General features: G+C 41.8%; 1 pseudogene; it reads left to right on the top strand.

The window, feature by feature from the left end:
- On the top strand, positions 1,228-51,372 carry LOC108634203 (annotated as a pseudogene).

Below are 72,089 nucleotides of genomic sequence, written 5' to 3' on the forward strand. Positions count from 1 at the left end.
AGAAGGTGTAGATTTTTTCTCTTTTTTACGGGATTTTTACCACTCCTGGAATAGATGGGTCATTTTTTTAAAATCTCTTTTCCCTCTTCTGACGAAACCAGAGAAGCCTCCAAATCTGATTTTGAACTATCAGATATTTTACCATTTACAGGAGGAGGCTCACCTGTATCTCTACCTTTAGGCGATGCAGAAGCCCCACCAACATCTGGCACATCCTCATAAATTGCCTCTCCCTTCATTGAAGCATTAGATTTAGTTTCACTATCAGTAGATAGCAAGGTCAAAGCCTGTGTTATAGCACTACATAAAGTCCACAACTTCAAAGGGATCACATTATCCTTCTGATGCTGCTTTCTCAATTTTTTTTTTTTTGATTATTTTCTACTACTTTAAGTTTAACTGTAACTTAGTTTGATATTGAAACCAATAGCAATATTGCTCCACCAAGCGAAAGAGCTTACTCAATCGACGAGTCGAGGCCTTAATGCCTATGGAGTGGAGAAGTCTTTTGACCAACTCCATGTATTGTGTCCATAATGATGAGGAATTCCCCATGATTTTCCTGAAAGTTCCCCTGCTATAAAATCCCCCCGGGGTTACTCACCCTTTCGGTTTCACTCGAGCCCCACGTTGGGTGCCAGATGTTGGGAGCGAAATGACACAAAGACAAAACACACACATGAGACAGACAAAGACACAACTCCTGCCGGAGGAAAAGAGAACTGCACAAACAAGCTGCAGTTTATTTTTATAAAGCCCCCTAGGCAGAATTCCAGACTGTATGACTAAGTCTTTTCAGCACAGCGCAGGTGCACAAATGTTATTGTACAGCAAGGGGAGTGAAACTCCTGTTTACTGCAGAGTCTGTCCAGAGCCCTTTCTTCCTCTTTATCACAAGAAGGGAATGTTCCCTCGTTTGCAAGGGTCCATTAAACTCAAGGCTGTGTCCAGACTCTTTGGCAGAACATCTTGTTTGGAAGCACATTCCACCCGAGCAGAGAGTCCTATTTGCAGGCACATCTCCGCTTCCCTATTATGGCTGCATTAACTTCCTTCAACATTGATGAAGGTAAATATTTTATTGAGACCTTTGTGTTTTTTCAGACCTATTATTGGCCTAAAGGGCTAAACTTGGGCATGTCAGAGCATATATAACTAGGGGCTCTGGGTCACCACTACATGCTAAGAACCTGATCTTTCCTGAGTACTTGGAGCCAGGAAAGAAGCATGAAGTGGCTTGTGCTCCTTGACCTGGTGGCCTTCTGAGATTGCATAGTCATGTAAGTATGGACACTGTAAACCACATCATATTGATTTATGTGATTTTTCTTTTCATCTGATTATTCTATTCATCAGTTTTAGAAGGGAATGGAATATTTCCTTGAAAATCTTAAAGTTCAACCCTACCTTATTGATAAGTATGTTGCTATAGGAACTGTGGGTCCCAAAGGTCCTGGTGTAGATTTGCATAGCTGCACAACTCTTGGGGTCCAGTCATGTCATGACCTATTGAAATTGGAACTCCTTGCAATTTTCAGTGCACAGTCAATGCAGATGAAGGTGTGGTCCTGTGGAATAGCACTTTTCTATCTTTTATTTAGCATGTTTTATTTAGCATGTTCCCTCTCTACTTCAGTGTGTACATGTCTATGTCTTCATCTCTGTATCATTATCATTTATCTCTTCATCTCTTTGGAAGGCTCTGATGTTTTTCTCTCTGTGTTGTTTTCTTTTAATTTTTCATTTGACTCATCCTTCCTTCTTGAGCCTCTACATTTCCCTAACTTGTTCCCTATCTCCTAGATTCTTTTTTCAACTATCTCTTCTTTTTCAACTATCTCTTCTCTTTCAACTTGTAGAAAGATTGGGAGAATTATTTATACACTGTTTTATATCAGACAAGCAGGGTGACCACAGGCAATTCAAAACCTCTTGCATTTCAAATTCCTCCCTTGTAAAAGAGGACAGTAATCCCCCTTCTACCTCCTTGCCTGAGCTTCTATGAGAAGGATACAGTGGGATGGCAACAGCAGTGCTAATGGCTGTCATTGTTGAGACTTCCTATTTATCAGGCACCTTATATCCATCACTTCACTATCCTCAAAATATTCTATTTGGAGGGTTTGAATCATTACATTCCACCATTTTACTGAGGGGACACTGAGACCCCACATGTTCATATGGCCTACCCAACGTTACAGAACATAATCTTTATTCAAACCTATGTCTTTGCATGGAATATGCATAAAATTCTGATAATAAGGTGACTCATAAAAATGATTGGAAAATACGCAGTGCCATTACAATGACAGTTATACCTTAAAACTGACAGCTAATTGTAGCTGTTTCTTTGGTGGTTTTTTGTTTTTTTTTTTTTTTTTTTGGTCAAATGCTCGATGAAAGAATACCTCTAACAAAAGTGAAGACCATGAGAAAAACCTCAGTGAAAAAAACATGCTGAACAATTTCCTGAGGGAACATACTTACAGACTGTTCCATATTTCTTCTCGTGGCTCAAATAGAACTATTCACCCCCTGAGAAACATCACGGATGTGAGTATTTTGGGAGGATGGTGCTCCACAGCACCCCCTGGTGTTCTAGCCTAGCACTGGGGTCTTCCGGAGGTGATGGGTGGGATGTTGGGGCTGGGGATCCAGGAGGTTTCTGCAGGAGGTAGAAACCCCGGGCAACAGAGGTCCCATCCAAAGGAGAAGGCTCTATCTTCCTCAACTCTTGGTCTTGGTGACTGAGCCCAGAAATTACTAGGTAGCAGGTAGACATCCATTTCTGTGTCAAAGATGTGTCATTAGTTTGATGGAGATTATTCCTTCTGAGGAGAAGGCAACGGCGATCCACTTCAGTTTTCTTGCCTTGAAAAACCCAAGGTTGGAGGAGCCTGGTAGGCTGCAGTCCATGGGGTTACTAAGAGTCAGACATGACTGAGCAACTTCACTTTCACTTTTCACTTTCCTGAATTGGAGAAGGAAATGGCAACCCGCTCCAGTGTTCTTGACTGAAGAATCCCTGGGATGGGGGAGCCTGGTGGGCTCCTGTCTATGAGGTTGCACAGAATCGGATATGACTGAAGTGACTTAACAGCAGCAGCAACAGCAGATCCTTCCGAACTAAGGGAGTCACTCAGTTACAGACGAAGAGTGAATCATCTCTGATGAAAAGGTAGAACCAACTGCAAAGCAACTGTGAATCCCCAGGCAGAGGAATTCAGTTTCCACAGATGCAAGAACCACAGTAGTAAAATGTTACTGAACCCATATTCCGTGTAAGGCCATAAGAATCTATCACAGTGCTTACAGTTTTTAGATTAGAAAAGGGCTTATTTTGTTTTCTAGGATGCCCATGCCAGCCTGAGAGATAGGCAAAGAGTAAATACTTGTCAAGTGAAAGGGTCACCTGTGTGGTAATTGGATGTGGTCTGAGTTCTGAGGGAGTGGCTGGGGTTGATCAAGAAGGACCTCCTGGAGAAGAGGATGCTAATGCTGGGTTTGAAGAGACTACAGAGCTTCTCAGATGAAGGCACCATAAGGTGTCCAGCGGTCCTGGAGGCCCAGTGGATATGCCTCTAGGCTTGCCATGAAAGAGGTATCACTTCAAAGCCTGGTGACAAAACAATATCCTGCGTACAATGTAGCACAGGAAAATATATATCAATTGCAGACACCACTGTTATCAAAGGCTGTGAGCTGCACAGTGGTTAGAAAGTGATCTCAAGATATATGTGACACCCAAAGGGAGGCAGCAAGTGCGAATAGAGGGTAGCCAGTTCTGGAAAACCCACTCCCTTCTTCTCCCTGTAGATGCTGTACATGGGTAACATTACCATTGGAACACCCCTTCAGGAATTCCAGGTTGTCCTTGACACAGGCTAATCTGACTTTTGGGTGCCATCCCTCTTTTGCCCCAGTGCAGCCTGTTGGCAATATTGACACCCCCTACCCGGACCATCTTTCACTTACCCTGCTGCCCTGTTTTCCACCCTTAGCACCTGATGACACTCATCTCTTTTGTCCGCAGCTACACAAGTTAGGTCAGTACAGTTCAGTCGCTCAGTTGTGTCAGACTATTTGTAACCCCATGAATTGGAGCACGCCAGGCCTCCCTGTTCACCACCATCTCCCGGAGTTCACTCAGACTCATGCCCATCGAGTCCGTGATCTCACCCAGCCATTTCATCTTCGGTCGTCCACTTCTCCTCCTGCCCCCAATCCCTCTCAGCATCAGAGTCTTTTTAAATGTGTCAACACTTCGCATGAGGTGACCAAAGTACTGGAGTTTCAGCTTTAGCATCACTTCTTCCAAAGAAATCCCAGGGTTGATCTCCTTTACAACGGGCTGGTTGGATCTCCTTGCAGTCCAAGGAACTCTCAAGAGTCTTCTCCAACACCACAGTTCAAAAGCATCAATTCTTCGGCGCTCAGACTTCTTCACAGTTCAACTCTCACATCCATACATGACCACAGGAAAAGCTGTAGCCTTAACTAGACGGACCTTAGTCGGCAAAGTAATGTCTCTGCTTTTGACTATACTATCTAGGTTGGTCATAACTTTTCTTCCAAGGAGTAAGCGTCTTTTAATTTCATGGCTGCAGTCATGATCTGCAGTGATTTTGGAGCCCCCCAAAATAAAGTCTGACACTGTTTCCACGGTTTCCCCATCTATTTCCCATGAAGTGATGGGACCGGATGCCATGATTTCTTTTTCTGAATGTTGAGCTTTAAGCCAACTTTTTCACTCTCCTCTTTCACTTTCATCAAGAGGCTTTTTAGTTCTTCTTCACTTTCTGCCATAAGGGTGGTGTCATCTGCATATCTGAGGTTATTGATATTTCTCCCAGCAGTCTTGATTCCAGCTTGTGTTTCTTCAGTTCCAGAGTTTCTCATGATGAACTCTGCATATAAGTTAAACAGGCAGGGTGACAATGTACAGCCTTGACGCACTCCTTTTCCTATTTGGAACCAGTCTGTTGTTTCATGTCCAGTTATAACTGTTGCTTGCTGACCTGCATACAGATTTCTCAAGAGGCAGGTCAGGTGTTCTGGTATTCCCATCTCTTTCAGAATTTTCCAGTTTCTTGTAATCCACAAAGTCAAAGGTGTTGGCATAGTCAATAAAGCAGAAATACATGTATTTTGGGAACTCTCTTGCTTTTTCCATGGTCCAGCAGATGTTGGCAATTTGATCTCTGGTTCCTCTGCCTTTTCTAAAACCAGGTTTAACATCAGGGAGTTCACGGTTCACATATTGCTGAAGCCTGGCTTGGAGAATTTTGAACATTACTTTACTGGCATGTGAGATAAGTGCAATTGTGCAGTAGTTTGAACAATCTTTTGCATTGCCTTTCTTTGGAATTGAAATGAAAACTGACCTTTCCCAGTCTTCTGGCCACTGCTGAGTTTTCCAAATTTGTTGGCATATTGAGTGCAGCACTTTCACAGCATCATCTTTCAGGATTTGAAACAGCTCAACTGGAATTCCATCACCTCCACTAGCTTTGTTTTTAGTGATGCTTTCTAAGGCCCACTTGACTTCACATTCCAAGATGTCTGGCTCTAGATTAGTGATCACATCATCATGGTTATCTGGGTCATGAAGATATTTTTTGTACAGTTCTTCTGTGTATTCATGCCACCTCTTCTTAATATCTTCTGCTTCTGTTAGGTGCAGATCATTTCTGTCCTTTACGGAGCCCATCTTTTTGTGAAATGTTCCCTTTGTATCTCTAATTTTCTTGAAGACATCTCCAGTCTTTCCCATTCTATTCTTTTCCTCTATTTCTTTTTATTGATTGCTGAAGAAGGCTTTTTTATCTCTTCTTGCTATTCTTTGGAACTCTGCATTCAGATGCTTATATCTTTCCTTTTCTCCTTTGCTTTCACCTCTCTTCTTTTCACAGCTATTTGTAAGGGCTCCCCAGACAGCCATTTTGCTTTTTTGCATTTCTTTCCCCTGAGGATGGTCTTTATCCCTGTCTCCTGTACAATGTCACGAACCTCATTCCATAGTTCATCAGGCACTCTATCTATGAGATCTAGGCCCTTAAATCTATTTGTCACTTCCACTGTATAATCATAAGGGATTTGAGTTAAGTCATACCTGAATGGTCTAGCGGTTTTCCCTACTTTCTTCAATTTCAGTCTGATTTTGGCAATAAGGAGTTCATGATCTGAGCCACAGTCAGCTCCTGGTCTTGTTTTTGTTGACTGTATAGAGCTTCTCCATCTTTGGCTGCAAAGAATGTAAACAATCTGATTTCGGTTTTGACCATCTGGTGATGCCCATGTGTAGAGTCCTCTCTTGTGTTGTTCGAAGAGGGTGTTTGCTATGACCGGTGCATTTTCTTGGCAAAACTCTATTAGTTTTTGCCCTGTTTCTTTCTGCATTCCAAGGCCAAATTTGCCTATTACTCCAGGTGTTTTTTGACTTCCTACTTTTGCATTCCAGTCCCCTATAATGAAAAGGACATCTTTTTTGGGTGTTAGTTCTAAAAGGTCTTGTAGGTCTTTGTAAAACCGTTCAACCTCAGCTTCTTCAGCGTTACTGGTTGGGGCATAGACTTGGATAACTGTGATATTGAATGGTTTGCCTTGGAGACGAACAGTGATCATTCTGTTGTTTTTGAGATTGCATCCAAGTACTGCATTTTGGACTCTTTTGTTGACCATGATGGCTACTCCATTTCTTCTGAGGGATTCCTGCCCACAGTAGTAGATATAATGATCATCTGAGTTAAATTCACCCATTCCAGTCCATTTTAGTTCGCTGATTCCTAGAATGTCAACGTTCACCCTTGCCATTTCTTGTTTGACCTCTTCCAATTTGCCTTGATTCATGGACCTGACATTCCAGGTTCCTATGCAGTATTGCTCTTTACAGCATCGGATCTTTCTTCTATCACTACATCCAACAACATCCACAACTGGGTATTGTTTTTGCTTTGTCTCCTTCCCTTCATTTTTTCTGGAATTATTTCTCCATGACCTCCAGTAGCATATTGGGTACCTAATGACCTGGGGAGTTCCTCTTTTGGTATCCTATCATTTTTCCTTTTCATACTATTATGAAACCCCATACTATTATGGGATTCTCAAGGCAAGAATACTGACGTGGCTTGCCATTCCCTTCTCCAGTGGGGCAATTTAGGTACAGACATTAAAAGTCTTCCACCTTCCGGCCTACCCAAAAGACCTTCAGCATCGCCTATGGATCTGGGAGCATAAAGTGATTTCTTGCTTATGACACTGTTCGGGTAACGTGTAAACAGAAGCTGAGTCAGGACTGGTTATGGAGTGACCCCTGCTTACAAAACAGATGCAGGACCATCTGGCAGGACCCTTCCTTTCCTAACTCCCATAGATATTGGCCATTCTTATCCACAGGATCATATGTCTGGGGAGGCATTGCCCGTGGTGACACATGAGCAAACAGATTAGCTAACCAAGAGAGTGGTTTGAGGTTTGGAGTTGCAGCTCCTCTGCCCATGAGCAGTTCAAGGTTCATTTTGCTAGGAGCGAGAAGAGGGGATAAAAGCACCCACTTTTATATTCACAGACTGTTCCAGGCACTTTCAGGTGATAACTGGTTTAATCTGCAACAAGCCCACACAGCAAATGGTCTGAATAGCTCATGAGACATATGAGGAAACTGAGGTACAGATAGCAAGGGCCTTGCTGAGGTCACACATATTGTATGTGGTGGAGCTGGGCTGGCTTTTCAAGACTGCACTTGCTGTGGGGTTTTTGGGACATGATAAAACTGATGTGGGCACCGTGGGAGTAGTCAAGGGCTTCAAATATTCAGAGTGGGAAACGATGCCAGAGATGTCAGGGGCCTTGATAAATGAGTTCTCACTCTAGGAGACCTTTGAGAGTCTAATAAAACCTATTACCTGCCTCTCCAAAATACTTAAGTAGTTCCCTTCTCTCTCTTTCTTTCATACACATTCACAGAAATACACACATATCCCCAAAAGTGAATTTCCCAGGCAATAATTTCATAGAACCCTGCAAGTAATATTGGGTTTTCAGCTTCTGTCTTCCAGGGCAGATGCAGAATCTACAGTTCCTTACAGAGAATGCAGTCCATTCCTGTCATTACATCATGCCAAAGAGAAGGCTATCTTGCTCTCGACTCATTTTGTCCACAAGGTGGCACCAGTGGGTCCTGGCCTGACTCTTGGTTGACCCACCTGGACAGAAGCCATGAGGCCAATTTGACTCATTCAGGTGGTGTTTTTCAGAGGGGCAGATGTTTTAAAATTCACAACCTCACACAAATGGAACCCAAATTCCCCTCCCACCTTGTTCTAACGTTGAGGTCCACCAAAGACACAGCCCAGCCTAAATTCTTCTTTAAGGATGTAATGGCAATGTACCCCAGCCCAGTTCTAGCACCACTTCATGTATCTGTAAGTGGGACCACTCTTCTCTCCCACAGATTGGGGACCTTGTAAGCACTGACCAGCCATTCAGTCTAAGCCTGGCGGAATCTGGGTTTGAGGGTATACCTTTTGATGGCGTCTTGGGCTTGAACTACCCCAACATATCCTTCACTGGAGCCATCCCCATCTTTAACAACCTGAAGAATCAAGGTGCCATTTCTGAGCCTGTTTTTGCCTTCTCCTTGAGCAAGTAAGTCTGAGATGGACAATCCCTTTCTCCAAATTAGCTGTAAGGTGCTTTCAGTTGCATGAAAATTATAGAACTCTTGATAAAGAAGTATCTTGAAAGATAATCTAAGCCAGGATAACTATGGCCCCAGAGCCCAACCTGGCACCACCACTTGTTTTTATAAATAATGTTTTATTGGAATACATGCCTGCTCCTGGGCTCAAGACTAGTAACTTGGTTAGGGGGGTGAGTGAGGAGGAAGACTAATGGAAGGCAACACAAAACAAGTTGGAGAGAAAAGCAATAGGATTTGCTTATGAATTTGATAAGGAAGGAAGGAGAACGATAGTGAATATCTTTCACTCCTCATTAGCATTCCACTGGGAGCCCAGGACGAGCTACCCAATTTTCAGGAGCCAGTGAAAAATAAAAATGTGGGACACAAAACAAAATGTGGGATCCCATGTTCAAGAAACAGAAGTCATTTTAAGACAGGGAGAAAATTAAAAAAAAGGGAGAGGAGAGGTGTGGTCTCTTCTGAGTGTGGGACCCTTTAACAGTAGAGGTCACAGGCCAGTGGAGCAAACTCTGGGAGACCGGAACCCACATCCTTAGCACTCCCAGCCTTTAATTTTCCTGACAAATTACAAGCTGGACAAGGGGAAAGCAAACACTCTTCAGCACCCTCTCATCTGAAGGTTTCTGAGCACACAGGTAGCAGGAGGTCCTGGGCCTCTTCAGAAGGCATAGTGGGTGGAGCCCAGCTATGTGAATCCGCTTCTAACCTCCTTTGTGCTACTCATTAGCCAGTAACTGACCTCACTCTGGTTCTCAATCACTCCTAGCCTCGATTTCTGCATCTGTAAATGGAGACTTTATTGGGGCTTTGATGGGTAGACAGGCACAAATACAAGCTCTCCAACAGTGCTGTTGTTACTGTCCTCCAAAGATCTCCCCCTCTTTTCTCTCTACAGATGCAGGGGAGGGGCAGTGTGGTGATTTTTGGAGGGATGGACAAGCCTACTACCAGGGAACGCTCAACTGAATACCGTTGATTCAAGTGGGAGACTGGCATGTACACATGGACCGGTAAGCCTCTCCCTCTGAGGGTCAGCCCGAGTGATGCACCACATCCGTACACGGACACAGGCAGACACACACAAATAGATTCTCAGACACATAGTGACACAGACATATACACCACCCACAAGGACACAGACAGACACACAGACACATGGAAACACACAAGCAGACACATATAAACAGAGACACGTACAAACATGCATAGCCAGTCAGAGACACAAGAGCACAATTAGAGTCACATACAAATACATATACAAACAAACACCTAAACACATAGATACGCAAACAACCTGTGGGTTCATAATCCCCAGGCTCTGACCAGAGTACTAAAAGGGTCCAGAGAGGTCTGTGCACCTGGGAGAGGGCTGCACCCACTGCCCTGTGAGGTGTGGAGCATGGTTAGAGGACTCTCCAATGTGCTGAATCGAGGATCAGGGAGGATTATACCAGCCTGATCAGAGTTATAAGATGACCAACTGTCCAGGGCTACCTGGGACCAAGGAAATTCTCAGCACAGATAAATGTCAGTTTAAAGATAGGGAAATTTTTGATCAAATGGGTATAACTGGTCTTCTTAGGGAGCAGCTACCCAGCAGTGGACAGAAGTTGGCTGAGTCTAAAGGCTTAAAAGCAACTAAAAAAAAAAAAAAAAAGACACCCCACGTACCTGGGCATACAGTGGGGCAGGGGCTAGAACAGAGAATCAGGAATGGGGGATCCAGGAGTGACCTGAGGACAAGAGGCATAAATGATAAGATTCTGTGTGAAACCCTCAGACAACAGCTGACCTGTCCTTTGGAGTTCCTGTGGGCTAGTCATGTATTTCCTGGCCAGGGTCTCAGGGTCTGAGCTGGTTGTAGGAGCAGTGCTGGGAGACACCCTCTCCCAGAGGAGCCCCTCTCTCCCTCCATTCTGAGAATCTACTGTTCCTGCGAATCTCCAGCTTCATGCTGTGGCTGACGCATTACTTGTTTCCCACCAGATACAGCTCTCTGGATGTTCCTCATTGATTATTTTCACAGTCTTCATTCTTTCACCAAACAGACAAGCATTGGGCATCCACTGTGTGCCAGAACTTTAGGGAGGCAATGAGAATAAAACTCGCCCTCACATCTAAGAAGGCAGAGGCAAAAAGAAATGACAGACACACACATAGTGAATTGTGAAAGTCACAATTCACTATGTGTGTGTGTCATGAGCATGTACCAAAGACACAATTCACTATGTGTGTGTGTCATTTCTTATGCATCTGCCTTCTTGGATGTGAGGGTGACATGGTGATTGTGACTTGTACATGCTAGACATGAGGGGCACCCCAATTCAGTACTCTTGCCTGGAAAATCCCATGGACGGAGGAGCCTGGTAGGCTGCAGTCCATGGGGTGGCAAAGAGTCAGACACGACTGAGTGACAGCACTTTCACTTTTCACTTTCATGCATTGGACAAAGAAATGGCATCCCACTCCAGTGTTCTTGCCTGGAGAATCCCAGGGATGTGGGAGCTTAGCACACAGAGTCAGACACGACTGAAGTGACTTAACAGCAGCAGCATACATGAGAAAGAGCCTACAGAAAGTGACCAAGACAGGAGACTGATAAACAACGAGGCAAAGACTTCCCTGAAGCAATGATAATTATACTGGAATCTGGAAGATGAGAAGAAATTTGCTAGTCAAAGGGGAGGGGACTCTTTTAGGAAGGAAGACCAGCTTGTGTCAAGATACAAAACATCCTGCAGTATTCAAATACTGCATTCAAGGATGCCAAGGAAGGTGCCATGTGGAGAGCAAAGGAAAAGAGTCAGCACAAAAGATGAAGAGACAAAGCACAAAAGATGAGGAGACAGTTGGGAAGGGGGCAGCTCTGGGGAGACTCAGAGGGGCCTTGATGTCCGCTTTGTCACACTGTCTCTCAGCATCTCCATGAAAAGAAAGGTTATTGCTTCTTCCGGCAGCTGAGAGGCCCTTGTGGACATCACTGATCCTTGGACCAAGAAAACTGGTCAGTAACATCCGAAGTTCATCAGCACCACACCATGGCATTCCGAGGAGAAGGGTCATGCCCCCAGTCACTCCCAGTCTCCACACACAAAAAGGATATCCAGGGCTAACCTCTCTCGCTCTCTCTCTAGCTAAACTATGTGTCATGTTTTGTGGTAAATACCCTGTTCTCTATTATCTTTACTATCAACGGCATCAAATACCCAGTGCTAGCTCAAGCCTACATCCTCAAGGTGAGGGGAGAACCCTGAAGGGTGGTTCTCAAATAGGAACTTCAGACACCCTTGTGCTGCAGCTGTTAGGACGTCGCCCTCTGCAGGGCATGTCGCACTATTGCAGATGTTGCTGAGCCCTGTTGCCGGGCCAGTTCAGTTCAGTTCAGTCGTTCAGTCGTGTCTGACTGTTTGTCACCCCATGAGTCACAGCACACCAGGCCTCCCTGTCCATCACAAAGTCCCAGAGTTCACTCAGACCCATGTCCACAGAGTCAGTGATGCCATCCAGCCATCTCATCCTCTGTCGTCCCCTTCTCGTCCTGCCCCCAATCCCTCCCAGCATCAGAGTCTTTTCCAATGAGTCAACTCTTCACATAGGTGGCCAAAGTACTGGAGTTTCAGCTTTAGCATCATTCCTTCCAAAGAACAACCAGGGCTGATCTCCTTCAGAATGGACTGGTTGGAACTCCTTGCAGCCCAAGGGACTCTCAAGAGTCTTCTCCAACACCACAGTTCAAAAGCATCAATTATTCGTTGCTCAGCCTTCTTCACAGTCCAACTCTCACATCCATACATGACCACAGGAAAAACCATAGCCTCGACTAGATGGACCTTAGTCGGCAAAGTAATGTCTGCTTTTGAATATGCTATCTAGGTTGGTCATAACTTTTCTTCCAAGGAGTAAGCGTCTTTTAATGTCATGGCTGCAATCACCATCTGCAGTGGCTTAGGAGCCCAAAAAAATGAAGTCTGACAGAGCCTGCCGCAAAATGAACCGCTTGAGATTAAAGGGCTGTCTGGGACACTGATCATCCTGAAATAAATGTGGAGACTCCACACCATGTTGGCATGGTGGGAATCACAAGGAGAGGGGAACACTATGGTCCTCAGTCCTCAAAGTGCTTCAATTCAATCTGAACCCTCAGATGCATGAACATGAAAGTCAGCTCCAGTGGTCATGAAATAGGCCATATGAAAAAGAGAATGACTGGGGACACTCCCAGTGTGCTCTCCCACCATAGGGTTTAACAGTCTCCCTTTCCTTCTCACAGTTTTCCTGGTTTGGATGATAAATTACATGGTCACCCTAGTTCTCAGATGTATCTTCCCCTCGCTCTGGCCGTTTGTCCCCTTTGTGAGTTGGGATACCTGACTGCTCTGTGGGGAGCCTGGATGCTGCTGTGAATAAAGGCTGCACAATGACTGCTCAACCCTGGCACAGAGTGGAGGCTTCATGTCAGCTCCTTAGGGGAGTTCAGAGCTGGCTAATGGGCTCAAAGAATACTTTGAGGAAGGAAGGGAATTTCAGGTACTATAAAACTGTAAACTCATGGAGCCATGTGGAGAGTTGCTTGGTTCTGGGCAAAACTGTACTGGATTCCATACAAATGGCACCCCAAGGTGCTCTGCATTGGGGCACTGGGGACTTACTGGGTGTTATGAGGGCCACGGACTGACTGGTGGGGATGGGGAACCAGAGTAAGTTGCCCAATCAAGCCTGGAGTGGCCAAAGAGGGTGAGTGGGCTGAAGGAATCTTCCCAGAGTTCCTGAGTTAAGTCTTCAAGAACGTGTTGTGGGCACTGCTCTATTTAAGATGGATAACCAACAATGAGTTACTTTGTAGCACAGGGAACTCTGCTCAGTTATATGACAACCTGGATGGGAGGGGTATCTTTGGAACCAGTATACCCGGATACATACAGTTGAGGCCCTTTACTGTCCACCTGAAACTCAGAATATTGTTAATTAGTTATACTCCAATACAAAATAGTTTTTAAAATAAAGTTCAGATTGTGGGGATGCAGGGGGAGAATGGCATTGTCTTCAGAGAAAACAGGGAGCAGGAGTCAGCAGAGAGAAACAGGGAGTGAGGAGAACTATGGACACTCTTGTTCTTCTCTAAAAATTTATTGAACTATGGCTGATCTTCAGTGTTGCTTTCAGTTATTCTGCACAGCAATGTGACTCAGTTACACACATTAAAACTATATGTTTGTTTAAGAATGTATATTCTTTTTTATGAGATTTATCACTGGAGATTGAATATAGTTCCTTCTTGCCAGGGTCCAGCCCTGGTGGATCCAGGGAATTCAAAGCAGGGATGTTGTTGGTGAGAAAAGACTTATTTATTTATTAATATAAGATTAGATTAGGAAGAAAAAGCATAGTAGGAAAATTTAGTGGAGAAAAGAGGCTGATTAACTTGGTTTACATGGAAAACCAATAAATTTCCAGACAAGGAACTTGCACCGTCTATGTTGTGCCACAGGCACCCACTTGAATAGCGGAGGGTGACCCGCCTTGGGTTCCCTCTCACATGGGTCTCTGAAGCCCGAGCAAGTAAGTAGACTCAGTGAGCCTCCACATTCCAAGGTATCAGCCTGAAAATGAGAGGGAGGGAGCAAGAGAAAGAATCAACACGGGGGAGGCCAGGCTTGTGCAAATCCCCCTCCAACTTTATTGTTCAAAAAGTGTTTATATACCCTAAATTTTACATAATGGAAGATACAGAGTCATGCAGTGGCAGCAGTCCTGACCCTTTCTGTATATCTTTTTGTATACAAAAGGTCTCAGGTGATTTACATTATCTTCTGGCCAAGAGGCTTGCTAACACTTTTTGGCTCTCTTTCTTAATGAATGTTGATCTCGTTTCCCATGAAGTGTTTTTCTTTAATCTGCATCTCCTTAAAGCACTAAAGTTACATTTTTATAGAACAAAGGCGCAGTGGGTTATAACAAAGAAGGTGCTTAACTCAAAGGTCTAATGTTGCTACTTGTTTTTTCTATATACCAACTATATCAACAAATAAAAGATATGAAAATTTGGCAGCAAGTATTGGCTCAACAAATGAAACCTTTAATCAGTCCTATTCTAATGATTTTGACTCCTTAAGCCCCTACATTCCTAGGATGTTTGAAGCTTCCTGTGCCTCCCTCTGTCAGGAGGCCACAAAGAATCACATGCGCAGCTGTACGAGTCCTGCAGGCAGGCTAGAAAGCCATCAGAGGGGTTTTCGGATTGAAACACTCATATTATGCCCAGGAGATTTATTATCTAAAAGCTCGAAATTAAGTTTTTTCCAGAAAAATGTGGTGGGGGTACAGCCCCCTGTTAATGACAGAAGAGTAGGTGGAAAGCATAACACAGTAAAGCAGGCAGACTCTGGTCTTGGGGGGTGAATGCTCAGGAAATTCCAGGGGGGGAACCCCTGAAGCCTGATCACGTCCTTGCATTTTGTCAGGCTTCCTTCTGCATGACCTTGTCACAGGTGGGATTCCTCAAAGACCAATGGGGACTGGAGAGAAAGTTTAGGAATCCAAATGAAAAGGCCAAACATCTAACAGTTTGTTGGGTAGAATGATGTTTCTGCTTCTCAACACACTGTTTATGATTCACATAGCTTTCCTGCCAAGAGTCAAATGTCTTCTGATTTCATGACTGCAGGCACCATCCACAGTGGTTTTAGAGGCTAAGATGAAGAAATCTGTCACTACTTCCACATTTTCTCCTTCTGTTTGCCATGAAGGATGGGGCTGGGTCATGTGAACTTGTTTTTTTTTTTTTGTTTGTTTGTTTTTTTTAATATTTAACTTTAAGCTGGCCGAAAGTGTCCAAATGTTAATAGGCAACATCTAATTTCTCACAGTGAATGACTGCTAGGGCACCAACTCACCATTCTGAGCACTGAGAAAGGAAAATATTCATCAGTATTTATGCTATTTTTGTTTATATTAAGCATATGTTATATAACTACATACAGTTCCAGGAAAACCAGCTAGACTGTCCCTTCTGGGGGTGATGAGAGAGTGACGGGGAGCAGCTATAATAGAGGTGAAGCCTCACTCACTGGCCTGCAGCTCACCTCCTGCTGTGGAGGTCTGGACCTAATAGACCAAGGACTGGTACTGGTCCTGACCCACTGTGCTGGAATTGTGGACTCCTGCTCTAAAACCAATAGTGGGACATTCTGTAAGACAAACCAGCCTGCTTCTTCTCCGTTTCTGAACAAATAAAAGGCATTAAAATTAGGAGAGGGGCACTTATTTAGTCCTAAAGAAGAACAACCAAGTGCAACATAGGACCACATTCTTTCAATAAAATGTGAGAAGACATCTGCTTTTTTGAGAATCAGGGAAATTTGCACATGGACTGGATGATAAATGTTCCTTTTATTGGGAACAAAAGAGCATTTTTTCATGTCCTATCATTCTACCACAAATACTCATTATGTGCATTTTGTGAAATGTTCATCTTGTCCCTAAAATGCTTCAGGAAAAATGAAAAAGGGGTAAAAGAGAGAACGAAATGACGGTCTCTCTTGATTTAAAAACAAAGAGCTCTTATGCTATGCATAGCTGCTATGGATTGAATTCTGTCCATCCTTGACTCCCAATGTGATGATATTAGGAAGTAGGGCCTTTGAGAGGTACCCAGGTTGACATGGGGTTTTGATGGTGGTCCCTCATGATGGGACTAGCCTATCCCTCTTTTTTCTCTAATTCTCCCTCTTCCTCCTTCCTTAAACCACTACATGTGAGAAGACAGCAAGAAGAGAAAGACTGATGCAAGTCAAGAATATCTTCACAGGGAGCTCAATTGGCCATCACCTTGATGTTGCATAATCTCCAGTCTATGAAGACCCGTGGTACTAAGAGGTTAGTTTTGTAGTTATTGATGCCAAATGATGAAATATATGGTTCATGACACACTTCTTTCCTATATTTGATATACTTGAAATTGTTTTTCAGTAAGAAGTTTGTAGAAAGTCCATTTTTAAGTTTTTGTCTTAGTGATACCCTGAGGAGCCCAAGATAGCAGATTCAGGCAGGTCCCCAATGAACGAGTGGTTGGAGGACAACATGCTCCTTACTCCAACTCATCTCTTGTCATCTGAAAACTGTCCCCCACACCTGACACCCTTAACCTCCCACCCCCATCCACCCACCATCTGCATCTCCATTTATCTGCTAAGCTGAGTCATCTAGCTGGAGATGTTGATAATTCAGAACAGGGTCTAGAAGCAGAAGGAATGCAGACATTTTTAGAAAGAGTGAACGGGACAGACCCGTCTTGGTTTTCCCTTCTTTAGTGCCATCTGCAGGTGAGGGATTGGGCCTGGGTAGGGAAAGATCCACAAGTGGGACTGCATAGAGATCTGCAAGTGAAAGGAGGAGGAATTCAGAACCCAGAAACCAGGAGGTGGGCAGCTTGCACAGGACCCAGGAGGGAAGGCAGAAGCACTGGGAAAAGAATAGTTCCTACCTGAGGGCCAGAACTACCTGAGTCTTCCATTTAAACTTGGAGATCATGTCCTTCCTGCTGCAATTCCTGCTCCAGATGTCTAGGGGAAGAGCTGTACTCACTGCTAATGAGTCACAGGGAGAGGGACAGCCTCCCCCAGAGGCCGTTTGATTCCACTCTACTTGTGGGTATTATCCCAAGCCAGAGAGCAAAAGGAAGGTCATCCAAAAAATGACCTACTTTCAATGGTATATACAAAATTTGGCTTAGAGTTCTGGCATATCTAGTTCCCAGAGTATTTTAGGAGAGATGATTCATCAGCCTAAGTTGGGTTTCTGCTGAGGAATCTACAAGCTTCCCCATTGGTAACTTTTGACTTATAACTACCTGATCTCATCCTACAGAGCCCAAATAATGGTAAGCTCCAGTGGGCAAGGCCTCTAAGGTCCTCGGTGTCACAGCAGCTGTTTGCCAAGTGGTCTACCACCTCCTGTCCTGAGCCCAGGACCCATGAACATCACCAGACAGATACATCCCCCTGCCCATCAGAGGAAACCTCAGCATCCTCAGCAACAGGCACCTGTGATCCACTTGTCCATTGATTGGCATTGAGCCTCCGTCTGGAACAAGTCTTCTGGAGCAAGTCCAGTCTCCCTTATCCAAGAGATGGGAAACTGACCCTGGGGTGTATGACTCACCTTAGCTGCAGGTAAGTTAGTGAAGACTTGGGACCCAGAAACTCCAGTTCCCAGGCTAGCAGACTTTCAGGAAGGGAATGATGTGAGAAAGCTCAATTGCATCCACTGCTGGGTAACTCTCAGATGTCTGCAAGCACCAGAGTGGAACTTTATTTTTTTTTTCCCCATTGCCCCTCAAGTCTGGTTCCGATTTTATCAGAGACCTGCCTCCATGTAGCAACAGAAAAGCAATATTCAGGGCTGTTTCTTCCAAGTTCTGGGCACCGTTGGAGAGCCGCAGCTGTAGTGACCCTAGGAGGAAGTCATGCCGGTGGTGACTGACTCACTCCCAACTCAGATCTCCAGAGCTCCCGCTCATCCTTCACACAAGACATACCCTTGGCTGACTGGGGACCATGAACCTATATTCACAGCAAGAAACATTCTCTTCTCAGCCTCCTGGCAGCTTAGATATGTGCCTTATGTTTCCTCAGGGAATCACTGGCTGAACGAGTTCGGGTTTGACACTAGCCTGGATGCAGAGGATGTGTTCCCTCTTTGATGCTCCAAATAGTCCTCGGAAATTCAAAGCCCTTGAGAGAATGACAATCACCCTTATATTTGTAGGGACTTTGCTTTATGAATCTGGTTGGAGAAAAAGGACAGAAACACAGAACAAGGCTGGAAATCTCTGGGTCCCAGCTAACTGTGAGTTGAGTTCCAGCCACCAGGCTTCACAGTCAGGTGCTAATGTAATTCAAAAGCAACCTGTGACGAAGCAAAAGAGGAAAGAGTTTTTGGTCAGAGACCCGTGTGGTCAAGGGGTCATGGGAGTCCCACAGGGCAAGATGAAACAAGAGTGATCACTTATTTCTTTGCTCTATCAGTTCCTTGGTGTTTCTACTCCTGAGAACAAGTATATGGAGATAGTCAGAGGCATTGGTGGTGCCCCGGCACCTGATGCTCCTGGTGATACTCAGTTTGTGTACACATCCCTGAGTCCAGACCATATTCAGCCTCATGATAGCCCAGGTTCTCCCTTCTTGGGAAGGCTGACATGCCTCATTGCTTCTAAGTCACAACTGAAACATGGGATGACGTATGGTGGTTGATCTCTAGGCCAAGTTCCAAACACGGAAGGAAAGGTTTGCAGTGAAAGGGGTACTTCCCACATCTAGAATGTTTTTCCCCCAGCTTTTTGTATGGCCGAGTCCTTCTCAACATTTACCAACATCTCAAATCAGTCTCTCTCAGGCTTGCTTTCCCTGGCCACTTCACTCTCACAAGCACAGACCCTGATCCAAAAGTTGCCTAGACACATCCTTCCATCAAAACAATAATAATTACCAAACTGGAAAGGTGGGAAAGGGATAAACTGAGATTTTGAGATTAATATATGTATATGACTTTATTTAATCGATAATCAACAAAGACCTACTGTACAGCACAGGAATTCCACTCAATAGTCTGTAATATCCTGTATAGGAAAAGAATCTAAGAAACAATGGGTACATGTGTATGTATAAGGAAATTAATTTCCCATGCAAGTAACATTAATACAATTCTGTAAATCAACTACATTCCTATATAAATTCAAACTTAAATTTTTATTTGAAAAAATGCTTACATTACTCTGTAATTTCATTGCACTAGCTTTTCAATCCTGTGCTTCTCTTGATGTAGATCACAGGTTCTAGGTCACTCAGATCCAGTAGTCATGGCCCACCAGCTTAGTTGCCCTGAGGCATTTGCAGTCTTCCCAAACCAGGTCTTAAGCACTGGATCAAAAGGCAAAACACCCTGAAAGGAATTTGAGACATTTACGTGTTTTTGTTTCCTACTTTTACATGAAGCTTGGCACCATGGCTTATTTATGAAGAGACTGAGAGAGGATTGTCCCTCTCTCAGTTCTTGCAAACTCCTGAGATTAGGACTGATTGAGGTTCCCCTTCCAAGGGTTCCTACAAGATCTTGAAGCTCTTCTGCCATGTGGCTTTTTTCTTGCTTCAATTTCGGAATCCCACACTAGACCGCAGCTTCCAGAGGGCACGGTTGTCACTTGACTCGCTTGTAAGTATACATAAGTAGATATTGTCTCATTCAGACCCTAATGTCAACACAAGGCTAACACAAAGATCAGATATTTTATTTTGAGTGTTAGGTTACAGGTTCAACGACTGTAATCAAAACCTAAATAACATTGTCTTAAATACAATACAATTTCAATTCTCTTTCATATAATGTTAGTGCAGGTCTCACCACAGAGATGAGGGCCCACTTCTTTCTTGTCACATCTTCCACCTGTGCTACTTACCTCTGATCTAACATGGCTGCTCTAGCGCCTGTCATTACATCTGCAATTCAGCTAGTGGGACATAAAATAATACTTCCATCTGGAATGAGATATCACCTCTACTCAAATTTCACAGGCTGAAGTATCTTCCATGTTCATGGCAAACCTGGGGGTGGTGGGCACAGAGAAGGGCAGGTGAATGTGGTCTTACTTCAGAACATTCATGATAAGTAACAAGGGCCACCACCCTTCATTCATGCCCCTGTATTCATTCTTATTTTGTTCTCCCCACACAGCTCTCAGTCTGTTTTGGCCTACAGATATGGATATGGATGAGGTTATAAGAGAGGACATGGTTCAGGCTGTAAAATATGGAGAAAACAAATAAGAAAGAAGAAAGTATAAAAATTCAAAATCTAAAGGAAAGCATGTTTATAATCATAATTTTGAAATTATAGAATTTAGATATAATGGTTGATGAATCAATTCATAAAATAACAAATTACAGAAGTGTGAAACATAAATATATTTACTAAACCCAACAAAAAAATAAAGCTATATCATATGAAACACATAGTAATATCAGGATTAAGTTTGGATACACCTTGCAAAATACTAAAACAACTATATCTTTAGTAAGATAAATTTGATTTTCCTCTCCCACTGAAACAAACCTGGATGTGGGCCAGGCAGAGCTTGGCTGGTATCCATCTCCAAGGTTACATGATTGTCCAATACAACTGCAAGACTTCCAGCCATCACAACTAAAATACAGAAAACAGTTTGGAAGAAAGTAGGGAAGGTAAGAGTCCCATCTCTCAGCTAAATAGGCTCCTTGAAAGCAGTTTTCCAAGAAATCCCTCTTACATATCTGCTTGCATGTCAGTCACCAGTCATGACTAAGAGCACAGGTGTGCAGGAAATGCAGTCCTGTGGCAATGGCACTCCACTCCAGCATGCTTGCCTGGAAAATCCCATGGACGGAGGAGCCTGGTGGGCTTTAGTCCATGGGGTCGCTAAGAGTTGAACACGACTGAGTGACTTCAATTTACTTTTCACTTTCATGCATTGGAGAAGGAAATGGCAATCAACTCCATTGTTCTTGCCTGGAGAATCCCAGGGACGGGGGAGCCTAATGGGCTGCATTCTATGGGCTCACACAGAGTCGGACATGACTGAAGTGACTTAGCAGCAGCAGCAGCAGCTCCTGGGCTTATGGCTATATAACAAACTATTTTCAGTTTTGAAAGAGAAGCAGAGAATAGATAATTTTGTGCAGCACCTGCCTTAAAGAACAAACCTTTTCTGAACGGATTAGGCTGAATGGATGGGTACAGTGTGGAAGGAAAAGCAATTAGAAACAGCTAGATGAACCTGAACTGTGCTCAAGGAAAAAGAGGCAGACTGGTCAGTAGAGATCTTCTAAGGACTCAAGTGAGGATTATACTTACCATATGACACAATTTGGTTTGAAAAATGCCTTTCCAACTCAGGTCCCAAATCTCTCTCAATTCTTCAGCTTCTAAATACCTTGTCTCTATTATCTCACATTCTGACCTACCTTTCTCACCTTCCTATTTCTGTTCACATCACTTCTCCATCTAGTCCATCAGCATTGCAAGACCCCGTACTGAGGAGTTAGCAGTACTTTCTAGAAGTGGGTACAAACACAATGACTGTTTCTACTTTAGTATTTGTTTGTCCTTATCAAGGTCTTTTGAAGGACTGAGATGGTTAAAATCATGGAGAAATCACATTTAAGGCCTTTTAAAAAACATTTCTTGTTACAATGGTCTGTTGGTGGTGATGTAGTCTTGTAGTTGTTGTGTGTCTGAGAAAGTATTTTATCTTGCTTTTGATATGTATTTTTCTTGGGGAAAGAATTCTGAGTCAATTACGTTTCTCTCAGCATTTGAGATGTGGTGCCAGGGTCCTCTGGCTAACATTGTTTCATTTATCTAATTTTCTGTCATCCCTATTTTTTGTTCTACTGTGTCTGTTTTTCCTTCTGGTTACATTTATTTTGTTGATTATCTTAAAACATGAATTATGATGTGCCTTCGTATAGTTGTCATATTTCTTGTCCTTGAATTATTTGAGCTTCTGTGTAAACGGTTTTAAAGCTTTCATCATTCCTGCAAATTTTTCAGCCAGTAATCATGAAGTTCTTTGCTCTATTCTCCTGTCTGTCATTTCCTGTGGGATTATATTTAAATATATTTTAGCACTCTTAAAGTTACTTCAAAGCTCTCTGATGCACAATTAATTTTTCCCACAGTCTTTGCATTTCTATTTTACATGTCTCTATTTAACATACTCAATATTCTTCAGCTTCATGAATTTAAGGATTATTTATGTAGTAAGCATTTTAATGTCCTTCCCTGCTAACTATGTAGTATATAATTTACTTGTGTTTTTACTAATAGATTTTTTCCTCATTATGGAAATTTTCTTGCTTCTTTACACATATGGATTGTTTTCTTTTAAATTTATTTATTTATCCTAATCAGAGGATAATTACCTTATAATATTGAAATGAAACTAGGACAAATACTTTCACAAGTTATATGCAAATTTTAAATTGGATTGTGGATGTGGTCACTTTACCTTTGGATGCGGGATATTGTTTTTAATTTTTATAAATTATTCCTTTCACTGTTTGCAAACACTGTTAATTTCTTGGAAACAATTGCATTTTTTGAAGGATTGCTGTAAAGCTTTTCAAGCCGAGATGAAACCAGCCTTTAGACTAGGTTTACTATTCTCCACTAGCAAGGCAATATTGTCTTTAGGGTCCTATTGATCTGAAGGGAATTATGAGAAATTTCACGGGCAGTCCTAAGATGGCAGAGGAATAGGAAAGGGAAACCACCTTGTCCCCAACAAATTCATCAAAAGAACATTTGAACGCTGAGTAAATTCCACAAAAAAACTTCTGAATGCAGGCAGAGTACATCAGGCACTCAGAAAAGCAGCCCATTGTCTTCAAAAGGAGGTAGGACAAAATGTAAAAGAAAAAGAGAGGCAAAAGAGGTAGGGACGGAGATCCGCCCTGGCAAGGGAGTCTTTAAAAAGCGAGAAGTTTCCAAACATCAGGAAACACTCTCACTGGTGAGTCTGTGGCAAGCCTTGAAACCTCAGAGGGCAAAATAAGTGGGTGGAAAAATAAATAATTAATTTAAACCCGCAGATTACATGCCTAACGGTAACTCCCAGTGGAGAAGCAGCCCAGATGCTTGCATTCGCCACTAGCAAACGGGGGCTGGGCAGGGAGATGTGGGCTGCATTGCTTAGAGTAAGGACTGGGCCTGAATGCCCTGAGGGCAATCCGAGGGAACTAACTTGACATAGCAAACCAGACCCTGGGATAGGTATCCTGGTGAAAGCATTAAACTAAGACACCACCAGGCCTGCTCACAGAACAAAAGACTGAGCAGAGCTAGGCAGCTGTGGAACGGCCCATCCCTTGCAGGAGACAGAGGAGCGAGGGCAGCCAAATCCAGAAGGGGGCAATCGTGGTCCTAGGGAGGCATCATCTACCAAACTGCAAGCAGGCTTCATTGCTAACCAAGATTTCTTGCGATTCTGAACCTGTCAACATCTGCCTGAGAAAGTGTGCCAGTTTTACACCCAGAAAATCGAGTGGCAGGGATGCGACAGACAATAAGTCGCAGTGACAGTGCTCATCAAACACCTGGTCGCATGAGCAGCTCAGACTTGGGAAAGGCACAAAACGCAGGTCCAACCGAGTCTGTGCCTTTGAGGAGTACCCAAGTACGCGAGCCTGAGCAGCTTAGACCTGGGAAGTGCATGCAACACAGAGCCCACCTCAGACAGTTCCTGGCAGAGCAACCTAGAGCCTGAGCAGTGTAGACAGCGAAAGTATACACGCCGTGAGTAGGGGCAAACCCAGTGTTGTCAAATTACTGTGAGCACATGCCAGTATTATCTGTTTGCAGTGTCCTTCCCTCCCCACAGCATGACTGAAGAAGTGAGCATAAAAAATTGTCCACCACCACCCCCTTGGTCAGGGCAGAAATTAGACACTGAAGAGACCAGCAAACAGAAGAAGCTACAACAGAGGGAACCGCCCTGTAAGTGACAGGTGCAATAGATTAAAACCCTTCAGTTAGCACCAACTACATAAGAAGGGGCCTATAGATTTTTATAAGTATAAAGGGGATCAAGGAACTATCTGAAAGTGAACTAACACCACACTGTCCACAACAACACCAGAGAAAGTCCTAGATATATTTTTACTATTTTCATTCTTTAAATTTATTTTTTTTTATTTTTAAGTACACTACTACTCCATTAATTTTAATTTTTATAACCTAATATTACTTAAAAAAAAGACCCTATCTATTTCTCAAAGTCATTTTGTGAATTTGTTTTTTTCTTTAATATTGTATTTTAGAGACTCTGACATCTACTCTAAATTTTTAATTTTTGCTTTTTGTATTTGTTCACAATTTTGTACCTTTAAGAACCCAATCTTCAGTAACCGTTTTTACTTGGGAGCGAGATCACTGGCCTGATTGTTCTCTCTGCCTTTGAATCTCCTTTTTCTCCACCAGGTCACCTCTATCTTCTCCCTCCCCCTTCTCTTATCTACTCAAGTCTGTGAATCTCTTTGTATGTTCTGGTCTGTGGGAAACACTTAGAAAACTGATTATTAGCTGAATCTGTCTCTCTAATTTTGATTTCTCCCTTTATCCCCCTGGCCACCTCTGTCTCCTTCCTCCCTCTTCTCTTCTCTGTGTAATTCTGTGAACAACTCTGAGGGATCCAGACTGAGGTGATCACATAGGAAGTGATTACTGGTTAGTTTGCTCTCTCCCCTTTTGAATCCCCCTTTTCTACTCTTGGTCACCTCTATTTCCACTCTCCTTCTTCTCTTCTCTGTGTAACTCTGCAAACAACTCTGAGGGATCCAGACTGTGGAGAGCACATACGAAGTGATTACTGGCTAGTTTGCTCTCGCCTCTTTTGATTCCCCCTCTTCTCCTCCTGGTCAACTCTATCTCCATCCTCCCACTTCTCTTCTCCGTGTAACTCTGTGAACCTCTCTGGGTGTCCCTCACTGTGGAGAAACTTTTTACCTTTAACCAAGATATTTTGTCATTGGTGTTGTATAGATGGAGAAGTCTTGAGGCTATTGTAAGAATAAGACTGAAAACCAGAAGCAGGAGGCTTAAGTGCAATTCCTGAAAACATCAGAGAACTCCAGACTCCAGGGAACGTTAAACGGTAGGAGCTCATCAAATGCTTCCATACCTACACAGAAATCAAACACCACCCAAGGGCCAACAAGTTCCAGAGCATGACATACCACACAAATTCTCCAGCAACACAGGAACATAACCCTGATCTTCAAAATACAGGCTCCCCAAAGTCACTCCAAACTCATTGACATTTCATAACTCATTACTGGACACTTTATTGCACTTCACAGAGAAGAAATCCAGCTCCACCTGCCAGAACGCCGACATAAGCTTCCCTTACCAGGAAACATTGACAAGCCACCCGTCCAAACCCAACCATAGTGAAGAAACTCCACAATAAAGAGAACCTCACAAACTGACAGAATACAGAAAGGTGACCCCAAACACAGCAATATAAAGAAGATGAAGAGGCAGAGAAATACTCAGCAGGTAAAGGAACAGGATAACAGTCAAGAAAACCAAACAAAAGAGAAAGAGATAGGGAATCTACCTGATAAAGAATTTGAACAATGATAGTGAATATGATCCAAAATCTTGGAAAAAAGGAATTACAGGTAAATAGCCTGGAGACAAGAATTGAGAAGATGCAAGAAAGGTTTAACAAGGACATAGAAGACATAAAAAACGGTCAATATATAATAAATAATGCAATAAATGTGATCAAAACACTGGAGAGAAGCAAGAGTAGAATAACAGAGGCGGAAGATAGGATAAGTGAGGTAGAAGATAGAATGGTAGAAATCAATGAAACAGAGAGGAAAAAAGGAAAACAAATTAAAAAAAAATGAGGACAATCTCAGAGACCACTGGGACAATGTTAAATACCCCAATATTTGAATCAGAGGAATCACAGAAGAAGAAGACAAAAAGCAAGGCCATGAGAAAATACTTGAGATAATAATTGTAAACTTTCATAAATATGGGAAGGAAATAATCAACCAAGTCCAAGAAATCCAGAGAGTCCTAAAAAGGAGAAACCCAAGGAGAAACACCCCAAGACACATATTAACCAAATTAACAAAGATCAAACACAAAGAACAAATATTAAAAGCAGCGAGGGAAAAACAACAAATAGCACACAAGAGGATTCCCATAAACATAACAGCTGATGTTTGAATAGAAACTCTTCAGGCCAGAAGGGAATGGCAAGATATACATAAAGTGATGAAAGAAAGAAAAAAAAAAAAAAACTACAGCCCAGATTACTGTACCCAGCAAGTATCTCATTCAAATACAAAGGAGAAATACAAAGCTTTAGAGACAAGCACGAGCTGAGATAATTCTACACCATCAAACCAGCTCTCCAACAAATGCTAAAGGATATTTTCTAAACGGGAAACACAGAATGGGTGTAGAAACTCGAACACAAAACAAGAAAGTAAATGACAACAGGATCATACTTATCAATAATTACCTTAAATGTAAATGGATTGAATGCCCCAGACAAAAGACAAAGACTGGCTGAATGGATACAAAAACAAGACCCCTATATATGTTGTCTACAGGAGAACCACCTCAAAACAAGGGATACATTCAGACTGAAATTGAAGGGCTGGAAAAAGATATTCCATGCAAATAGAGACCAAAACAAAGCAGGAGTAGCAACACTCATATCAGATAAAATAGACTTTAAAACAAAAGTTTTAAAAGAGACAAAGAAGGACACTACATAATGATCAAATTATCAGTCCAAGAAGAAGACATAAGCATTATGAGTATAAATGCACTCAACATTGGAGCACCACAATATGTACAACAAATGCTAACAAATATGAAAGGGGAAATTAACAATAAGACAATAATAGTGGGAGATTTAATACCCCACTCACACCTGAAATTTGAGAGGTTTCATGAAGACCTACAAGACCTTTTACAACTAACACCCAAAGACGATGTCCTTTTCATTATAGGGGACTGAAATGCAAAAGTAGGACGTTAAGAAACACCTGGAGTAACAGGCAAGTTTGGCCTTGGAATGCAGAATGAAGCAGGGCAAAGATGAATAGAGTTTTGCCAAGAAAATCCAGAGGTCATGGCAAACAACCTCTTCCAACAACACAAGAGAAGACTCTACACATGGACATCACCAGATAGTCAACACCAAAATCAGATTGATTATATTCAATGCAGCCATAGACGGAGAAGCTCTATACAATCAACAAAAACAAGACCAGGAGCTGACTGTGGCTCAGATCATGAACTCCTTATTGCCAAATTCAGACTTAAATTGAAGAAAGTAGGGAAAACCGCTAGACCATTCAGGTATGACCTAAATCAAATCCCTTATCATTATACAGTGGAAATGAGAAATAGATTTAAAGGCCTAGATCTGATAGATAAAATGCCTTATGAACTATGGACAGAGGTTCGTGACATTGTACAGGAGACAGGGATCAAGACCATCCCCATAGAAAAGAAATGCAAAAAAGCAAAATGGCTGTCTGGGGAGGCCTTTCAAATAGCTGTGAAAAGAAGAGAGGCGAAAAGCAAAAGAGAAAAGGAAAGATATAAGCATCTGAATGCCGAGTTACAGAGAATAGCAAGAAGAGATAAGAAAGCCTTCTTCAGTGATCAATGCAAGGAAATAGAGGAAAAGAACAGAATGGGAAAGAATAGAGATCTCTTCAAGAAAATTAGAGATACCAAGGGAACAAGTCATGCAAAGATGGGCTCGATAAAGGACAGAAATGGTAAGGACCTAACAGAAGCAGAAGATATTAAGAAGAGGTGGCAAGAATACAGAGAATAACAGTACAAAAAAGATTTTCATGACCCAGATAATCATGATGATGTGATCACTAATCTAGAGCCAGACACCTTGGAATGTGAAGTCAAGTGGGCCTTAGAAAGCATCACAACGAACAAAGCTAGTGGAGGTGATGGAATTCCAGTTGAGCTGTTTCAAATCCAGAAAGATGATGCTGTGAAAGTGCTGCACAAAATATGCCAGGAAATTTGGAAAACTCAGCAGTGGCCACAGGACTGGAAAAGGTCAGTTTTCATTCCAATCTCAGAGAAAGGCAAGGCCAAAGAATGCTCAAACTATCACACAATTGCACTCATCTCACATGCTAGTTAAGTAATGTTCAAAATCCTCCAAGCCAGGTTTCAGCAATACATGAACCATGAACTCCCTGATGTTCAAGCTGGTTTTAGAAAAGGCAGAGGAACCAGATCAAATTGCCAACATCCGCTGGATCATGGTAAAGCAGGAGAGTTCCAGGAAAAAATATATTTTTCTGCGTTATAGACTAAGCCAAAGCCTTTGACTGTGTGGATAACAATAACCTGTGCAAAACTCTGAGAGAGATGGGAATATCATACCACCTGACCTGGCTCTAGAGAAATCTGTATGCAGGCGAGGAAGCAACAGTTAGAACTGGGCATGGAACAACAGACTGGTTCCAAATAGGAAAAGGAGTAACTCAAGGGTGTATATTGTCACTTTGCTTATTTAATTTCTATGCAGTGTACATCATGAGAAACGCTGGACTGGAAGAAATACAAGCTGGAATCAAGATTGCCAGGAGAAATATCAATAACCTCAGATATGCAGATGACACCACCCTTATGGCAGAAAGTGAAGAGGAGCTAAAAATCCTCTTGATGAAAGTGAAAGGGGAAAGCGAAGATGTTGGCTCAAAGCACAACATTCAGAAAACAAAGATCATGGCATCCGGTCCAATCAAGTCATGGGAAATAGATGGGGAAACAGTGGAAACAGTGTCAGACTTTATTTTTTGGTGGGCTCCAAAATCACTGTAGATGGTGACTGCAGCCATATTAAAAGACGCTTACTCCTTGGAAGAAAAGTTATGACCAACCTAGATAGCATATTGAAAAGCAGAGACATTACCTTGTCAACTAAGGTCCGTCTAGTCAAGGCTATGGTTTTTCCAGTGGACATGTATGGATGTGAGAGTTGGACTGTGAAGAAGGCTGAGCACCGAAGAATTGATGCTTTTGAACTGTGGTGTTGGAGAAGACTCTTGAGAGTCCCTTGGACTGCAGGGAGATCCAACCAGTCCATTGTGAAAGAGATCAGCCCTGGGATTTCTTTGGAAGGAATAATGCTAGAGCTGAAACTCCAGTACTTTGGCCACCTCATGCGAAGAGTTGACTCATTGGAAAAGACCCTGATGCTGGGAGGGATTGGGGGCAGGAGGAGAAGGGGACGACAGAGGATGAGATGGCTGGATGGCATCACAGACTCAATGGACGTGAGTCTGAGTGAACTCCGGGAGGTGGTGATGAACAGCGAGGCCTGGCGTGCTGTGATTCATGGGGTCACAAAGAGTCTGACACGACTGAGTGACTGAACTGAACTGAACTGAACTGAACTAAACTCACACCTGTGGATAGATCAACTAAAGAGAAAATTAACAAGGAAACAGAACTTAAATGATACAATAGACCTGTTAGGCCTAATTGATATCTATAGGACATTTCACCCCAAAACAACAAATTTCACCTTTTTCTCAAGTGCACATGGAACCTTCTTCAAGACAGATCACAGCCAGGGCCATAAATCTAGCCTTGGTAAATTAAAAAAAAAAATCATTCCAAGCATCTTTTCTGACCACAATGCAGTAAGATTAGATCTCAATTACAGGAGAAAAACTATTAAAAAATCCAACATAGGGGGGCTGAAAAACACTCTGCTGAATAACCAGTAAATCAAAGAAGAAGTCAAAACAGATATCAAAATATGCATAGAAACAAATGAAAATGAAAACAAAACAACTCTAACCTTATGGGACACTGTAAAAGTCCTTTTAAGGGGATGGTTCATAGCAATACAAGCATACCTCAAGAAACAAGAGAAAAGTCAAATAAATAACCTAACTCTACACCTGAAGCAACTATATAGGAAGAAATGAAGAACCCCAGGGTTAGTAGAAGAAAATAAATATCCAAAATTTGAGCAGAAATAAATGCAAAAGAAACAAAAGTGACCATAGCACAAATCAACAAAACAAAAAGCTGGTTCTTTGAGAGGATAAATAAAATTGAAAAAGTTAGCCAGACTCATCAAGAACCAAAGGGAGAAGAACCAAATCAACAAAATTAGAAATGAAAATGGAGAGATCACAACAGACAACACAGAAATACAAAGGATCATAAGAGACTACTATCAGCAACTATGTGCCAATAAAAGGGAAAACTTGGAAGAAATGAACAAATTCTTAGAAAAGTACAACTTTCCAAAACGGAACCAGGAAGAAATAGAGAATCTGAACAGACACATCACAAGCATGGAAATTGAAACGGTAATCAGAAATTTTCCAGCAAACGAAAGCCCAGGACCAGATGGCTTCACAGCTGAATTCTACCAAAAATTTAGAGAAGAGCTAACGCCTATCATACTCAAACTCTTCCAGAAAATTGAAAACGAAGACAAAGTGCCAAACTCATTCTATGAGGCCGCCAGCACCCTAATATCAAAATCTGACAAAAATGCCACAAAAAAAGAAAACTACAGGCCAATATCACGGATGAACATAGATGCAAAATCCTTAACAAAATTTTAGCAATCAGAATCCAACAACACATTAAAAAGATCATACATCATGAGCAAGTGGGCTTTATCCCAGGGATGAAAGAATTCTTTCATATCTGCAAGGAAATCAATGTAATACACCATATTAACAAATTGAAAAATAAAAGCATATGATTATCTCAATAGATGCAGAGAAACTTTTGACAAAATTCACCATTCATTCATGATAAAAACACTCCAGAATGCAGGAATAGAAGGAACATACCTCAACATAATCAAAGTTATATATGACAAACCCAGAGCAAATATTATCCTCAATGGTGAAATATTGACAGCATTTCCCCTAAAGTCAGGAACAAGATAAGGGTGGACACTCTCACCACCTCCATTCCACATAGTTTTGGAAGTATTTGCCACAGCACTCAGAACAGAAAAAGAAATAAAAGCAATCCAAATTGGAAAAGAAGAAGTAAAACTCTCACTGCTTGCACATAAAATGATCCTCTACATAGAAAACCCTAAAGACTCCACCAGAAAATTACTAGAGCTAATCAATGAATATAGTAAAGTTGCAGGATAAAAAATCAAGAAACAGAAATCCCTTGCATTCCTATACACTAATAATGAGAAAATAGAAAAAAGAAATTAAGGAAACAATCCCATTCACCATTGCAAGGAAAAGAATGCAATACTTAGGACTATATCTACCTAAAGAAACTAAAGACCTATATATAGAAAACTATAAAACACTGGTGAAAGATATCAAAGAGGACACTAATAGATGGAGAAATAGACCATGTTCATGGATCAGAGGAATCACTATAGTAAAAATGAGTACACTACCCAAAACAATCTATAGATTCAGTGCAATTCCTATCAAGCTACCAGCGGTATTTTTCACAGAGCTAGAACAAATAATTTCACAATTTGTATGGAAATACAGAAAACCTCGAATAGCCAAAGGAATCTTGGGAAAAAAGAATGGAACTGGAGAAATCAACCTGCCTGAATTCAGGATCTACTACAAAGCCACAGTCATCAAGACAGTATGGTACTGGCACAAAGACAGAAATATAGAAGAGTGAAACAAAATAAAAAGCCCAGAGATAAATCCACGCACCTATGGACAATTTATCTTTGACAAAGGAGGCAAGAATATACAATGGAGTAAAGACAATCTCTTTAACAAGTGGTGCTGGAAAAATTGGTCAACCACTTGTAAAAGAATGAAACTAGAACACTTTCTAACACCACACACAAAAATAAACTCAAAATGGATTAAAGATCTAAATGTAAGACAGGAAACTATAAAACTCCTAGAAGATAACCACTCTCCGACATACATCACAGCAGGATCCTCTTGACCCACCTCCTATAATATTGGAAATAAAAGCACAATAAACAAATGGGACCTAATTAAACTTAAAAGCTTCTGCACAGCTAAGGAAACTATAAGCAAGGTGTAAAGACAGCTTTCAGATTGAGAGAAAATAATAAATAAATAAAGCAACTGACAAACAACTAATCTCGAAAATATGCAAGCAACTCCTACAGCTCAATTCCAGAAAAATAAACCACTCAATCAAAAAACGGCCCCAAGAACTAAATAAACACTTCTCCAAAGAAGACATACAGAAGGCTAACAAACACATGAAAAGATGCTCAACATCACTCATAATCAGAGAAATGCAAATCAAAACCACAATGATGTATCATTTCACGTCAGTCAGAATGGCTGCTATCCAAAAGTTTACAACCAGTAAATGCTGGAGAAGGTATGGAGAAAAGGGAACTCTCTTACACTGTTGGTGGGAATGCAATCTAATACAGCCACTAAGGGGAACAGTCTGGAGATTCCTTAAAAAACTGGAAATAGAACTGCCTTAAGACCCAGCAATCCCACGGCTGGGCATAGATACTTAGGAAACCAGAATTGAAAGAGACACATGTACCCCAGTGTTCATTGCAGCACTGTTTATAATAGCCAGGACATGGAAGCAACCTAGATGTCCATCAGCAGATGGAGTATTACTCAGCCATTAAAAATAATACATTTGAATCAGTTCTAAAAAGGTGGAAGAAACCGTAACCTATTATACAGAGTGATGTAAGCCAGAAAGAAAAACACCGATACAGTATACCAACGGATATAGATGGAATTTAGAAAGATGATAACGATAACCCTGTATGCGAGACAGCAAGAGACACAGATGTATAGAACAGTCTTTTGGTCTCTGTGGGAGAGGAAGAGGGTGGGATGATTTGGAAGAATGGCATTGAAACAGGTATAATAACATATATGTAATGAGTCACCAATCCAGGTTCAATGCATGATACAGTATGCTTGGGGCTGGTGTACTGGGAAGAACCAGAGGGATGGTACGGGGAGGGAGAAGGGAGGGGAGTTCAGGATGGGAACACACATGTATACCTGTGGCAGATACATGTTGATGTATGGCAAAACCAATACAATTTTGTAAAGTAATTCAGTTCAGTTCAGTCGCTCAGTCATGTCCTACTCTTTGCGACCCTATGAATCGCAATGCACCCTATGAATCTCCCTGTCCATCACCAACTCCCAGAGTTCACTCAGACTCACGTCCATTGAGTCAGTGATGCCATCCAGCCATCTCATCCTCTGTCATGCCCTTCTCCTCCTGTTCCCAATCCCTCCCAGAATTAGAGTCTTTTCCAATGACTCAACTCTTCACATGAGGTGGCCAAAGTACTGGAGTTTCAGCTTCATTAGCATCATTCCTTCCAAAGAAATCCCAGGGCTGATCTCTTTCAGAATGGACTGGTTGGATCTCCCTGCAGTCCAAGGGACTCTCAAGAGTATTCTCCAACACCACAGTTCAAAAGCATCAATTCTTCGGTGCTCAGCCTTCTTCACAGTCCAACTCTCACATCCATACATGTCCACTGGAAAAACCATAGCCTTGACTAGATGGACCTTAGTTGACAAGGTAATGTCTCTGCTTTTCAATATGCTATCTAGGTTGGTCATAACTTTTCTTCCAAGGAGTAAACATCTTTTAATTTGATCGCTGCAGTCACCATCTGTAGTCATTTTGTAGCCCCCAAAAATAAAGTCTGACACTGTTTCCACTGTTTCCCCATCTATTTCCCATGAATTGATGGGACTGGATGTCATGTAAAGTAATTAACCTCCAATTAAAATAAATAAATTTATATTTAAAAAATTTAAAAAAGAATCTAGGAAAGAATGGATACTTGTCTATGTATAAGGGAAATAATTTCTCATACAACTAATATTAATACAATGCTATAACTCAACTATACTCCTATATAGCCTAAAAGCTGATTTTTTTTTAATGCTTGCATTTGGAGACCCATGGAGTTCTTTAGACTCTCAGGGTTTCAGATATGATGCAGGATATGGCAGGACGGGTGCAGAAATCTACACAATTACTGAGGTTACATTTTCCTGAGCTTTGGTGTCTTTTGCTTCTAGTGTCACCATTGATTTGTCTTTGGAGGATCTAATACAAGGGCTTGGAGACACCATCTGGGTGTTAGTTGAAGGATAAGACGGAGACGCTAGTGGGAGAGTGAAATCCCAGCTCCCTAGCCTTGGGTTGGGGCACACTTGAGGCGGAACTTATATCCCAAGTTCCCTGTGGAAACAGGCTGTAGCTTCCCTCTCCATGACATGTATGAAATCAGACCCAGACTTGTTTCATCCTTTTTCATGTCCTGCTTCCTCTGAGACCACACTGGTTTCTCTGGGAGAATTTTTTTTTTTTAAAGTTTGGCTGTACTAGATCATCATTGCTGCTCAAGACTTCTCTATTTGCAGCAGGAGGGGCTACTCTGTGATTTCAGTGCACTGGCGTCTCAATCCTATGCTTCTCTTGATTTAGATCACAAACTCTAGGGAACACAGGCTCAGTATTTGTGGCCCACTGTCTTATTTGCCCTTGAGCATTTGAAATGTTCCCAAACTAGATTTCAAACGCATATCTTAAGGACTGGATCAAAAGCGAAAACACTCTGGAAGGAATTTGAAATAAATCACTTTTACATGAACCTTGGCACCATGGGCTATTTATGAGGAGACTGATAGAGGATTGTCCCTGCTTCAAGCAAGCTCCTGAGATCAGTATTGATTGAGGTTCCCCTCCCATGGGTTCATACAGGATCTTTTTTTTTTTTAATATTAATAATATTTGTTCTTTATTAAAATGTTATTGACTGTGTAATAAGTAACTTACCAGGTAACATTAACAATAAGCAATACTTCAATATGTGAACAGACATACTTTTAAAAGTATATCCCAAACTCTGCATGTGATATACTTGTACTAAATTTTAAATTAACTCAGTAAAAATATACATAATTTTCTAAATAACATTAATAATACTTGTTCTTTATGAAAATACTCATTAATATTAAGTAAAACAATACCTATTCTCATTAACATATTTCCTACTATGTAACATATTGCATGCTTATACTGAATTTTAAATGAATTCATTAAAATAAAAATGCATCATTTTCTAAATAACTAATAAAAACTTGTTCTTTATTAATATCACTTATTAATATTACTAAAAAGTAATGCTTCTGATGAGATGTATGAAAGTACATAACTTTAAAAAAGTATACATCTCAGTATATCCCAAATATTGTATAGGATACACTTGTGCTAAAGATTTTACCAGTTAAAACATTACGAAACAATACTTAGATTTCTGTTTACCTTTAATACTATCTTTGTGTGTGTGTGCTTAGTCACTTAGTTGTGTCTGACCCTGGGACCCCATGGACAGAGGAGCCTGGTTGGCTACAGTCCATGGGCTCCTCTGTCCATGGGATTTCTCAGGCAAGAATACTGGAGTGCATTGCCATTTCTTTGTCCAGGGTCCCAATCCAGAGGTTGAATCCACCTCTCCCATATTGGCAGGTGGATTCTTTACCACTAGCACCATCTGGGAAGCCCCCAATGCTATTTTCAGTATATCCCAAATATTACATGGGATAAGTAAATGTGTTAGTCACTCAGCTGTGTCCGACTCTTTGCAATCCCATGGAGTATAGACCTCCAGGCTCCTCTGTCCATGGAGTTTTGCAAGCAAGAATATTGGAGTGGGTTGCCATTCATGTCTCCAATTAGATGGGATATAATATTGGAGTGGGTTGCCATTCATGTCTCCAATTAGATGGGATATACTCGTGCTAACGATCTTACCCCAGTAGAGAATTCCCTGGTGTACAGTGGTTAGGACTTGGTGCTTTCATTACCAAGGGCCCAGGTTCATTCATCCCTGGTGGGGAAAATAAGATCTCACAAGTCATGGAGTGGACAGGAAAAAAAAAGTCTTATCAAGCAAAATAAAACATTTTATCTACTACTAATGCTAATAATAAATAGAAACAAACAGAAATCTCTAGTATAGGTATATAATGAGATATACCGCTGCTAAGTTGCTTCAGTCCTGTCCGACTCTGTGCGACCCCATAGACAGCAGCCCACCAGGCTCCCCTGTCCCCGGGATTCTCCAGGCAAGAACACTGGAGTGGGTTGCCATTTCCTTCTCCAATGCATGAAAGTGAAAAGTGAAAGTGAAGTCGCTCAGTCGTGTCCGACTCTCTGAGATCCCATGGACTGCAGCCTACCAGGCTCCTCCAACCATGGGATTTTCCAGGCAAGAGTACTGGAGTGGGGTGCCATTTCCTTCTCCCATACAGGATCTTGAAGCTGTCTTGCCACTTGGCTTTGTTCTTGCTTCAGTTTCTGAATCCCACACTAGAGCACAGCTTCCAGAGGGCAGGGCTGTCTCTTGACTCACTTGTAAGTATACGTCAGTAAATATTATCTCATTCAGACCCTAATGTCAAGACAAGGCTAACACAAAGATCAGTTATTCTGAGTGTTAGGTGACAGGTTCAATGACTATAATCAAACCCTAAATAACATTATTTTAAATACAATACAATTTCAATTCTCTTTCATATAATGTTAGTGCAGGTCTCTCCACATAGATGAGGGTCCACTTCTTTCTTGTCATATCTTCCACCTGTGCTACTTACTTCTGGTCTAACATGGCTGCTCTAGCTCCTGTCATTCCATCTGCATTCCATCTAGTGGAACAGAAAATGACTCTTCAAGTTGGAAGTCACGTATCACCTCTATTCAAATTCCACTGACCAAAGTATCTTCTATTGTCATGGCAAACTTGGGGGTTGTGGGCACACAGAAGGGCAGGGGAATATGATCCTACTTCAGAACATTTATGATGAGTAACAGGGGCCACCACCCTTCATTCATATCCCTGTATTCATTCTTCTTTGTTTCTCCCCACACACTCCAGTTCTTTGGCCACCTCATGCGAAGAGTTGACTCACTGGAAAAGACTCTGATGCTGGGAGGGATTGAGGGCAGGAGGAGAAGGGAATGACAGAGGATGAGATGGCTGGATGGCATCACTGACTTGAGGGATGCGAGTCTGTGTGAACCCTGGGATTTGGTGAGGGATAGGGAGGCCTGGTGTGCTGTAATTCATGGGGTCGCAGAGTCAGACACGACTGAGTGACTGAACTGAACAGAATGGAACACAGCTCTAGGTCTGTTTCCGCCTACTAATATGGATAAGGATAAGATTATAAGAGCGGACATGGTCCAGGCTGTAAAATATGGAGAAAACAAGAAAGGAAAGAAAATTTAAAAAGTATAAAAATGCAAACTCTAAATGAAAGCATGCTTATAATCATAATATTGTATTTATACAACTTAGATATAATGGTTGATGAATCAATTCATAAAACAAAAAGAAAAAGAAGTATAAAACATAAATATATTCCCTAAACCCAACAAAATAATAAGGCTATATCATATTAAACACATAGTAGTAGCAGGATTAAGTTTGGATGCACATTGCAAAAAGCTAAAACCACTATAACTTTAGCAAAATAAACTTGATTTTCCTCTCCCACTGAAAAAAAGCTGGAAGTGGGCCAGGCAGAGATTGGGTGGTATCCATCTCCAACGTCACATTGTTGTCCAATACAACTGCAAGACTTCCAGCCATCACAACTAAAATCCAGACAACAGTTAGGAAGAAAGTAGGGAAAGGAAGAGTCCCATCTCTCAGCTAAATCAGCTCCTTGAAAGCAGTCTTTAATGAAATCCCTCTTACAGGTCTGCTTGCATCTGTCACCAGTCATGACTAAGAGCAGAGGTGGGTAGGAAATGCAGTCCTGTAGCTACTGGGCTCATGGCTATATAACAAACTATTTTTAGTTTTGAAAGAGAAGCAGAGAATAGATCTTTTTTTTTTAGTTAGCCTGCAGCACCTGCCTTAAAGAATAAACCTTTTCTGAATGGATTAGGTTGAACAGCTGGGCACAGTGTGTGAGCCAGGAGGAAGGAACAGCAATGAGAAACAGCTAGATGGATCTGAACTTTGCTTCAGAAAAAAAGAGGCAGACTGGTCAGTAGTGATCTTCTAAGGACTGAAGTGACGATTACAAACATCACATGAATCAATTTGGTTTAAAAACTGCTTTTCCAACTCAGATCCCAAATATCTCTCAGTTCTCCAGCTTCTAAATACTTTGTCTTTGTTACCTCACATTCTGACCTACCTGTCTCAGCTTCCTTATTTCTGTTCACATCACTTCTCCATCTAGTCCACCAGCATCGCAAGACCAGTACTGAGGTGTTAGCAATACTTTCTAGAAGTGGGTAGAAACACAACGACAATTTCTAGTTTAATATTTGTTTGTCCTTATCAAGGTGTTTTGAAGGAGTGAGATGGCTAGAATTTTGGAGATCTCACATTTGAGTCCTGGTTTAAAAAAAAAAAAAAGAAAAAACATTTCTTGTTACATTGGTTGGTGGTGGTGATGCAGTCTCATACTTGTTGTATGTCTGAGAAAGTATTTTATCTTGTTATGTATATGTATGTATGTATGTATATGATATGTCTTTTTCTTGGTATTGAATTGAGTAAATTATATTTCTCTCAGCATTTTAAGATGTGATGCCAGTGTCCTCTTGCTAACATTGTTTCATATGCCTAATCTGCTGTCTTTCCCATTTTTTGTTCTTCTGTGTGTTTTCCTTCGGGATACATTTTTTTCGGTCGATTGTTTTTAAAAATGAATTATCATGCACCTTTGAATAGTTGTCCTATTTCTGGTCCTTGAAGTAATTGAACTTCTGTGTTAATGGGTTTAAATCTTTCATCATATCTGGACAATTTTCAGCCAGTAATTATGAAGTTCTTTTCTCTACTGTCCTTTTTTCACTTCCTGTGGGATTCCATTTACATATATTTCAGTACTGAGGCTGGGAGGGATTGGGGGCAGGAGGAGAAGGGAATTCTCTATTGTTTCAATATCTATGATGCACAATTAATTTTCCCCATTGTCTTTTCATTCCTATTTTCCATGTCTCTATTTAACATATTCAATATTCTTCAGCTTCATGACTATTAAGATTATTATTCTAGGAAGCATTTTAATGCCCTTCCATGCTAATTATGTAATATATATTTTAATTGTGTTTTTACTAATTGATTTTCCCTCATTATGGGTATTTTCTTGCTTCTTTACACATTAGAATTTTTTTCTTTTTTAATTTATGTATTTATCTTAATTAGAGGATAATTGGAGAAGGCAATGGCACCCCACTCCAGTACTCTTGCCTGGAAAATCCCATGGACAGAGCAGCCTGGAAGGCTGCAGTCCATGGGGTCGCTGAGGGTTGGACATGACTGAGCGACTTCAGTTTCACTTTTATGCATTGGAGTAGGAAATGGGAACCCACTCCACTGTTATTGCCTGGAGAATCCCAGGGATTGGGGAGCCTAGTGGGCTGCCATCTCTGGGGTCGCACAGAGTCAGACACGACTGAAGCTACCTAGCAGCAGCAGCAGAGGGTAATTACTTTACAATATTTTGATGACCTAGTACAAATATTTTTACAATTCGTATGGAAATTTTAAATTGGACATTGAATATGTCAATTTTTACCCTTTGGATGCTGGGTATTCTTAATTTTTATAAATTGTTTCTGGCACTGTTTGCAAACACTGTTAATTTCTTGGAAACAATTGTATTTTTTGAAGGATTGCTGTTCAGGTTTTTTAGCTGATATAAGACCAAACTTTAGACCAGGTTTACTCTTCCCCACTTGTAAGGCAATATTGTCTTCAAGTCCATCGTGATGTCATGGGAATAATGAAGAATTTCCATGCTGGTGGGTGAGGACACCGTTAGACTTGGCACAATTTGAGACTCAAGAATTGTTCCCTATAATCCTGACCAGTACCATCAACGCTCTGCTGAAAACTGGAAGGGTATCTCCTGTACACTAGCATAGTTCTCTGTGTGTAGCTCTCTCCTAAGAACTCTAACTATCTAGAGTCTCAAATCTCTTTTCTTGGGGAGACTGTGCCTAGATAGCCATTCCATGAATGTGCTGGAAACAATTTCTAGAGTTGGGGAAAGTGTAGAACTCACCTTGCTTACTCCCCGCCTCAGGAATCCATTCTCTGCTGCTTGACAATTGATGCAAAAAACTGAACTTTCATTTATCTCTTCTACTTTGAAATTGTTTGAGACAGGAGGATAAATGTGTCCTTTGCTCTTCTATGTCTACCGAAATGGAGGTCCCCCTGCAATCAGAACTCACTGAATGCCTTGTGAATGCTAGGCAGTGTCTTCTGTGCATGGGTGCAGACTAACTGAAGATATGTGTTGGGGCTTTGAGGAACACTGCCTTGCTGGAGAAACATGACAATTACACATAGCATTTGCTATGGGATTCAGTTCAGTCTCTCAGTCATGTCTGACTCTTTGCAACCCCATGGACTGAAGCACACCAAGCTTCTCTGTCCTTCACCAACTCCTAGATTTTGCTCAAACTCATGTCATCGAGTCAGTGATGCCATCCAACCATCTCATCCTCTGTCATGCTCTTCTCCTCTTGCCTTCAATCTTTCCCAGTAATAGATTCTTTTCTAATGCGTAAGTCCTTCACATCAGTTGGCCAAATTATTGGAGTTTCAGCTTCAGCATTGATCATTCCAATGAATATTCAGGATTGATTTCCTTTAGCATGGACTTGTTGGATCTCCTTGTAGTCCAAGGGACTCTGAAGAGTCTTATCCAACACCATTGAAGTTCAAAACCTTCAATTCTTCATTACTCACCATTCTTTTAGCTCCAACTGTCACATCCATACATCACAGCTGGAAAAATAGCTTTGATTATACTGAACTTTTTCAGCAAAGTAATGTCTCTGCTTTTAAAAATGCTGCTAGGCTTGCCTTAGCTTTCTTCAAACAATCAAACATATTTTAATTTCATGGCTTCAGCCATCTATAGTGATTTTGGAGCCTCCAAAAAAAAAAAAAAAAAGTCTCTCACTGTTTCCATTGCTTCCCCATCTATTTGCCATGAAGTGATGGGACAAAATGCCCCGATCTTCATTTTCTGAATGTGAAGTTTAAGACAGATGTTTCACTCTCCTCTTTCACTTTTAAGAAGCTCTTTAGTTTCTCTTCACGTTCTGCCATGAGGGTGGTGTCATCTGCATATTAGAGGTTATCGATATTACTCCCAGCAACCGTGATTCCAGCTTGTGCTTCATCCAGTTGGGCATTTCGCATGATGTATTCAGCATAAAATTTAAATAAGCAGGGTGACAATACACAGCCTTTAATTACTCCTTTCCTGATTTGAAACCAGTCTGCTCTTCCATGTTCAGTTCTAACCGTTGCTTCTTGACTTGCATACAGATTTCTCAGAAGGCAGATAAGATGGTCTGGTATTCCAACCTCAGGATGTTTTCCACAGTTTGTTGTGATCCACACTGTCAAAGGCTTTTGCATGGTCAATAAAGCAGCAGTAGGTATATTTCTGGAATTCTCCTGCTTTTTTGAAGATCCAATGGATGATGGCAATTTGATCTCTGGTTCCTCTGCCTTTTCTAAATCCAGCTTGAACATATGGAATTTCACAATTTATGTCCTGTTGAATACTTGCTTGCAAAAATTGCTTTGATAGCATGTGAGATGAGTGCAATGTGTGGTAGTTGAACATTCTTTGAAATTGCCTTTCTTTGGAATTGCAATGACAACGACCTTTCCAGTCCTGTGGCCACTGGTGAGTTTTCCAAATTTCCTAACGTATTAAGTGAAGCACTTTAACAGCATCATCTTTTAGGATTTGAAATAGCTCATCTGCAATTCCATCACCTCCACTAGCTTTACTAGTAGTGATGCTTCTTAAGGCCCTCTTGACTTCACATTTCAGGATGTCTAAGGTCTAGGTGACTGATCACACCATCGTGGTTATCTGGGTCATTGATATTCTTTTTTGTATAGTTCTTTTATATATTCTTTAAACCTCGTCTTAATATATTCTGCTACTCTTAGGTCCATGCCATTTCTGTCTTTTATTTGGCCCATCTTTGCAAGAAATGATCCTTCCCTACCTCTAATTTTTTTGAACAGATCTTTGGTCTTTCCCATTCTATTGTTTTCCTCTATATCTTTGCACTGATCTCTTAGGAAGGCTTTTCTCAAATCTCTTCTTGCTATCTTTGGAACTCTGCATTCAGATTGGTATGTGTTTCTTTTCTGTTTTGCCTTGTGCTTCTCTTCTTTCTAAGTTATTTCAAAGGCATCCTCAGACAACCATTTTGCCTTTTTGCATTTATTTTCTTGGGGATGGTATTGATGAGGTACGTACAGATCAAAAAATGAAGATCACTGCAACCAGCTCCATTATTTCATGGGAAATACATGGAGAAACAATGAAAGCAGTGACAGCCTTTATTTTCCTGGGCTCCAAAAGATCACTGCAGATAGTGATTGCAGCTGTGGAAAAAAAAAAAAAAGTAACTTGGTCTTTGGAAGAAAGGCTATGAAAAACCTTGACAGAATATGAAAAAGCAGAGAAATTACTTTACCAGCAAAGGTCTGTAGAGTCAAAGCTATGGTTTCTTCAGAAGTCATGAGTGGATGTGAGAGTTGGACAATAAAGATAGCTGAGCACCAAAGAATTGATGCTTTTGAACTGTGGTGTTGGGCAACTCTTGAGAGTCCCTTGGACTGCAAGGAGATCCAACCTGTCCACCATAAAGGAAATCAGTCCTGAATATTCATTGGAAAGACTGATGCTGAAGCTGAACCTCCATTTCACTGGCCAACTGAAGGGTAGAACTAACTCATTATAAAAGACCCCGATGCTGGGAAAGATTAAAGGCAGGAGGCAAAGGGGAAGACAGAAGACAAAATTTTTGGATGGCATCATCAACTTGATGAAATGAGTTTGAGCAAGCTCTGGGAGTTGGTGATAGACAGGGAAACCTGGCATGCTGCACCCAATGACATAGCAAAGAATTGGACATGGCTGAGAGATTGAACTGAACTGATGTACAGAGGACAATCACGGAGCAGGCAGAAGTCTTTAAGGAAGGAGGAAGGAACAATTCATTGACTGCTGACAATTTTGGGTCAGCAGGCCACTTCAAGCTGGAGAAGCTATAGGGAAGCAATTCTATGCCAGGTGGAGAGAAAAGTAAGAGAAAGGCAGGGTGGCAGTGCTGGGATTTCCCAGAGGACTAAATCCTTCTTCTGTTAAACTTTATAAATGGTCAATATCATTAGGTGATTAGAAATATGAGGGTTGTTTTGGAAGTGTTAGAGCAATATTCAATGGAAGGACTGATGATAAAGATGAAGCTCCAACACTTAGGTCAATAATGTGAAGACCCAGCTCATTAGAAGAGACCCTGATGCTGGGAAAGAATGTGGGCAAAAAGAAAGGGAATAAAAGGATGAGATTGTGAGATGGCATCACCTTATCAAAGGACATGAGTTTGAGGAAACTACACGAAATAGTGAAAGACAGGGAAGACTCTTTTGTTGCCAAACAGATAATTACAAAGAGTCAGACATGGCTTAGCAACTGAATGATACCAATGAAGGCACAGGGTCCAATGAAAGCTCTGGTCCTGGTTGGAGTGGAGAAAGACTTGAGCGGAAGGGGAGGCTTCCCATCCTCAGGGGCAGGTCCTTGAATCCAAGGCAAGGAACACAAGATTTTGAATGTGTTACCAAACATTGTTTTCTAAAAAAACAAGAAACTGTTTTCTGCAGGAGAGAGAGCTTTGACTAAGTTTGTTCTCTAGATTTTACTGAGGGATGTTGAAGGGATCTGGAGTGGGCTGAGTCTGCAAAAACCAGGTGACCAGCTGCTGGAGGGCGAGGCTTGTGGTAGACGTTCTACACTAGGTGGAAAACGAATCCAGAAAAGATGTCCCTTCTGGAGCGTACATGCCAATGTATCACATTATTTCAGCAGATCACTTCAATTCTGTTTGTGGCATGCAAGAAATACATGGGTGCTTTACTTTTGTCAATTCCTGTGGGTAGTTAGATGACTAAATGACTGGTTACTTCATTGCATGGTAAGAATCATGCTTGGGAAAGTAACCTAGATCAAGTCCACACATATTGATCGTTAAACAGCAAGCATAGGAAAGTTTCTAGGGTAATCATAGGTAATGTAAACATGAGGGGCCAAATGGGGACAGTTTCATTTAACAGGCTGAGATTGGACTGTACAGGTTGCCATAGCGGTTGCTATGACAAGTAGACATAACAGCTACTTCTTGCTACACTGGAGATGTGGGAAATGAAAAAGAGACCAAAAGTCTTACAACTCTCCTTGCAGTGTGATTTCAGGCTGGATGTAGTTGACAAGGAAAGGCTGACTGGAAAGGCTGGGAATGGAGTAATCTGAGCCAATAGTCATTAGTTCTTGTTGGGACCCAGAAAACAGAAGTATCAACTCAGTCAGGGTTCTGGATCAGGGTTCAGAGATAGATGTCATTTGGCATGAATCAATATTTAGCCTTGGGGATGGCACCCATACACTCAAAACAAAAGATTTCCTTCTCCCCAGGTGGCAGAATAATTCATATTTGTTCCAGACTCAGGAACCCAAAAAGCCCTTTCAGGACCACTTGTTCTTAGCAGGCACGCATGCATCTAGAGGTGGAATTATCATTATGGTGCCCATTGTCCAGATGAGAAAACTGAGGTTAAGGGACTTGATCAAGTTCACACAGCTCATCACATGAAAAGCCAGGCACAAACCCAGGGTAACAGTCCTCAAATTGTGCGTTTTTGCTCCACACCCACAGGGAGTGGTGGATGGTGATATGGCACCAATGCTTAGGCAGAAGCAAGCAGTATACAGGCTTAAATTGAAGGAACTAAGGAAAACCAGTAGGACATTCAGCTATGACCTAAATCAAATCCCTTATGATTTTATAGTGGAAATGAAAAATAGATTCAAGGAATTAGGTCTGGAAGCCTGAAGAACTATGGATGGAGGTTTGTAACAATGTACAGAAGATGGACACTGAAACCTCCCCAAGAGAAACAAATGTGAGAAGGAAAAGGGGTTGCCTGAGGGGGCCTTTAAAACAGCTGAGAAAATAAGAGAAGTGAAAGGCAAAGGAGAAAGGTAAATATATACTAAATGGAATGCAGACTTCCAGAGAATAGCAAGGAGAGACAAGAAAGTCTTCATAAGTGAACACTGCAAGAATTAGAGGAAAATAATAGAATTGTAAAGAGTATAGATCACTTCATGAAAATTGGAGCTATCAGAGGAAGATTTCATCCAAGGAAGGGCACTATAAAGGACAGAAAAGTCAAAGACCTAATAGAAGCAGATGAGATTAAGAAGAGGTGACAAGAATGCACAGAAGAACTGTACAAACATGGTCATAAAGACTGGGATAGGGATCATGCTTGGGTCACACATGTAAAGCCAGATATACTGGAGTATGAAGTCAAGTGGGCCTTGGGAACCATCAATACAAACAATGATAGGAGAGGTGATGGAATTCCAGCTGAGCTATTTAAAAATCCTAAAGAATGAGGCTGTAAAAGTGCTGCATTCAATATGTCAGCAAAATGTGGAAAACGCAGCAGTGGCCACAGTGCTGGAAAAGGTGAGTTTTCATTCCAATCCAAAAGAAAGGCAATTCCAAAGAATGTTCAACATATCATGCAATTGCACTCATCTCACTTGCTACCAAGGTAATGCTCAAAATCCTTCAAGCTAAGCATCAACACTACATGAACTGAGAACTTCCAGATGTACAAACTGGTTTGAGGAACCAGATGTCAAATTGCCGACATCCATTGGATCATAGAGAAACCAAGGGAATTCCGGAAAACATTTCCATCTGCTTCACTGACTATGCTAAAATCTTTCACTGTGTGGACCACAACAAACTGGAAAATTCTTAAGGAAATAGGAGTACCAGATCACCTTACCTGTCTCCTGAAAAGTATGCATTTAGGTCAAAAATCGACAGAATCAGACACAGAAGAACTGAAAGATTAAAACTGGGAAAGAAGCGTGAAAAGTGTACATTCTCACTCTAGTTATTTAAATTATATACAGGGTACATCATTTGATATGCTGGACTGCATAAATCACAAGCTGGAATAAAGATTGCTGGGAGAAATATCAACATCCACAAATACGCAGATGACACTGCCCTAATTGCAGAAAGCAAATAAGAACTAAAGAGTCTCTTGGTGAGGAGAGGAAATGTAAAAACTGGCTGAAAAATCAACATTCTAAAAACTATTCACAAAAATATACTCAACATTCATGGCATCCAGTCACACCACACCATGGCATATAGATGAGGGAAAAGTGTGAACAGTGGCAGATTTTATTTTCTTGGGCTTCAAAACCACTTTGGACCTTGACTGCAGCCACAAAATTAAAAGACACTTGCTCCTTGGAAGGAAGAAAGGCTATGAAAAACCTGCACAGTGCATCAAAAAGCAGAGACTCACTTGGCTACAGAGGTCTGTAGTGTCACAGCTATGATTTTTCCAGTAATCATGTACAGATGTGCAATCTGGACCATAGAAAGGGTGAATGCCAAAGAACTGAGCTTTTGAACTGTGGTGCTTGAGAAGATTCTTGAGAGTCCTTCATACAACAAGGAAATCGAACCAGTCAATCTGAAAGGAAATCAACCTGTGACCCTTGCTGACTAAGCTGAGGCATCTACTGAGGGCCTCCAGGTGGAAAAAAAAACGGATGCTTCCACTACAGAAGAGCCTAACTATGGCAGCTCCAAGCAAATAGTTTGTAGCTCCACCCCTGGAGGAAGCTCAGAAAGGCTGAAGACGATGTGTACAGTGGGTCCCCCGATACATGTGTTGCATTCTCCACAGCAGCATTTGAAGCAAGGAAGGGACATTGTGTGCCCTGGAGGAGGAGGATGGCTCAGGGATCCACTGGGGCCACCACTTACCAAATGGGACAAGTAAAGGACACAGTAGGCATATGTGGCAGAGAGCTGGTGACGGGTGTGGGAACAAGAGGGAACCAGCTCTGCATAAAGTACCCTGCCGGGGTCCAGCCCCGGTGGATCCAGGGTGATTCGAAGGTGGGGACGGAGTCGGCGTCTTTGGAAAAATACATATTTAATCACAGATATAGAGAGATTAGAAATGGATAGTGTAGTAGGAAAATTAGTGGAGAAAAAGAGGCTGAATAACTTGGATTATGTGGAATAGCATCCATGCTCCAGATGGGAATTCAGCCAGAAAAACGGGAGCAAGAAAGAAGCGACATGGGGGAATCAGTCTTTCCGGAAACTGATCCGATTTCTTTATTTTGGGGTTTGCTTATATACCTTTTGTTACACATAGGGATGAATACAGAGTCACGTGGGGGTCAGCAGTCCTGACCTTCATCAAAATCAGGTGCTTCACATAAATGTATATAAAAAAGGTACATCATCTTCTGGCCATGAGTGAGACCTGCTGACATTTTATGATCCTTTCTTTCTGATAACCAAAAAACTTATTTCTTCCAAGGATGTTTTTTCTTAAACCAGGCACCACCCTCCAAATAAAGTTACATTCCTATAGGGTGAGGATATAGTGAGTTACAATCAAGAAAGGAATTTATTTAACTCAAGGTTAACATGATTAATCTTAAAGGTTAATACTTATTTCTCCTATATGCTTAAAGGTTAATACTTATTTCTCCTATATGTTAGTTATATTCATTATAAGAGTAGGGAACATGGAGATTTAGCAGCAAACATCAGCCCAACAAATGAAAATCCTTTCACCAATGCTCCCCTTAAGATCTATTTAGTCTTAAGATATAATAAAGTTACATTTTTACATAGCAAGGACACAGTGATTTATAACAAAGTACAGTGATCTATTACAAAAGAGAAAATCCATTAACTCAAAAAGTCTAATATTGCTAACATCAAAAACTACTATATTTCCTTTGCTATATTCCAAATGCATTGATTAATATATTCCCAAGTGCCTAAGGATATGGAGGCCTGGCGGCAATCATTGACTCAACAAGAAGAAAAAGTCCTATGCTAATTAAGACTCTCAAAATACTCCAAAACTCTCTGTGCTGTTTACAGTTGAGAGGTAGTAAACAATCTTGTGCCTAGTGGCAGCAGTATGGATAATCCTGTCACACAAGCTAGTCTGTCAGCAGAGAGGTTTGACCTGAGACATCCTTGTCCCACCCAGAGCAGGAAATTAGCAGCAATTATTGACACAACAAATGAAAAACCCTTCACCAATATAATTCCTGACCAACTATACTAATAATTTCTAACTCCCCAAAATAATTTGCCTTTAGTAAGTCTAAAACATCTCATGCCTCTCAGGTTGGGAGACTGTAAACAATCACATGTGGCCGGACGAACCTATACAGGTGGGCTACATAACCTTCAGAGGAGTCCGTAAGCTGAAACACTCTTGTCACGCCCAAGAATTTTTATTGCCTTGGAGCTGCACGTTTACTCCTTCTCCAAGAGAAACGGTTATGGGGGAGAGCCCCCTGTAGAGTCAGAGGTGTAGGTTAGAGCATAAAACAGACTCTGGCTTTGGGGTTGATGCTCGGGAACAGGGGGTTTCCTGAGGCTTGATCACGCCTTTGCGTATGCCAAGCCTCCTTCCTCATGACCTTTGCCATGGGCGGAATTCCTCACGCTGGCCCCCGGCAGTACCCCACCCAAAATCCCCTGGAGGAGAAGCCCAGTGATAAGTTCATCTGAGATGGGATGAATACAGTCTATTTCATTACCCCTTATAATTCCTCTGAATGAGGAGGTGGTGGAGTTGGTGGGTCATCACAAACTCTTCTATGGCCCAGACCATCTGCCAATTGCTATACTTGGTGCTGCCTCTCCCCAGCTTCAGTCATGTAGTTCTGGAGGAAATTGACAGTCATGTGTGCTGCTGGGTCAGGGTCAAAGTCCATGTAAAGCCAGTCATAAGACCACATGTCCCTGCCAGGATGGCTGATCTAGGGCTGTACATGTAATCTGAGGTGGGTCATTCAGAGAACACCCTTGAACTCTGATGTCTGCAATCTTCTTTCATTACCAGGTGATGCATTTGGGATTTAAAACCCTAGGGCAGGTAGCTTGAACTCCCACACTAGGTGTAGGAGCCTTAAGGAAAAAAGGTGCCAGGCTAAGACCATTAAAGTAGACTGAAGGGGAAGAGTGAAGGTGAGAGGGAATTGATGACTTCTGATTTCTTGGGTCCAGACACTGAGATCTTTGTATTTGCTCTCATTTTTTATCCTAGATTCCCAGAATCATTTCAATGTGTCTCCGTTTCCCTTGAAGCCAGTTGGAGTAGGGCTCCTCTCTATTTTGATTCAGACTTGGTTCTAGATCCTTCACTCCCAGACACAAACAGAGGAAGCCATTTGTTTCAGCACCATTAAGAGTGAAACACTTTATTCTTTACTGAGAACAGGGTGTACAGACCACCAAATAGATTTCATCAACATCCTGTCAAGTAGTGCTCAACGTGTGAGTGAGTGTTTTTTAGGAACGGCCTTACTGATTCCTGAACCACTCCAAATATTTACACTCCCCGTGCCAGGCCAATCCTGTCATTTTCTCGATCAAAGACCGAGAAATACACCCTCAGGAAGATGTCACCCAGGATCCAGGTCTCTGTAGATGAACTCAATCAGTGCTCTTTAAAGGTGGTATAACAGCGGCCTCTAGAATTCTGGGGGAGTCAGAGACACACACTAGTCAGCATGATCCCTTACAGGTGACTTTCCCCAATATCCAGACCCAGCACAATTCTTTGCTTTGTTTCCCTCTTTTGGTAAGTATCAAGGGGTTTTCTTGTCACCAGGGAATGTGAGAGTTCTTCCAAAACCAAAGAAGGCCAAGACATGAGGTTGTCATAAGGAAGGGTGTGTTGAGTGGAGGATTTGGAGTTGGGGAAACAGGGGAATGAAAAATAACAAAGTCCTACTGTAGAATGTAAGGAACTATATTCAATATTCAGTGATAAACCACATGAAAACAAATAAGAAAAAAATATTTGTATATGTATAACTGAGTCACATTGTTATGGAGCAGAACTTAATGCAACAATGATTAGCCACACTTCAATATAATTTTTTAGAAAAGAACAAGTGTGTCCGTAGCTCCTCTCACTCCCTGTTTCTTTTCTTCTGACTCCTGCTCCTTGTTTTCTCTGCAGAGAATGCTGGTTCTCCTCCTGCCTCCCCACAATTCATACTTTATTTAAAAACTTTTTTTTTTTTTGGAGCATAGCTGATTAACAATAGTCTGAGTTCAGGTGGACAGTAAATGGACTCAGCCATATTTATCCTGGTATCCTGTCCCAAGGACACCCCTCCCATCCAGGCTGTCATATAACTAAGCAGAGTTTCCTGTGCTATGAAGTAACTGGTTGTTGGTTATCCATCTTAAATAGAGCAGTGTCCACAACATGTTCTTGAAGACTTAACTCAGGAACTCTGAGAAGCCTCCTTCAGCCCAAACTCAACCTCTTTGGCCATTTCAGGCTTGATTGAGTAATGTACTCTGGTTCCCCATCCCCACCGGTCAGTCCGTAGCCCTCATCACCCCTCATAAGTCCCCAGTGCCCTAGTGCAGAGCACCTTGAGATGCCATTTGGATGGAATCCAGTGCAGTTTTGCCTAGAACCAAGCAACCTCTGTATGGCTCAATGTGTTTGTGGTTTTAGAATTCCTGAGATTCCCTCTCTTCCTCAAAGCCTTCTTTGAACTCACCACCCTGCTCTGAACCCTCAAACAGAGCTGACATGAAACCTCCACCCTTGCCAGGGCTGAGCAGTCACTGTGCACCATTTATTCACCTTAGTATCCAACCTCTCCACAGAGGGGTCAGGTACCTCAACTCACAAGGGAGGCACCTGGCCACAGCATGGGGAAGATGCAGCTGAGAACGAGGCTGATCATGTAATTTATCATCCAAACCAGGAAAACTTTGAGAAGGGAATGGAGACTGTTAACTTATGCTGGGACATCACACTGGGACTGTCCCTTACATTCTCCTTGTAACATGGCCGCTTTCAGAGACTGCTAGTGCTGACTTTCATGCTCATGCACCTACGAGTTCAGATTGAATTGAAGCTCTTTGAGGACTGAGCATCTTAGTGTTCCCCTCTCCCTGACCCCCACCATGCCATATGGTGTGGTATCTCCACATTTATTTCAAGAAGATCAGTGTCCCACACAGCCCTTACTGCTCAAGTGATTGGTTTGTGGGAGGCACTGGCCCAGCCCCAGGGCTCAGCGGCATCTGCAATGGTGCGACATGGCCTCCAGAGGGCGCCCTCCTCCCAGCAGCAGCACAGGGTTCCCGCAAGATCCAGTTTGAGAATCAAGCCTCTTTATTGTCCCCTCACCTTGAGGATGTAGGTTCAAGCTGGTACAGGGTAGTTGATGCTGTTGATGGTGAAGATAATAGAGGGCAGGGTATTGACCACAGAACATGAAACATAGTGCTGCTAGAGAGAGAGGGAGAGAGGTTGGCCCTGGAGATCCTTGTGTATGAAGACTGGGAGTGACCCTGGAGCATGACCCTTCACCTTGGAACCCCGTGGTGTGGCTCCGATGAGCTTCTATATGTTATTGACCAGTGTACTTGTGCCTTCAATCGCTGATGTCCCGGTGTCAACAACAGTCTCACAGCCTTCAGAACAAGCAACCTTTCTTTTTATGGAGATGCTGAGAGACAATGGAAGAAAGCAGGCATCAACGTCACTTTGAGTCTCCCCACAGTTGCCCCCTTCCCGACTGTCTCATAAACAGCCCTTTGTCTCTTGCCGTCTTTTCTTTTACTCTCAAAGCAGCACCTTTCTTGACACCCTCGAATGCAGTACTTGAATACACCAGGACCTTTTGTACCTTGGCACAAGCTGGTCTTCCTTCCTAGAAGACTCCACTCCCCTTTGACTTCAAATTTCTTCTCATCTTTCAGATTCCACCTTAATTGTATTGTTTTCGGAAAGTCTTTCCCCAGTGTTTATCAGTCTCCTATCTTGGTCTCTCTCTGTAGACCCTTTCTCATGTCTGTTGCTGCTGCTGCTGCTGCTAACTCACTTCAGTTATGTCCAACTCTGTGGGACCTCATAGAGAGCACCCCTCCAGGCTCTGCAGTCCCTGGGATTTTCCAGGCAAAGTACTGGAATGGGTGGCCATTGCCTTCTCCTCCTCATATCTAGCATATAACAAAATCACAATTCACTATGTGGGTGAGTCACTTCATGTACATCTGCCTTCTTAGATGTGAGGGCGAGTTTTATTCTCCTTGCCTCCCTAAAGTGCCTGGCACACAGTGGACACCCAATGCTTGTCTGTTTAATGAGAGAAAGAAGACTAAGAAAATAATAAGAAACATCCAGAGAGATGTATCAGATGGGGAACAAATAACAGATCACACAGAGTGAAGATGGAGATTCTCAGGGGCAGCAGATTCTCATACTAGGAGGAGAGAGAGGCTCCTCTGGGAGAGGGTGTCTCCCAGCACCGTTCCTACAACCAGCTCAGACCCTGAGACCTTGGCCAGGAAATATATGACTAGCCCACAGAAACTCCAAAGGACAGATCATCTTTTGTCTGAGGGTATCACACAGAATCCTATCAGTTTTGCCTCTTGTCCTCAGGTCACTCCTGTATCCCACCTTCCTGATTCTCTGTTATAGCCCCTGTCGCACTGTGTGCCCAAGAATGTGGAAGTGTCCTTTTTATTAGCTGCTTTCACATCTTAAGACTGCAGCCAACCTTTCTCCACTGCTTGGTAGCTGCTTCCTAAGCAGATCAGTTTTCCCCATTTTCTCAGGACTGTCCCTTTTTTGAAAATGACATTTATCTGTACTGAGAACTTCCTATGTCTTAGGTAGCCCTGGATAGTTGGTCATCTTATCATACCTCTGGTCAGGCTGGAGAAATTCTCCCTGATCCTCTGTTCACCACACTGTAGAGTCCTCTAACCGTGCTCCCCACCTCAAAGGGCAGTGGGTGCAGGCCTCTCCCATCTGCACAGATCTCTCTGGTCCCTTTTAGGACCCTGGTCAGAGCCTTGCTCAGAAGACCTGGGGATTATGAACCCATAGGTTGTTTGTGTATCTATGTGCTTGTGTGTTTGTTTCTATGTGTCTTTGTGTGTGCTTGTGTGTCTCTGATTAGCTATGCATGTTATTATGTGTCTCTTTGTAGGTTTATATGTGTCTGCTTGTGTGTTTCCATGTGTCTGTGTGTCTGTCTCTGTCGTTGAAGATTGTGTATGTCTGTGTGACTGTGTGTCTGAGAATGCATTTGTGTGTGTCTGCCTGTGTCCATGTACAGTAGTGGGAACAAAACTTTGGGTGACCCTCAGAGAGAGAGGCTTACCGGTCCATGTGTACGCTCCAGTCACCCGCTTGGATCAATGGAACCCAGTTGAGCTCTCCCTTGTAGTAGCGGTGGTCCACTCCACCAAACATCACCACACTACCCTCCCGCTTGTCTTGTAGAGAGAACAGAGTGGGGGATCCTTGGAGGACATAAACAACAGCAATGTCTGAGAGCTGTGCTGGTCCACCCATCAAGGCCCTAATAAGGTCCCCATATACAGATGCAGAAATCGAGTCTAAGAGAGATTGAGATCCAGACTCTGGTCTGTTACTGGCTAGTGAGTGGAACAGAGGAGGTCAGAAGCACTTGGCTGGGCTCCACCCACTATGTCTTCTGAAAACATCCTGGACCTCCACCGACCTGAGTGCTCAGACACCCTCAGAGGACAGGGTGCTGAAGCGTTTGGCTTTCCCCTTGTCCACCTTGTCATTTTTCAGGAAAATCAAGGCCTTGGAGTTCTAACAGTGTGGGTTCAGGTCACCCAGTGTTGGCTCCAATGGCCTATGACCTCTACCGTCCAAAGGGCCCCACACTCAGAAGGGACTCCACCTCTGTTCTCCTTGTTTTGAAGTGCCCAATATTTCTTGAACAAAGGGTCCCACACTTTTGTGTCCCACACTTTCATTTCTCACTGGCTCCTACAAATTGGTTAGCTGGTCCTCGGCTCCCAGTGGAATGCTAATGAGGAAGGAAAGATATACACCATCCTTCTCTTTCCTTCCTGATCAAATTCATAAGCAAATCCTAATGCCATTTCCTTCAACTTGTTTTCTGTTGCCTTCCATTAGCCTTCCTCCTCACTCACCCCCTTAGACCATTATTGGTGTTGAGCCCAGGAGTAGGGTTGCATTCCAATAAAATTTTATTTATAAAAGCCAGGAGTGAAGCCAGTTGGGCCTTGGAGCCATAGTTATCCTGGGTTAGATTATCTCTCAGGGTACTTCTTTATCAAGTGTTCTATAATTTGTGTGCACCTGAAAGCATCTTACAGATAATTTGGAGAAAGGGATTGTCCATCTCAGACTTGCTCAAGTAGAAGGCAAAAATTTGCTCAGAAATGGCACCTTGATTCTTCAGCTCGTCAATGATGGAGATGGCTCCAGATAAGGATATGTTGGGGTAGCTCAAGCCCATGATGCCATCAAAAGCTATGCCCTTAAACCCTGATATTGTCATACTTAGACCTAATGGCTTGTCAGTACTTACAAGGTCCCCAATCTGTGGAAGAGAAGAGTGTTGCCACTTACAGATACATGAAGTGGGGTTAGGACTGGCCTGGGGTGCATTGCCGTTAGATCCTCAGAGAAGATTGAGGATGGGCTCTGTCTTCAGTGGCCCACAGATGGTTAGATCAAGCTAGGAGGGGAGTTTGGGTTCCATTTGAGAGAACCTGTGAATTATAAAACATCTGCCCCTCTGAAAAACACCACCTAGGTGAGTCAAATTGGCCTCGTGGCTTTTGTCCAGGTAGGGCAATCAAAAGTCAGGCCAGGTCCCATAGATGCCACCTAAGTGAAAAAACAATCGAGAGCAAGATAACCTTCTCTTTGGCATCACTGTGACCTAATGACAGGCATGGACTGCATTCTCTGTAAAGTACTAAGGATTCTGCATCTGTCCAGGAAAACAGAAGCCGAAAACACAATCTTGTTTGCAGGTTTTTATGAAATTACTGTCTGGGGAATTCACTTTTGGGAATATGTGTATATTTCTGTGAGTGTGTATGAGAGAGAAAAAGAGAGAGGGGAACTACTCAAGTATCTGGGGGGAGGCAGGGCATAGGTTTATCAGACACTCAAGGGTCTTCTAGAATGAGAACTCATTTAACAGGCCCCTTGACTTTTCAGGCCTCCCACTCTGGATACCTGAAGCCCTTGACTGCCTCCAGGGTCCCCAGATCAGTTTTATCCTGTCCCCAAACACCCCACAGCAAGTTCAGTCCTGAAATGCCAGCCTAACTCCAACTCTTACCACATGTGTGCCCTCAGCAAGACCCTTACTGTCTGCACCTCCGTTTCCTCATATGTCTCATGAGCTAATCAGAGTAACTGCTGTGTGAGGATGTTGCAGGATTAAACCACTTATCACCTGAAAGTGCCTGCAACAGTCTGTGAATATAAAAGTGGGTGCTTTTGTGCCTTCTTCTTGCTCCCAGCAAAAAGAACCATGAACTGCTCATGGGCAGAGGAGCTGCAAGTCCACACCTCAAGTCACTCTCTGGGTTAGCTAATTTGTTTGCTCATGTGTAACCACAGGCACTGCCTCCCCAGAGCCATGATCCTGTGGATAAGATGGCCAATATCTATGGGAGTTAGCCTAGGAAGGGTCCTGCCAGATGGTTCTGCATCTGTTTTGCAAGCAGTGGTCACTCCATAGCCAGTTCTGACTCAGCATTTGTTACACTGCTACCCAAAATGTGTCATGAACAACAACTCCTTCAATTCTCCCAGATCCATAGATGATCCTGAAGGTTTTATTGGTAATCCGGAAGGTGGAAGACTGATGATGTCTGAACCTAATGTGTGTAGCTATAGATACAAGAGATGAGTGTCATCAGGTGCCAAGGATGAAAACAGGCATCAGGGCAAGTGAAAGATGATCCGGGTAGGGGGTGTCTGTGCTCACAACAGGTTGAGCTGTTGCAAAAGATGGAGAGGACCCACAAATCAGATGAGCCTGTGTCAAAGACAACCTGGAATTCCTGAGGGGGTGTTCCAATGGTGATGTTGCCCACGTAAAACAACTACAAGGAGGAGAGAGTGGGTTAGTGCAGAAATGGCCATCCCTATTCCCATACTGATGCCTTCTCTAGGTTTCACATATCTCTTGAGATCACTTTCTAACCACCATGAAGCTCACAGACTTTGGTCAAATGCAGACATATCTGCATTTGATATATTTTTTCCTATGCTGTATTGTATGCAGGATATTAACTCTATGACCAGGCGTTGAAGTGGTACCTCCTGCATGGAAAGCCCAGAGGCATACCACTGGGATTCCAGGACCGCTGGAAACCCAGGTAAGCCCTAGAGTGTCTTCATTTGGGAAGTGCTGTAGTCTCTTCAAATCTAGCATTAGCACCTGCTTCTCCAGGAGGTCCTTCTTGATCAACCCCAGCCACTCCCTCTAAACTCAGACCACATCCAATCAACAGCAGACAGGTGACCCTTTCATTTAACATGCATTTACTCTTTGCCTATCTCTCTGGCTGGCATGCACATTTTTGAAGACATCTTGAAGACAAAAAAAAAGCCCTTTTTCTAATCTAAAAACAGGAACCACAGTGATTCTTATGGTCACACTCACAATACAGGTTCAGCAACTTTTTACTGCTGTCGTTCTTGCATCTGCGGCAACTGATTTCCTCTACCTGGGGGTTCACAATTGCTTTGCAGTTGGTTCTACCGTTTGATCAGTGATGGTTCACTTTTCATCTATAACTGAGTGGCTCACTTAGTTCAGAAGGAACAATCACCTTCAAACTAATGACACATCTTTGATACAGAAATGGATGTTTACCTGCCACCTGGTATACTCCGGGCCCAATCACAAAGACCAACAGTTGAGAATGAGAGTGCTTCTCCTCTGGGTGGGGTCCCGCTTTTCCAGTGTTTCTGCCTCCTGCAGGAACCCCAATCCCAACATCCCACCTGGCACCTCCAGATGAGCCCCTTGCTAAGCTAGAGTATGAGGGGGCACTGTGGGGTGCCATCCTCCTAAAATATTCACATCCCTGACATTCCTCAGTGGGTCAGTAGTAAGATTTGAGCCACGAAAAGAAATCTGGGACAGTCTGTAAGGATGCTCCTTCAGGAAATTGTTCAGCATGTTTTTTCCACTGAGGGTTTTTCTTATAGTCAGGCTTAACTCTCCTTAGAGGTATTCTTTCACTGAGCATTTGACAAAGAAACCAAAGCAGATGATCCAATTAGTGTCAGTGTTAAGGTATAACCGTCATTGTAATGGCCCTGTGTATTTTCTAATTATTTTTATGAGGCAGATTATTATCAAAATTTTATGCATATCTGCAATCTTTGGTAAACCAAATGACCATGTGGTGTCTCAGTCTCCCCTTCGGTAAAATGGTGGAATGTAACAATACAAACCCTCCAAATTGAATAACTTGGGGATAAGTGAAGTGATGGATATAAGGGACCTGATAAATAGGAAGTCTCAACAATGACATCCATTAGCATTGCTGTTGCCATCTCACACATTCCTTCTCATAGAACCTCAAGGAAGGAGGTAGAAGGGGGACTATTATCCTCTTTTACAAGGGAGCAACTTGAAATGCAAGAGGTTTCTGAGTTGATTGTGTTCACACTGCTTGTCTGATATAAAACAGTGTAAAATGGTGTATCTTTCTCCAAGTTGAAAGAGAAGAGAGAATTGAAAGAAGAATCCAAGATATAGGGAACAAGTAAGGGAATTTCAGAGGCTTGAGAAGGAAGGAAGAGTCAAATGAAAAATTAAAAGAAAACAACACAAAGAGAAATAGACTCCCAGTGACTTCCAAAGAGATGGAGAGATAAGTGACAGTGATACAGACATGCAGACATAGGCATATACACACTGAAATAGACCGGGATAAAAGTGGACATGTTGAATAAAATGTAAAAAAGTACTATTCCAGAGGACCACATCGGCATCTGCACAGACTATGCACTGAACAGTTGCAAGGTGTTGCATTTTCAATAGGTCATGAAATGACTGGACCCCAAGATTTGTGCCACCAAAATCTACACCAAGACCTTGGGATCTACAGTTCCTATAGCCTCTTACTTATCAATAAGTAATGGTGCAACTTTAAGACTCTTAGGGAAATATTCCATTTCCTTCTAAACCTGATGGATGGAAGAACAGTTGGATGAAAAGAAAAATCCAAGAAAGGAATATGATGTGACTTACAGTCCCCATGCTTACTTGACTATGCACTCTGAGAAGGCCACCAGCCTGAGGAGCACAAGCCACTTCATGCTTCTTTCCTGGCTCCAAGTACTCAGGGAAGTTTGGGTTCTAGGCATGTAATGGTGACCAGGACCCCCTAGTTATATATGCTCTGACCTACCCTACTTTTCCCCTTTAGGCCGCTGAAAGATCTGGAAAAAGAAACAAACAAACAAAAAAAAACAAAGGTCTCGATAAAATCTTTACCTTCATCAGTGTCCTGGGCAAGCGGCCTTTGAAACTTTTCAGAATACAGAGAATTGAACTGCAATCTCTTCTTTGAAGCTTGGCTGGAAAATCAAACTGATCTGCATCTACATCTAAGACGGAAAACCTTTCCTACTTGGAGAAAAAACTGCTAAGAACATCATGAAAATGGATACTAGGGGCCATGCTCGACACTTGTGGTTTCATGTCATCTTCCTAGCCACTTGATGAGATAGGCATTGCACTCTTCGTTGGAGAGGAGACTGCTAGAAGGATAAATTGTCAAATGGCAAACTAAAGACTTCAGGGACAGCCCAGGGAAATACAACTGGCTTAGGTATTGGGTTTAATGGAAGACATCAGGGGCACCTATGGTGCCAGTCTGCATCAATGATTTAGGACAGAGCAGTACTTCAATTGCATGGTTTCAATATTGGAAGAAATGTCATATGCATCCACAAGATAATTTATATCTCCAATAACTGTACAAGGAAGAACTGTATGCTAGGCTCTGAGTAAAAGGCTTCAAAGTCAAAGTTGATCATGGAAAAAGTAGTCTTTATCTAAAGAGAGCTAGAAGTCTAGTTCTTACCAACTAATGGCCCCAGGAGGCAGGAGATATGATACTAGGACTAGGTGGCCATGTTGGAATATGGGCAGCACAAGCCTTACCACTGGAACAGCCTTTCCTCCACTTCACCCATGCTGGAAAGAAGGCCAGTTGGCCATGTTTTCAAGAGAATTACAATCTATTGATTTTAATTCTAGCAACTAATTTCTTTTTTCCCAAAAAAGATTTTGAACGAAATCTCCACAGCAATGTGCTGGAATCAGCTTTCAGTCTCTGCAATTTTTTGTTTCTGGCCTACAGTTTGGAGTGCAGTGGTGATAGAGAGGAATTTAATTCATGTTGGTTGATTTTAAAAGAGACTGAATGCATACTAAACATGCTGACACTTTGGGAAAGACCTTCATATTAGAAAAGATTGAAGATATGAGGAAAAGCATAAGACAGAGAATGAGATGTTTGGATGGCATCACCAAGTCGATGGACATGATCTTGAGCAAGCTCTGGGAGTTGGTGACGGATAGGTAAGCCTGGCATGATGCAGTCTATGGCACTGCAAAGAGATGGACACAGGGGAAGGACAGGACTGAAGTGAACAAATTGAGGATAAAGGCTAATAAATCTAATTGCATCAAGTTGTTGACTAGCTACCTATAACAACACATTACTTAAGTGGCTTTAAAATTCAGACTTATGATTCTACATTGAGAGTGGAATATCTTCTAAGGAAAAACAAAAATACTGCCCATGAAAAACAAAACCAAAGGAAACCAAAATTAAAAAAAAAAAGGAAATAAATCTAACACTATATTCAACAACTACATTTCCTTGGTATCTCTAATTTTCTTGAAGAAATCTGTAGTCTTTCCCATTCTATTGTTTTCCTCTATGTCTTTCCAGTGATCACTGAAGAAGGCTTTCTTATCTCTCCTTGCTCTTTTTTGGTATTCTGCATTCAAATGGGTATATCTTTGCTTTTTTCCCATGCTTTTTGCTTCCCTTTTTCACAGCTATTTGCAAGGCCTCCTCAGACAGCCATTTGCTTTTCTGCATTGCTTTTTCTTGGGGATGATCTTGATTCCTGTCTCCTGTACAATGTTATGAACCTCCGTCCATAGTTCATCAGGCACTCTGTCTATTAGATCTAGACCATTAAATCTATTTTTCACTTCCACTGTATAGTCATAAGGGATTTAATGATCTAGTGCTTTTCTCCACTTTCTTCAATTTCAGTCTGAATTTGGCAATAAAGTGTTCATGATCTGAGCCACCGTCAGCTCCCAGTCTTGTTTTTGCTGACTGTATAGAGCTTCTCTATCTTTGGCTGCAAAGAATATAATCAATTTGATTTTGCTGTCGACCATCTGGTGATGTCCATGTGTAGAGTCTTCTCTTCTGTTGTTGGAAGAGGGTGTTTGCCATGACCAGTGCATTCTCTTGACAGAACTGTATGAGCCTTTGCCCTGCTTCATTCTGTACTCCAAGGCCAAATTTGCGTGTTACTCCTGGTGTTTCTTGACTCCTATTATTGCATTCCAGTCTCTATAATGAAAAGAACATCTCTTTTTGGGTGTTAGTTATGGAAGGTCTTGTAGGTCTTCATAGAACTGTTCAATGTCAGCTTTTTCAGTGTTACTGATCGGGACAAAGACATGGATAACCGTGATATTGAATGGCTTGCCTTGGAAATGAACAGAGATCATACTGTCGTTTTTGAGATTGCATCCAAGTACTGCATTTCAGACTCTTGTTGACTATGATGTCTACTTCATTTCTTCTAAGGGATTCCTGCCCACAGTAGTAGATATGACGGTCATCTCTGTTAAATTCACCCATTCCAGTCCATCTTAGTTTGCTGATTCCTAGAATGGCTATGTTCACTCTTGTCATCTCCTGTTTGACCACTTCCAATTTGCCTCAATTCATGGACCTAACAATCCAGGTTCCTATGCAATATTGCTCTCTATGGCATCTAATCTTGCTTCTATCACTAGTCCCACCCACAACTGGGTGTTGTCTTTGCTTTGGCCCATCCCTTCATTCTTTCTGGAGTGATTTCCCCACTGATCTCCAGTAGCATATTAGGCACCTACCGACCTGGGGAGTTCATCTTTCAGTGTCCTATCCTTTTGCCTTATCATAGTGTTCATGGGGTTCTCAAGGCAAGAATACTGAAGTGTTTTCCTTTCCCTTCTCCACTGGACCACATTCTGTCAGACTTCTCCACAATGACCCCTTCATCTTGGGTGACCCCACATAGCATGGCTTAGTTTCATTGAGTTAGACAAGGCTGTGATCCGTGTGACAGATTTGCTAGTTGTCTGTGATTGTGGTTTCAGTCTGTCTTCCCTGTGATGCCCTCTCTCAGTGCTTACCATCTTACTCGGGTTTCTCTTACCTTGGACGTGATGTATCTCTTCATGGCTGCTACAGCAAAGCGCAGACGCTGCTTCTTACCTTGGACGTAGGGTAGCACCTCTTAGGTGCTGCCCCTGATTTGGACGTGGGGTAGTCCCTCTCCACCACGCTTCTGTACTGCCAATACAGTTGCCATGCATCTGCACTGCCATCACAGCTGCAGCTAGGAATAATTCTACAACTTATTGTTACTCATATTGTTTCTCTTATTGTGATGGAATCATATGTATGTTAACAGGTAAAAGCAAGAAAATAATTAAAACTAATGTTCTGAAATAAGTTTTCACTCTCTAGAAAAAAGAGGTTCACATATAATATATAGAAGTTTATTTCAAACCCTGCTGTCTTAAATCTTGAACTGAAAGCAAAAGATTGTACCAACTAATTATATTTCTTTTTATTTTAATTTTTAAGGAAGATGTGTACTTCCTTCTCTGACCACTGTAAAGCATAGAAGCAGTGACAACTTGATAACAGTGACTATTCTGAGTTCTAACTTCAAGCTTTTAAATACATTTCCAATCAGACGATCTTAAAGAGATGGCTGATTTCAGAACTGAATAAAGAAATGCATAAAATAATCTTGGGAATCGTGAAGGACCGGAAAGCTGAGGGACTTCAAAGGCTAATGGGGACTCTAGAGAAATTTTAGGAATCCAAATGAAAAGGCCAAACACCTACCAGTTTTTTGGGCAGAATGATGTTTCTGCTTCTCAACACACTGTTTATGTTTGTCATAGCTTTCATGCCGAAAAGTAAATGTCTTCTGATTTCATGGCTGCATGTACCATCCACAGTGGTTTTAGAGTCTAAGATGAAGAAATCTCTCACTGCTTCCAAATTTTGTCCTTCTATTTTCCATAAAGGATGGGGCTGGATCCCATGGCCTTAGTTTTTTAATTTTTAATTTTAAGCTAGCCGAATGTGTCCAAATGTTAATAGGCAACATCTAGTTTGTCCCTGTGATAGGCTGCTAGAGCACCAACTCACCATTGTGAGTACTGAGAAAGGAAAATAATCATCAATATTTATACTATTTTTGTTTCTATTAAGCATAGGTTATGTAACTACAAACAATTCCAGGAAAACAAGCTAGACTGTCCCTTCTGGGGGTGATTAGAGTGTGATGGGGAGCAGCTATAATACAGATGAAGCCTCACTCACTGGACTGCAGCTCACCTTCTGCTGTGGAGGTCTGGTTCCTAATAGACCAAGGACTGGTACTGGTCCTGACCCACTGTGCTGATATTGTGGACTCCTGCTCTAAAACCAATAGTGCAAATTCTGTAGGGCAAACCCCCCTTCTTCCTCCTAATTTCTGAACAAATGAATGACATTAAAATTGGGAGAGGAACACCTATTCAGTCCTAAAGGAGAAAAACCAAGAGCAACATATGAGTACATGCTTTTAATGAACTGTGAAAAGACATCTACTTTTTGAGAATCAGGGAAATTTGCACATGGACTGGATATAAAATGTGCATTTTGGAAGGAACAAAAGAGCATTTTTTTCATATCCTATCATTCTACCACGAATACTCATTATGTGTATTTTGTGAAATGTTCATCTTGTCTCTAAAATACTTCAGGAAAAATGAATAAGGAGTAAAAGAAAGAATGAAATGATGGTCTGTCTTGATGTAAAAACAGATAGCTGCTTTGCTATGCATAGCTGCTATGGAGTGAATTGTGTCCACCCTTGACTCCCAGTATAATGATATTAGGAATTAGTGCCTTTGGGAGGTACCCAGGTTGACATGGGGTTTTGATGGTGCTCCATCATGATGGATTAACTTCTCCCTCTTTTTCTCTTTTATTCTTCCTCTTCTTCCTTCCCTTCAACCACCACATGTGAGAACACAGCAAGATGAGAAAGACTGATGCTAGTCAAGACTGTCTCTGCTGGGAACTCAACTGGCCACCACCTTGATGATGCTTAGTCTCTAGTCTATGACAATCTGTTGGACTAAGAGTTTAGTTTTGTAGTTACTAATGCTGAATGGTGAAATATAGGGTTCATGACACTCTTCTTTCTTATATTTGTTATGTTCAAAATAGTTGTGCAGTAAGAAGTTCATAGGAAGTCCATTTTGAAGTTTCTGTCTTAGTGATACCATCATCTCAAATGAGTCTCTCTCAGGCTTGCTTTCCCTGGCCACTCCACTCTCACAAGCACAGACCCTCATCCAAAAAGTGTATATACCCTTCTCTTCATAAAAACAAAAATTATACTTACCAAAATAGAAAGGTGAAAGAGGGATAATTGGAGAGTTTGAGATTAATATATGTATACTACTTTCTTTAATAGATAACAAAGACCTACTGTACAGCACAGGAACTCTGCTCAATTGTCTGTAATATCCTGTAGGGGAAAATAATCTAAGAAACAATAGGTACATGTGTATATATAAGGGAATTAATTTCCCAAACAACTAATATTAATACAATTCTGTAAGTCAACTACACTCTTGTACAAATTAAAACCTGAATTGAAAAAAAAAAATGCTTACATGTAGAGACTCATGGAGTTCTTTAGAATCACAGGATTTCAGATATGATACTGGAGACGGCAGACTGGGTGCAGAAATCTAGACATTATCTGAGGTTGCATTTTCTGAGATTGCATTTTCCTGAGCTTTGGTGTCTTTTGCTTCTAGTGTCTCCTTTGATTTGTCTTTGGAGGATCTAATACAATGGCTTGGAGACACCAGCTGGGTGTTAGTTGAAGGGCGAGAGGGAGGCGCTAGTGGGAGAGTAAAACCCCAGCTCCCAACCTTGGTTTGGGGCACGTTTGAGGCACAGCTTATAACCCAATTTCCCTGTGAAAACAGGCTGTAGCATCCTTCTCCATGACTTGCATGATATCAGACTCAGACTGGTTTCATCCTTTTCCATGTCCTGCTTCCCTTGAGGCCTCATTGATTTCTCTGGGAGATATGTATATGTGTGTGTATATATATATATTGGCAGCACTAGGTCTTCATTGTGAAGGCAGTGACACCATTCCAGTACTCTTGCCTGGAAAATCCCATGAACAGAGGAGTCTGGAAGGCTGCAGTTCATGGAGTTGCTGAGGGTCAGACAGGACTGAGCGACTTCACTTTCACTTTTCACTTTCATTCATTGGAGAAGGAAATGGCAACCCAATCCACTGTTCTTGCCTGAGAATCCAAGGGACAGGGGTGCCAGGTGGGTGGCCGTCTATGTGGTTGCACAGAGTCGGACACAACTGAAGTGAATTAGCAGCAGCAGTACATCTTCATTGCTGCTCAGGACTTCTCTATTTTCAGCGAGCTGGGGCTCCTCTGTAATTGCAGTGCACTGGCTTTTCAATCCTGTGCTTCTCTTGATGTAGATCACAGGCTCTAGACCACTCAGGCTCAGTAGCTGTGGTCCACTGGTTTAGTTGCCCTGGTGCATCTGCAATCTTCCCAAACCAGGTCTCAAACGCATATCTTAAGCACTGGATCAAAAGGGGAAACTCTGGAAGGAATTTGAAATAAATCATTTTCCATGAAACTTGGCAACATAGCCTATTTATGAGGAGACTGATAGAGGATTGTTCCTGCTTCAAGCAACCTCCTGAGATCAGGACTGATTGAGGTTTCCCTCCCCAGGGTTCCTACAGGATCTTGAAGCTCTCTTGCCATGTGCCTTGGTTCTTGCTTCAGTTTCTGAATCCCACACTAGAGCACAGCTTCCAGAGGGCAGGGCTGTCACTTGACCCACTTGTAATTATACATCAGTATATATTGTCTCATTCAGACCCTAATGTCAAGACAAGACAAATATCAGTTATTTTATTATGAATGTTAGGTTACAAGTTCAACGACTGTAATCAAAACCTTATTAATATTGTCTTAAATACAATACCATTTCAATTCTCTTTCATATAATGTTAGTGCAGGTCTCTCCACAGAGATGAGGGCCCACTTCTTTCTTGTCACATCTTCCACCTGTGCTACTTACCTCTGGTCTAACATGGCTGCTCCAGCTTCTGTCATTATATCTCCATTCCAGCTAGTGGGACAGAAAATACCACTTCCATTTGGAAGTGGCATATCACCTCTACTCAAATTCCACTGGCTGAAGTATCTTCCATGGTCATGGCAAACCTGGGGGTTATGGGCACACAGAAGGGCAGGGGAATGTGATCCTACTGAATAACATTCACGATGAATATCAAGCGCCCCCACCCTTCATTCATATCCCGGTATTCATTCTTCTTTGGTTCTTCCCAAACAGCTCTCAGTCTGTTTTGGCCTGCAGAGATGGATATGGATGAGGTTATAAGAAAGAACATGGCCCAGGCTCTACAAATATGGAAAAAAAAAAAAAAAAAACAAGAATGGAAAGAAAATAAGAATGTATAAAAATTCAAAATCTAAAGGAAAAAGCATGTTTATAATCATAATTTTGCATGTATACAATTTAGGTATAATGGTTGGTGAATCAATTTATAAAATATGAGAAATGTAAAATATAAATATATTCACTAAACCCAACAAAATAATAAGTCTACATCATATTAAACACCTAGTAGTATCAAGATTAAGTTTGGATGCACATTGTGTAAAACTTAAGCAACTAAAACTTTAACAAGATAAACTTGATTTTTCTCTCCCACTGAAAAAAAGCTGGAGGTGGGCCAGCCAGAGCTTGGGTGCCATTTATCGCCAAGGTTACATGATTGTCCAATACAACTGAAGGAATTCCAGCCATAGCAACTAAAATCCAGACAACTGTTAGGAAGTAGGTGGGGAAAGAAAGAGTCCCATCTCTCAGCTGAATCAGCTCCTTGAAAGTAGTCTTCCAAGAAATCCCTCTTACAGATCTGCTTGCATCTCAAAGTCACCAGTCACGACTAAGAGCACGGGTATGTAGGAAGTGCAGTCCGATAGCTACTGGGTTAATGGCTATATAACAAACTATTTTCACTTTTGAAAGAGAACCAAGGAATACATCATTTTGTATTTCGCCTGCAGCACCTTCTTAAAGAACAACAACAACAAAAAGAATGGAATAGCCTGAACGGCTGGGCACAGTGTGGGAGCCAGGGGAAAGGAGCAGCAATGAGAAACAGCTAGATGGATGTGAACCGTGCTCCAGAAAATAGAGGCAGACCAGTCAGTAGAGATCTTCTAAGGACTGAAGTGAGGATTACACATACCACATTACCCAATTTGGTTTGAAAACTTCTTTTCCAACTCAGGTCCCAAATCTCTCTCAATTCTTCAGCTTCTAAATACCTTGTTTTTGTTACCTCACATTCTGACCTACCTGTCTCACCTTCCTTATTTCTATTCATATCACTTCTCCATTTAGTCCACCAGCATTACAAGATCCAGTATTGAGAACTTAGCACACTTTCTTGAAGTGGGTAGAAACACAATGACTATTTCTACTTTAGTATTTGTCCTGATCAAGGTCTTTTGAAAAGACTGAAATGGCTACAATTATGGAGATCTCACATTTCCTCTAAAATCCCAATGAAGAATGTGACTTCCTTGGACCTGGAGAGGATGTGTTTACTTTGGGATCCACAGGTCTTAGCAGAACAGTAAGTCCCCTGTATATGAAGAAGTTACATTTGAAAAGGGTGTTCAAAAATCCCAATTTCTTCATAAATCCAGGAAAGGTACTTAGGCAGCCAGCTAAGACAATTGGCTATATATTACTGTAGTTTAATAGCTTTATGATACTTTTCACACAAATAATACATAAAACACAAACACAATAAAAGAAACATTTTTCATCTTGCAGTTCCTGGATGTGGCATGGCAACCCACTCCAGTATTCTTGTCTGGAGAATCCCCATGGCAAGAGGTGCTTGGCGGACTGCAGTCCATTTGTTGAAAATTCAGACATATCTGAGCAAATAAGCATGCCTTTAAAAATAGAGTAGTAGTACTGTCTACATTACCACTGAATTTATTCTTCCTTTCAGACAGTGTAGGCTTGAAATAAAAATCCTGCACTGTTGTACTCCATACAGTTCTGTACAGTAAAGTACACAAATTCACACCAACTTGTCTTGGATGTGCCCACAACAATGTGTGTCAGATCTGTGAACTAACTGATGTAATTGCACTTGGAAATGCACTTTTACAGGTTTGAAAGTTTTCTACTTGAATGTTTGTATGTAACAAACTTGCTACACAGGTTTTCAGTGAATGTATGTAGTGAAGGAACAAGAAAGAAGAGTAAGGAGCTGCCTGTTCTTACCCTTTTTGTGGGTATTATGGCCACTCTGAATAGGAATTTCATATGGTGTAATTGAAGCCTGGTGTATGGGAGCATGACTGAAAGTGACAGAGGACCAGAATCCCAGGAGGTAGAAAAAGAGCTGTGGTTGGTTGAAAAGAGCCAAGAGTGTGAAATAGGAGGAAACAAGTTTTCACTGGTTTATGTGAAAAACTCGGCAAATGTCATCCAGATTTGTCTGTAGTGATTGAGCTGTGGTTTAGAGGAACAGTCCCTTTTGCCCAGGAAGAGCAAGAGATGAGAAGAGAGAGGATTCTGAACCGTGAAAATCAAACATGAATGTCTAGTATTTTCTACGTATATCAAGTATGTCTAATATTGAAGAGATATAAGTCCTGTCAATTTATCCGCTCCTTCTGGAGAAGAATTAGGGTTGTAAAAGAGGAAAGGTCCGCACTATGCTAGGACCTTATTCTTCTTCTGTCCTGTGGACATTGATTTGTAATGCCATTTTTTATAAACAGAGGATGTACTTTGTATGATTGAAGTCTTCTAATTTACTGTTCCATATAAACTTTTGATGCTGTTCTGTGCCCAGGAACATGGGGCTCTGGGGCCTGGCAGGCTCTTCTTCACCTGCACAGTCCAGTGTATGGGGATCTACTGTCGTCTGGGCCCTGAGTTATATCTTCAGTCTGGGTTGACATCTGAGCAGTTAACTCTAGTTGGGTTTAATTTGATCATTTGCTCTTTATCTTCAGTTTGTCCCATGTTCTTTCTTTCCATGTCGCTTTTTATCCCTGACTTCTCTGTGACTGAGTAGCTTTTCTGATTCCCTTTTATATCCTTTGTCACTTTATTAACTGTAACTGTGTTTTAAGTAGTTTAAAGATCCATCCTATGCATCTCTAACTTGCAAATCTATCATTATTAATTATGGTGATTATTAAATTATTTATTTATCATTTATTTGTCTGTACTGGGACTTAGTATGACATGCAAGAACTTCATTGTGGTTCAGTTCAGTTCAGTTCAGATGCTCAGTCGTGTCCGACTATTTGCGACGCAATGAATCACAGCACACCAGGCCTTCCTGTCCATCACCAACTCCCAGAGCTCACTCAGATGCATGTCCATCGAGTCAATGATGCCATCCAGCCATCTCATTCTCAGTTTCCCCCTTCTCCTCCTGCCCTCAATCCCTCATAGCATCAGAGCCTTTTCCAATGAATCAACTCTTCGCATGAGGTGGCCAGAGTACTGGAGTTTCAGCTTTATCATCATTCTTTTCAAAGAATTCCCAAGGCTGATCTCTTTCAGAATGGACTGGTTGGATCTCCTTGCAGTCCAAGGGACTCTCAAGAGTCTTCTCCAACACCACAGTTCAAAAGCATTAATTCTTTGCCGCTCAGCCTTCTTCACAGTCCAACTCTCACATCCATACATGACTACTGGAAAAAACATTGCCTTGACTAGACGGACCTTAGTTGGCAAAGTAATGTCTCTGCTTTTGAATATGCTATCTGTTGGTCAAAATTTTCTTCTACGGAGTAAGCGTCTTTTAATTTCATGGCTGCAGTCACCATCTGCAGTGATTTTGGAGCCCAATAAAATAAAGTCTGACACTGTTTCCACTGTTTCCCCATCTATTTCCCATGAAGTGATGGGACCAAATGCCATAATCTTCGTTTTCTGAATGTTGAGCCTTAAGCCAACATTTTCACTCTCCTCTTTCACTTTCATCAAGAGGCTTTTTAGTTCTTCTCCACTTTCTGCCATAAGGGTGGTGTCATTGCATATCTGAGGTTATTGATATTTATCCCAGCAATCTTGATTCCAGCTTGTGTTTCTTCCAGTCCAGGGTTTCTCATGATGTACTCTGCATATAAGTTAAATAAGCAGGGTGACAATATACAGCCTTGATATACTCCTTTTCCTATTTGGAACCAGTCTGTTATTCCACCTCTAGTTCAACTGTTACTTCCTGACATGCATACAGTTTTCTCAAGAGGCAGGTCAGGTGGTCTGGTATTCCATTCTCTCTCAGAATTTTTCACAGTTTATCATGATCCACAAAGTCAAAGGCTTTGGCATAGTCAATAAAGCAGAAATAGATGTATTTTTGGAACTCTCTTGCTTTTTTGATGATCCAGCAGATGTTGGCAATTGAATCTCTGGTTTCTCTGCCTTTTCTAAAACCAGCTTGAACATCTGGAAGTTCTCGTATTGGTTCATGTATTGCTAAAGCCTGGCTTGGAGAATTTTGAGCATTAATTTACTAGCATGTGAGATGAGTGCAATTGTGCACTAGTTTAAGCAGTTTTTTGCATTGCCTTTCTTTGAGATTGGAATGAAAACTGACCTTTTCCAGTCCTGTGGCCACTGCTGAGTTTTCCAAATTTGTTGGCATATTGAGTGCAGCACTTTCACAGCATCATCTTTCAGGATTTGAAACAGCTCAATTGGAATTCCATCACCTCCACTAGCTTTGTGTGTAGTGATTCTTTCTAGGACCCACTTGACTTCACATTCCAGGATGTCTGGCTCTAGATGAGTGATCACAAGATCATGAATACTCGGGTTGTGAAGATCTTTTTTGTACAGTTCTTCTGTGTATTCTTGCCACCTCTTCTTAATATCTTCAATTTCTGTTAGTTCCATACCATTTCTGTCCTTAATCGAGCCTATCTTTGCATGAAATGTTCCCTTGGTATCTCTAATTTTCTTGAAGAGATCTCTAGTCTTTCCCATTTTGTTGTTTTCCTCTCTTTCTTTGCATTGATCGCTGAAGAAGGCTTTCTTAACTCTTCTTGCTCTTCTCTGGAACTCTGCCTTCAGATGCTTATATCTTTCCTTTTCTCCTTTGCTTTTTGCTTTTCTTCTTTTCACAGCTATTTGTAAGGCCTCCTCAGACAGCCATTTTGCTTTTTGCATTTCTTCTCCATGGGGATGATCTTGATCCCTGTCTCCTGTACAATGTCATGAATCTCATTCCATAGTTCATCAGGCATTTTATCTATCAGATCTAGGCCTTTAAATCTATTTCCCATTTCCACTGTATAATGATAAGGGATTTGATTTAGGTCATACCTGAATGGTCTAGCGGTTTTCCCTACTTTCTTCAATTTAAGTCTGAATTTGGTAATGCGGAGTTCATGATCTGAGCCACAGTCAACTCCTGGTCTTGTTTTTGTTGGCTGTATAGAGCTTCTCCATCTTTGGCTGCAAAAAATATAATCAATCTGATTTCGGTGTTGACCATCTGGTGATGTCCATGTGTAGAGTCTTCTCTTGTGTTGTTGGAAGAGGGTGTTTGCTACGAGCAGTGCATTTTCTTGACAAAACACTATCAGTCTTTGCCCTGCTTCATTTCAACTTCCAAAGCCAAATTTGCATGTTATTCCAGGTGTTTCTTGACTTCCTACTTTTGCATTCCAGTCTCCTATAATGAAAAGGACATATTTTGGGGGTGTTAGTTCTAAAAGTTCTTGTAGGTCTTCATAGAACCATTCAACTTCAGCTTTTTCAGCATTAATTGTTGAAGCATAGACTTGGATTACCGTGATATTGAAAGGTTTGCTTGGAAACGAAGAGAGATCTTTCTGTCGTTTTTGAGATTGCATCCAAGTACTTCATTTCGGACTCTTTTGTTGACCATGATGACTACTCCATTTCTTCTGAGGGATTCCTGCCCGCAATAGTAGATGTAATGGTAATCTGCATTAAATTCACCCATTTCAGTCCATTTTAGTTCACTGATTCCTAGAATGTCAACTTTCACTCTTGCCATCTCTTGTTTGACCACTTCTAATTTGCCTTGATTCATGGACCTGACATTCCAGATTCCTTTGCAATATTGCTGTTTACAGCATTTCACCTTGCTTCTATCACCAGTCACATCCACAGTTGGGTATTGTTTTTGCTTTGGCTCTATCCCTTCATTCTTTCTGGAGTTATTTCTCCACTGATCTTCAGTAGCATATTGGGCACCTACTGACCTGGGGAGTTCCTCTTTTGGTATCCTATCATTTTGCCTTTTCATACTGTTCATGGGGTTCTCGAGGCAAGAATACTGAAGTGGTTTGCCATTCCCTTCTCCAGTGGACCACATTTTGTCAGACCT

Source organism: Capra hircus, chromosome 29 (genome assembly GCF_001704415.2).
Source record: "Capra hircus breed San Clemente chromosome 29, ASM170441v1, whole genome shotgun sequence".
Classification (NCBI taxonomy): domain Eukaryota; kingdom Metazoa; phylum Chordata; class Mammalia; order Artiodactyla; family Bovidae; genus Capra; species Capra hircus.